The 72,089-nt window shown below is 39.1% G+C and overlaps 3 protein-coding genes across 3 annotated transcripts in view; all 3 read left to right on the top strand.

Moving 5' to 3' along the window:
- The window catches only part of grm5b (glutamate receptor, metabotropic 5b), a gene marked incomplete at both ends in the record, with an annotated part of 96,144 nt that extends 85,436 nt beyond the window's left edge, over window positions 1-10,708 (top strand). Inside the window, 5 exons of the mRNA XM_079823360.1 lie at window positions 407-653; window positions 872-1,040; window positions 3,129-3,255; window positions 6,103-7,042; window positions 9,769-10,708. Coding sequence (XP_079679486.1) covers window positions 407-653; window positions 872-1,040; window positions 3,129-3,255; window positions 6,103-7,042; window positions 9,769-10,708 — 2,423 coding nt within the window. The remainder of the gene's footprint in view (window positions 1-406; window positions 654-871; window positions 1,041-3,128; window positions 3,256-6,102; window positions 7,043-9,768) is intronic.
- A 29,827-nt stretch (window positions 10,709-40,535) lies between these two features.
- On the top strand, window positions 40,536-52,547 carry ctsc (cathepsin C). The gene is made up of 7 exons (XM_079822684.1): window positions 40,536-40,887; window positions 41,796-41,941; window positions 45,288-45,451; window positions 45,593-45,748; window positions 46,162-46,277; window positions 48,376-48,507; window positions 50,779-52,547. The coding sequence occupies exons 1-7, from the start codon at window positions 40,734-40,736 to the stop codon at window positions 51,276-51,278; spliced, it is 1,368 nt and encodes a 455-aa protein (XP_079678810.1). The 5' UTR covers window positions 40,536-40,733; the 3' UTR covers window positions 51,279-52,547.
- Window positions 52,548-55,183: 2,636 nt separating this feature from the next.
- On the top strand, window positions 55,184-62,749 carry rab38a (RAB38a, member RAS oncogene family). Its single transcript, XM_079822685.1, has 3 exons — window positions 55,184-55,440; window positions 57,399-57,679; window positions 61,718-62,749. Exons 1-3 carry the CDS (start codon window positions 55,239-55,241, stop codon window positions 61,868-61,870), a joined length of 636 nt encoding a protein of 211 aa, XP_079678811.1. The 5' UTR covers window positions 55,184-55,238; the 3' UTR covers window positions 61,871-62,749.
- The last annotated feature ends 9,340 nt before the right edge of the window (window positions 62,750-72,089 follow it).

The raw sequence follows: 72,089 nt of genomic DNA, 5'->3' as shown, positions 1-72,089 counted from the left end.
TGGCAACGGCCAGCTCGACCCTACTTTACGCTTTACGAATCCTATGGGTGACGTCACGGACACTACGTCCATATTTTTTTTACAGTCTATGGTACGAATACGTGTACCGTTACACCCCTAGTATAATCTTTGCTTTGTTTATTTTTGTAATATAAATTTTCTTTTCCAGTTTCCAATTTTTTTGTGTTGAGGAGACGCTGCCTCCTTTGCCTCTGAGTAGCTTAAGACCCCCGTATGAGCCAATTAAAGACACCCTCTGAGATGGAAATACGGGTCTCTCCGCTGCACGAAATCAGTTTCACACAACATAAGCAAATTAGCACAGTTCATCATTTGACCGGCCTACAGGGCACGAGCAGGAAAAGACGAGTTATCTGTCATTAACCCCGATCTCTTCCCCTCTCAGAGCGCGATTCTCTGCGGCAGCAGTACGCTCAGGACACCAAGATGGGCTTCGTGATAAACGCCATCTACAGCATGGCCCACGGCCTCCATAACATGCAGAAAGCTCTGTGTCCTGGCATGGTGGGACTGTGCGATGCCATGAGGCCCATCGACGGCGCCAAGCTCCTGGAGTTCCTCATGAAGACCAACTTCACCGGCGTGACCGGGGAAAACATCTACTTCGACGAGAATGGAGATTCGCCAGGGAGGTAGGAGCATCCGCTCATTCAGCCACGACCAAACCAATCAGCCAATCCACCCATTAGTCAAGCAATAAATAAGATAATCAATCTGTCAAACAGACAGTTAGTCAATGAATGGATCAATTCATCCGTCATTTTGATGAATTCACCCTTCATCTTCATTCCAGTGCACTTAATCAATAGTACTTGATCTGACTGGAGTCTGTGTGTTTGACGGCTCATAGTTACGTGATCATGAACTTCAAGAAGATGGGGAAGGATTATTACGACTACACCAACGTGGGCAGCTGGGACATCAGCGGCCTGCAGATCAATGACGACGAGATCTGGCCCAACAAGGAGGACATCATCAAATCGGTGTGCAGTGAACCCTGCGACAAAGGTCAAATCAAGGTCAGGAAACTGTGTTTCATACTCGATAATCCTGTGTTGCATTATGCATGTGTGGATGAATGTATTGGAGACGTCACAACCAAAAACCAGCTGTGACCAAAATAAAATGTAAAAGATAGAGCAGTTAATATTACACTTAACTGGACAGGCTTTGATAATTTGAGTGATTTATAAATGAATTTTGATGCTTTCTGTATCCGATAATTCACATCAAGGCTCAAACCACATTTATAGTTGCATTTGAACCTGTATTTAATGTCTGGATATGGTATATTTGATTTACCGTGTGAAGTTTTACTCATAGTTTTAAGAATTAGAGCCTTTCGCTCAACCGTCAGTGTTGACATCTGTGTAATTTTGGTGAGGCCAAAATGTCAACATTAATGTAATCTTAATAATGATATAAAATGACTTTTGGTTTACTTATTGCAACAACTTTTTACAATAAACAATTTTGGTTTTGTATTGTCACCACCTGATGCCTAGAGAGTAAAATTAGTGTCCTGAAGTAAAAAAAAAACAGCTGAGAATGACTTTTGTTGTTTTCTGATGTAAATAAAAAGACGTTAAAACACTATAAAACATGCTATAAAAATACATGTAATATTTACATTTACTATATAAATATTAATTATAAAAATTTTTTTTTTCAAATGTTAAATGTTTTAAATTAATATGAATTAAAATAATGAATAAATTAATTAACATTAATTTAATCTTTGAATTAATAGTATACAATATATTTCAAATATATGCAAATATTTAGTAGTAAATAAACATACTATAATAGTAAATATACTATTTACATTTACTACATAAATATTTAATTTTCTAAAATAGTATTAGTATAATATTATAAATTATGTATTTAATATATTAATTAAAATATGCATATTTAATATATGTTATTATATTATATATATATATATATATATATATATATATATATATATATATATATATATATATATATATATATATATATATATATATATATATATATATATATATATATATATATATATATATAATTTTCAAATTAATATTAACTAAAACAATGAATGAATATTAATTTAATATTTTAATTAATATTATCCAATACACTTAAAATGTATAGATATTTTTTAGTAGATAAACTATATACATATAATATTTATAAATATATAACTATACAAATATACATTCTGTATTCAATAAATTAATTAAAATATGTATATTTAATATATGTAATAGTAATAAAATGTTTTAATATTAATAAAACGTTTGAAACTAATATTAATTAAAATAATGAATGAATAAATATTTAATATTATACGATACATTTTCAAAATATGTAAATATTTTAGAAAAAAATATTTACATACTATAAAAGTCAATATGATATTTATATTTACTATGTAAATATTTAATGGTCTTAAATATTATCAGTATAATATTATAAATTCTGTTTGTCATATATTAATTAAAATATGTATATTTAATATATGTTTATTAATGAAATATATATATATATATATATATACATATTTATTTTTTATTATATATAAAACATTTAAAACACAATTTATATTTAATGTATATTTATTTAATGTTTATTAATAAAATATATATATATATATAATTTTTTAATTATATATAAAAGATTTATACACAATTTATATTTATTTAATATATGTTTATTAATAAAATATTATATATACATATTTATTTTTTATTATTATATATAAAACATTTTAAACACAATTTATATTTATTTATTTAATATATGTTTATTAATTAAAACAAATATTTATCATTATTATTATATATAAAACATTTTATACACAATTTATTTATTTTTCATGGCCTGAAATATCCCAACTGAAAGCATAAAACGACACTATTATCATCTGGTGGATCATAAAATGTCAAAACTTAAAAGTTGATTTGTTTTGCTATCCTAAATGTTACTGTGTGCATTTAGCACAGTTAGCTTTCTTCTGGACCGGGTCCTCTCAGGGTCACGACCCGCCGGCCGAGAAGCGCTGCTTTACAACCCTGATGAGATTATGATGTCAAGTCACATGTGATTTTCTGTCTCATCTGCAGGTGATCCGTAAAGGAGAGGTCAGCTGCTGTTGGACATGCACTCCCTGTAAAGATAACGAGTTTGTTTTTGACGAGTATACATGTCGTGCGTGTGAGCTGGGATCTTGGCCCACCAATGACCTCACCGGTGAGTCGACCAACACACAAAGCCACCGATCAAAGCGCTCTGCGTCTGTAAAGATCAGATTGATGACACAGATCCGCCTGACCCCGATTCTCATGAACTCACTGCTCGTGCCTGTGTGTGTGTGTTGAGGGTTCAGTAACACGTTTTATCCGCCTCGATTCAGTTTACTAAATCTAATTCTGTAAAGTGCTCAGCAAATCTAACATTTCACGGAGTGACGTTTGGGATCCCAAATCACGACCAAACCGAGTTATTCGCCAAATGCGTGTTTGCGTCTCTCTTACATCGCCCATAATAGAAAGAGAAACGTTTGTGCCGTAGAAAGCAAATGCATTTCAATAAATCATTTCAGGAGAAAACGAATACACACAGTCATTGAGCTAAAAGGTTAACAGCCTCAAAACCGTCTGAGTTGAACTTATCAAATCCGTCTCTCTGTGTTCAGCCCACACACTTTATGACCACCTATTTATACCATCAGACACAACGAGATGAATCATACAGCAAATAGAACCACGTACTGTACATTTTTACATTTTTTTAATGAATGTGTGCCAGTGCAACACCTTCCTCCATGATATCAGGGCATTGTGGGTAAGGGGGGTTATGAGTGGTTTCAGCGCATTGCTATGTATAGTAGTTTTGGCATGTTATTATTATCCACCAGATGATTATAGTAAATCAATATTTACTATACAGTTGTGATTTCCCGCAAATGGAAAAGTGCAATTCTTAAAAGGTATAAAATATTTATATAACAAATCTTAAAAAAATATTTGCTTATAATATTTAATGTAATATAATGTATTATATTATACTTAATATATAATATTTTATTTGTATTGTAAATGTTTATATCAATATTTAGTATGCTTACCTACTAAAAACAGGTTTTTAAATTTGTTTTAAAAATGCTAATTTTAAGTGCACTCTCTATAAAATAGGTCACCTTTATTTCTAAAGCGCTTTTCACAACACAGAGCAGCTTTACAGTGATGATGATAGGAAATTAATTTTGTTCTAGATGAAAAGCTAAAGTAAGTTTTTGATTGATTAATTTCTGTTGTAAAAACTGATTTCAAAATGTAAAAACGCATGTAAAAAAAAAATATATTACACAAAATGAAAACAATAATGTAAATATTATTATTATTATAAGTGTGAATCAAAAAATTTAAAGCGCATTAAAAAAAATTACAAGCACGATTAAAACTCTTAAATGTCTTGGTGTGTGTTTTGGTCATAATTTAGACTTTTAAAAAAAAGTTAATTTCAGCTTTTTATCTCATAATTAGGACTTTTAATCATAATTTAGATTTTTTTAAGTCATAATTTTGACTTTAAATCCAAGATTTTTAATTTTTAACATCCTAATTTCAACTGTTCATCTCACAATGACTTAGCATGTCATATTTTTGACTTTTATCTAATAATGAGGACTTTTAAAATCATGTTTTCAACATTTTATTTTACAATTATGACTTAGCATGTCATATATATATATATATATATGTTATTGCATGATTCAATTTATAGTGTTTATTATTATTATCAAGGGACAGTTAACCCAAAAAGTTTTCCAAATGCTCATGATTATTGGATAAGTATTTTTTTTTAAATCATCATATAGAAATTGGACTTAAAGGTGCTGTGTGTAATATTTATGAGGATCTACTGACAGAAATGAAATATAATACACATAACTACAGTATGTTTTCAGTGGTGTATAAAGACCTTACATAATGAACCGTTATGTTTTTATTACCTTAGAATGAGCCATTTCTATCTACATACACCGCGGGTCTCCTTACAGTGAACTCGCCATTTTGCGGCGCCATAGCTAGCTACTCTCTGCAGTCTCAGACGGCGACATCTTTGTCCTGTGTAGGCCACCGTAGCTTCTCTATATGCTTCGAAAGGGAGGGGTGAGCAGTGGGTGGTTGCATTTCGCAAACTCACCGCTAGATGGCGCTAAAATGTACACACTGCATCTTTAAAGGGATAGTTCTGTCATCCTTTACTCACCCTCAAGTTGTTTCAAACCTGTATGAAGGTCTTTCTTCTGCTGAACACAAAGTAAGATAGTTTGAAGATTTGGGAAACCTGTTGCTGAACCCCGTTGACTTCCAAAGTATGGAAAAATCATCAACTGTTTGGTTACCCATTTCTTCAAGAAACATGTTTGGAACAACTTTAGGGTGCGTAAATGACAGAATTTTCATTTTTAGGTGAACTATCAATTTAAAGAGTTAGTTCACCCAAAAAAAAAAATTCTGTCATTAATTACTTACCCTCATGTCGTTCGACACCCGTCAGACCTCCGTTCATCTTCGGAACAGAAATGAAGATATTTTAGTTGAAATCTGATGGCTCTGAAAGGCCTCCATTGGCACAATGGCACTTTACACTCTCAAGACCCTTAAAAGGTACTAAAGACGTCGTTACAAAGTCCATCTCACTACAGTGGTTCTACAATAACTTTATGGAGTGACGAGAATAGTTTTTGTGCGCAAAAAACCCCTAAATAACGACTTATATAGTGATGACGATTTCAAAACACGGCATCATGAAGCTTCGAAGCGTTATGAATCAGTGAGTCTAATTATGATTCGGATCGCGTGTCAAACCGCCAAACTGCTGAAATTTGGCGATCCAAACTGCTGATTAGGTCTGACGGGTGTCGAACGACATGAGGGTAAGTAATTAATGACAGAATTTTCATTTTTGGGTGAACTAACCCTTTAAGTGCAACTTCTATAGAATGATGTTTAAAAAAATTCTCCAATAATCACAAGCATTTGGAAAAAAAATCTTACAAGCGCCACTAATACTCTTGCTTTGTTTTAGGATGCGACCCCATCCCAGTGGAGTTTTTGAGGTGGGGCGACCCCGAGCCCATCGCAGCGGTGGTCTTCTCCTGCTTGGGCCTGATGGCCACGTTCTTCGTCACCTCCATCTTCATCATCTATCGCGACACTCCCGTGGTGAAGTCGTCCAGTCGTGAGCTGTGTTACATCATTCTGGCGGGGATCTGTCTGGGGTACCTCTGCACCTTCTGTCTGATCGCCAAACCTCACGTGATCTACTGCTACCTGCAGAGGCTGGGCATCGGCCTATCGCCCGCCATGAGCTACTCGGCCCTCGTCACCAAGACCAATCGCATCGCTCGGATTCTGGCCGGCAGCAAAAAGAAAATCTGCACCAAGAAACCTCGTTTCATGAGCGCCTGCGCCCAGCTGGTGATCGCCTTCCTTCTTATCCTCCTGCAGTTGGGCATCATCGTGGCACTCTTCGTGATGGAGCCTCCCGACGTCGTCCACGCCTACCCGTCCATCCGCGAGGTCAACCTCATCTGCAACACCACCAACTTGGGCGTGGTGGCGCCGCTGGGCTACAACGGCCTCCTCATCATGAGCTGCACCTTCTACGCCTTCAAGACGCGCAACGTCCCGGCCAATTTTAACGAGGCCAAGTACATCGCCTTTACCATGTACACCACCTGCATCATCTGGCTGGCCTTCGTGCCCATTTACTTCGGCTCGAACTACAAGACCATCACCATGTGCTTCTCCGTCAGTCTGAGCGCCACCGTGGCTCTGTGTTGCATGTTTGTGCCGAAGGTTTACATTATCCTCGCCAAACCGGAGAGGAACGTCCGCAGCGCGTTCACTACGTCGACGGTGGTGCGCATGCACGTGGGAGACGGAAAATCCTCATCCGCCGCCAGCCGTTCGAGCAGCCTGGTCAACCTATGGAAGAGACGAGGCTCATCAGGGGAGACGCTCAGGTGTGTGTTTACTAGATTTGCATTTATGTTCATAGCAAGAAAAGAATAATGTCTTAACATTTGAGGTTTTATGTTTCTGTGAAAATGAAACGAGTTGCCCTGCTGTTGTAACGACACTCGTTTGTGTGGTAATGATGGCGCTGTTAAGTTATTGACATCCATAAAAGAGAGTGTTTTCCTTAGACGACCTGTGATTATAGAAATGAATGTATTAAAGGTGCAGTAAGCGATTTCTGGTAAATGCTGTTGGTATTTGAAATCACCTAAACAAACACGCCCCTACCCAAAAGGATCACACCCCTATCTTGATGCCTCCACCTACATGCTTCCAATACTATTTTTCCTCAGAATAGACACACAAAACCAGCTGTGCTTTCTCTCTCTCCCATCTTTCCGACAGTGAGTGACACAATCCCGCCTCCCCTCACTCCAGTGTTTCCCCTAATATGTATTCACAGAGGCGCCGCTGCAAAATCTTCACATGATCAGTAATATCACAACATTCACTTACACACTGTAAAAGCACAACAACCTACGTCAATTTGAAATTGTTTTCTGAAAGTCTTGACTAAGTGCATGAAATCCTCCCTTAGCCTCTCATTATTCAGGACATGTAGGCTATAACGTTAGGCTAAGTTTCAGGAGAGAGAGAGAGAGAGAGAGAGAGAGAGAGAGAGAGAGAGAGACAATGGCCAGAGAACTAAACAAAAATGTAGTCTGCTTATACTTTAGGGCGTGATATTCATCTTATTTTATATTTTCATTTTCCCCAAGGATTATAAAAAGAAGATATGAGGTAAAACTATTATAAACTATACCCGCGTTCCGTCTAGCGCAACTTATCCCCTTCACAGCGCGCTGTCATTTCTCCCCAAACATGCATTTAACGTCAGATTCAGCACAATCTGTGATTGTTGTTAAATGCACTCTCCATTTTGGCTAAATTGCAGGACGTGTTTGATAAAATTAAAAGCACAATAATCCGCTCAATAGACGCTGTTTCCAAGTTCAGGGCCGGTGTGTGTGCCTTATAGCCTTCTTGAGCACCATTTCGTTATTTTGGCTCAGAATTTTGTTTGTTGGAAACATTAACTTAATTTAGAAATGCTTTTGAAATTAAAAACTTTGCATTTAATAAGCAAAATACATTTTTGAAATGGGGAGGCAGCCGCAGCGAGCGCAGACACAGAGCGGCCAGAGAAACGGAGGAGGCGCTTGTGTAAAACTGCGTGGTGACAGTGGTCGTTTGAAGTGAAGTGGTCGTTTGAAGTGAACACAGAATCGATTCTGAATTTTTGAGAATCGATTCTGAATCGTTGGATAACGAATCACGATGCATTGACCTTTTCTCCCACCCCTACTGTTCGTCCACACGCAAACGCAGTATCCGGTTACTAAAACCGGACTTTTTTGAAAACTCTGGCCAGGGTGAAGATTTTTAGAAACTCCGGTTACAGTGTTGTTGTGTGGACGGTGAAACCGGCTTGTTAAGTCGAAGTGTGCAACGTTCTCTCCTTTGTTTGACGTCAGATTGTGCGCCATTATCGCTTTTGTTTACATGAGTGGAGTCTATGCAATGGCGGACGTAGCTTTTAATAACTCTGCAAACAGCGCTTATTACATATATACAGATACATGCGGAGTTATCTCATTGTATTGCAGAACAGAGGCACCAGAATGCAATAATACAACATAGTAAGGCAAGTGTGTGAAGCTATTACATGGTATCGATGTAAAAATTGCGGCCTAGTGGCTAGTCATTTTGGAAAACCACTAGCCACAGTGACTGATGAGAAAAACAGTTCATGTCAAGCCCTGCGTACACGCCATGCAACACAGGCGGAATCTTTTTTTTTTACTATGATAATTCAGGTTAATTTTTATTTAATTGTTAATTGTCATTTAGCTCCTCTACTCCTTCCAAGGCAAATCATCCCGTCCATCCCAAAAAAACAAACACTGTTTTCATGAACAGCTCGCTACACAGCACAATAGTCCAAGTAACTAATATATTATGAATGTGACAAGATTAAATGGTTATAGTGATCATTAAAAGGGGAACCAAAGGAAAAAAAACGTATGTCACTTTTCGGACATACTTTGGGAGCGGATGCTTGAAACGGGCGGTGGAGGAGATTTAGAAGTTCCAGGCTTATAATAATAGTAATGCAAATGAACAAACAAGTGACGATGACGCACGAGTATATTCAGGCAAAATACAGCATATCTTAGTTCTGTGAAAAACAGTAAAATTAACAGTACTCTCATTACCAGAAGAAATAAAGCAACCGCCGCATCCGTTTTCAGGCCATCCCGCTCCTTAAGTTCTCTCCAGCGCTGGACAGCTTCTCTGATATATTAACGCGGGTTCAGCCTCTTGCCCGAGTTACTGATTCCCCAGGCCTTTCCCGCTTTTGTATTTTCTCTGCTATCTCTCTCTTTCTATAGTCGTTCTGCTAATGTCTGTCTTGTGCACTGAGCTCTCTCTCCTCCCCCATCATGAGTGGACACGCCCCTTACTGCTGATTGGCTACAAGTGTGTTTTGGTATCCACTTTTCAACACTGTTTTTAAAAAATTCTTACTGCACCTTTAAGTGTGTCTGATTACACTGCCTGACTGTTTACCACATAATCTCTGTGTTCAGATCATACTACATAGTTTGTATAGATAGATAGTTTTTGCAACCATTTTTAACTGTAAATATTATTTGAATTGCCGTTTCAGCTCTAATGGGAAGTCGGTGACTTGGGCCCAGAATGAGTGCAGTTCCAAAGGCAGCCACCTGTGGCAGCGTCTCTCCTTCCACATCAAGAAGCGCGAAAGCAATCAGACGGCCGTGATCAAACCTTTCTCCAAAACGTCTGAGGGACGCTACTGCGGAGGCAGCGACATCAACACCGACAACAGTAACAACAAGATGCTCTACGAGGTCACCGAAGCGGAGGAGCGCTACCCCATCACCTACCGGCCCCAAACACCCTCGCCAATCAGCACTGTGACCCAAAGAGCGAGTATTTCTTTAGCGCAAAGCAATGACTCCCAGGTCATGAGCGTCTCCACGTACATGTGTCAGCCTCCGCATCGCGGTAACACGTCGTGCGGCGGGAGCGCGTCGCAGGGCTCTCTGATGGAGCAGATTAGCTGCGTGGTGAACCGCTTCACCGCCAACATCAGCGAGCTCAACAGCATGATGCTCACCAACTCTCCTCCAGGAAGTTCTGTGGGTTTGTCCACCAGCGCTTCTGCTCACGCACAGGAACCCTGCTGCCCTCCGCCCTACCGCCTGTCCCGAGAGATCTCCATGCCGACCACCATGACGACCTACGCAGAGATCCAGCCCCTCCCACCGGTGGAGCCTAACGTGGGTCGACCCGCCCCGACCTGCCACCTTCCCGGATCATCGCGGCTCAAAACGTCTCCCACGACCAGTGGGAAGGAGCTAAAGGTGGCCGTGTCCTCGGCTCTGGAGTCGCCGTCCAATCAGCCGGAGCTCGAGGAACTGCTAGCGCTGACTCCGCCCTCCCCCTTCAGGGACTCCGTCGGGTCGGGTAGCGCCTCGCCAAGTTCTCCCGCTTCGGATACCGAGACGTCCGCACTTCCGCCCGTCCCAAAATACGAGTGCCTGGTGCTCCGACACTACAGCCAGAGTTCGTCTTCGTTATGAGGACCAGCACGGCGGACAACACAATTGAAGAATGGAGTGCCGAACGGCGTAAATAATGCTGGCGGTGACGGACACGGCTTGAGTGTGTGTGTTTACATGTTCTCACCTTCGGACCAATGCAAAACAGGGCTCTGCCGCCCCTGCAGAGAAATATCTCCAACATCAGACCTGCAGTAGTATCTCAATCGTTCGTCTAGTTTGGCGTTCCGTTGGTCTATTTTGGTAGTGGCCTTAAACAAACATGGCTTTCATCTAATTAGTGCTGTTTCTATGACTACAATATGTTGGTGTGCCCCCGAAAGGATGGGGGTGGACGGACGAACACACAGGGAGATCCACCCGCGTCACAGGGATGTTCCCATACACGGACATTACAAGCCTTTTTTGCTACTTTCATCATCAAACAATGAGATTATTAAGGGCTGGAAAAAGACACGGCAGCAAAGGGAAAAGCCTGTATAATTACATGTTGCATAATCGTTGACTCGCACACGACTGCTGGTACACTGTAATAATTAAAGAGTCCGAGGTGACGTCCCCGATGCTTTCCGAGATTCAAACGCAATCTTTGAACTAAGTGCTTCGTTTGATGTACCACAGGACGGTGTGAGAGAGCAAACAGACCCATATTCAGACACATCAGTCATTGTCCATGATCTTCTCCTTCTTCTCTCCCGTTTCTCTCAATTCTTCCAGTTTTTCTTTCCTATCTTTCTACCTGCCTTTTTCAGGAACACAACATACATGGGTGAATCTCATGAAACCTGTCAAGATTATATATCACCCCAAAATTATGTTCATAGAAAATGAAACCTATTTTAGGATCATAGGAGGTCATTATTTGAAATGCAATGATTTTAGGCGTAATGATTAATAGTGTCAAATGTACACTAAGGCTGTGTGTCCAATAAAGCGTTTTTTCACGCGGCTGGCAGGCGTATCCAATTGTTTTCAATGGGAGAGGCGCTTTTTTAGAACGCCATGAGCGCATTACTGGTCGCCGAGAGTTGAAGAATGTTCAACTTTGACTAAAACGCAGCGCTCATCACTGCCACTTTTCACCCAGCCGTCCAATCACAGTGGGGGAGACAAATACAACACCGAACAACCGCCACATTCTGCTTGTCGTCAACGTCAACAGATTAAAAAAAGCTGTATAATAACAGAACAAAATTTTAAACAAATACTTTACATTATCGCATTTTTATATACAATCAATACAGAAAAGAAAAACTATATGTGAAAACAGATACTAATAACACTTCCGCGGATACTCCGTATCATAACAAGCAAAGAGTCTCAACTGAAAAAACGCTATCAAGCGCTCAAAGCTGGCTAAAAACACTTTGGTGGACACACAACCTAAGTGCAAAAAGCCTGCCTTGTTGGCAGATGCTATTTACACTAACTCCGCCCACTGACAGCTGGTTGGGCCATAGAAAATTATGGAAGACATTGTAGGGTTAACAGTAGCCATAGTAGCCCGAGTTTAATCCGCCTTTTGCCAAACTCGCTCTACTCCCTTCTCCCATCACATATTAGATTGGAAAGTTATTTATTTTCAATAAAAATGAAGAAAATCTTAGTTGTGTATGTTTCAGTGCTCAGACTCAACAAGTGTTATTATACCACAGCAAAAACATCGTCAACATCGTCCTGTGACGTCAAAAACCTTGAAATAGAGACATTCTCTTATCTCTTAAGGTCCTTTCACACTGGAAGCAATTTTGAAGCACGAATAATGGTTTGATTTTTTGATCAGCTGTTTGTGTAATGAGTGTTTCCACACCGAACACGAATGTGCTGCGGCGAAAAAACGATGTTTATTTTTTCCGCTTCAATGACGCTTTTTTTTTTTAACTCTCGCAGCGACAGAAAAGGCTTAAACCAATCACATACAAGGTGATGAAATGTCCAGTATATGTCATTAGCTATATCCAATCAACATTAACCTTTGCCAGGTATCGCATTTCTCACAAAATTACAGCTCCTGTGGAGTACATGCAAATCATTTCAGGCTGCAGACAATGATAACATCTCCTTTTGAGTTAAAACTTGTTGATTTTTTTCTAAACCTAATTGTGTCCGCTACTATAGAAAGTGAATGTGTTTCCGTCAGTACGACTGTGGCACTTAAAAGTTTACATTTTGACTCAACTGGAAACACAGCAGCTCCGGACCGATTGGTTCCTGAATAGTCCCACGGACATTCGTAAGTAAGTGCGGAACCGGCCATGATAAGGTTTTAGCTCCTGTACAAGATTAGCTCACTCCCCTTCAGACTCTCTGTTCTTTAAAAACCTTTTAAATAAAATGAAAAGCTCGTCTTCACTGGATGATAAAGTGTCCATGTTTTCTCAGCTGTCGCTGCGAATGTTTTGAAATGTTGGCGTTCTAAAACGTCGCAAACTCACGGCGCAAACTATTCGTACAAAATATTTGCACACGAAATATTCGCTTTTCCGTTACGCGTCCGGTGTGAAAGGGCCTTTACACATCCCTTGATAACACACAATCATAAGATTACACAACAATAGCAAGCATCACAAGAGCATGGAAATAAGTATATCAAAATATAAAATTATATTAATAATAATAAATGATGAATCAATATATAAACAAAAATTATATAAATCGAATAATAATATTATGAAGTAATTAATAAGTGCTTAAATGATAAATCAAATTATAACTACATAAATGACTAATGATTATAAAATTAAACCTTAAAAAACAAAGAAAATAAAACAACACAGATGTATGTTTGCTCTCTTAAAGTAACACACATCTTTCATTATTTATTTATATTAAATAAATAAAGATTTATTTATTCAATGCATTTATAACAATGCATTAATTCATTTATTCAGTCAATCAGATCTATTTATTTATTTAATTTAATTTTGGGGTGAACTGTGACCTGGGCATGTTTTCATAACATTTACCTGCAGATTATTTTTTGTAGATTTAATTGTGGGACCAAACTCTGGGGCCAGATCCTGTAACACACCTTACCAAAACATCGTGGTACCGTGTTAGAGTGATGGTAATACCATGGTACTTTTTTCACATGAACTACACACACAAATTCATCTTTGTAACATGGTAGTGGGTGAAGTCACATGACATCAGCCCTAACAAGCGAGTTCACTGTGGTTCATCATTGAGCTGAAGCAAATCAGATCACTGCGTCAACAACATTTGGGTCCAGTCGAAGTCAACATGGAACGAAAATGCACCCTGTTTACTTTCTTAAAACATGTTCCTGGTGTCATTTTGAACAAATGTATCTGTGCACGTCAGTCCAAAGAAAAATAACTTGCTCTGCCTCTGAACAATGTACAAATTGTCACATTACAGAAGTAGGACTATAATGGGCTGCAATGCCATTTCATGTTGACTTTAAAGCACACTTTTCTCTAGCAGAAGGGCTTTTTATGCTATCTATCTATCTATCTATCTATCTATCTATCTATCTATCTATCTATCTATCTATCTATCTATCTATCATTAGGTTTTGAATCATAAATAATATGAGTTATGTTTTCACCATGAAGCCATTCTAATCATTTTGATTGATCATTCCTATTGATTGTGTAAATATCAAGGGCATGCGGACAGCAACAAGTCTAGTAAAGTTTTAACAGTGGCTCATTGTTAAATCTGAACAATAGCAGTCATTTTACACCGATTACACGAGGATGAAATAACAGAAGATTTTACGAGTCTAAAGATGTCTTTTCTTACCATTCCCTTGTGTACAGAACGTGCTTAGATGAATGTGAGGCTACTCAAGTGTCTAGCAATTATATGAAAAACAAAAAGAGAAATTTACAAGTAATATTTATCTTAATAGAGCTTTTAGTGCCAAAGGGGGGAGGGGAGGGAGAAGGTGTGCTGAAATGTGTTTTTCGTAACAATGACATGAATCGTTTTTATGGTGATGAGTATTCTTTTTATATATTATAAATATATATTATAAATATACCAGACTTTGGGACTCAAAGCAATACAAACCATACGCATATACAAAGCACATCGGCTTTAGACAATATTTGTGCTACATGAGGTTTTCTAATCATTTGTTTCTGTACATGAGAAATCTTCCTTTGTCTCTGACGTCATATTTCGGGGATTCAGGCCACGTCTACAGACCGGACACAGTCGCACCGCTTCAAAACTAGATCATCACTCGCATTCAAATCAATGCTTCAGTCCACACTAAAAACCACAGAAGCTTGTTTCCGCCACGGAATAAAAAAACAAAAAAGGTAATTGCGACTTTTTATCTCACAACTCAATTGCGAGGTATTAACGCAAAATTGTGAAAAATTCAATCTTTTTTAAAGGTTTGAACACAGTGTGTGTAAACAACAAGCCTATGATGGTAAAAATCCCCTCACTCCTTTTTTATAATCCCCATAAATCATAAATTCTCTTATTAAGAATAAGCCCCGCCCACGACTGGTGATGATCCCGCCCTGAGTGAGCCACAGTCCACCATTTCTGTTTCCTCGCAGTAGCAGCTGGAGATATACAATCTCTGCATCACATTTTGGATGTACCAATGAACATAATGAGTTACAAAAACTGAGTTTTTTCCATAGACTCCCAGCATCCGAGCCACTGAGGACACTGTGGTTGAATTTCATTTATGAAGGAAATGTGGCAAAGAAAGTCGTTAAAGTGTTATATATTTGTGCAAATCATTTTATGCCAGACTGCTTCAGTTCGCAAAGTGCACACATTTTTTTAGATTAACATGCTAGTCAACTTAACTCCACAACAACTACATAAATGTATCAACTAACCGTTCAGAAATGTCCAGTTGCAGTAAAGTTATAACGTCTCCATCAGTGTCCGACTCCGGTTCAAACATGTAATGCTGAACGCGCTACTGACACTTTCTGACATTTTGGCTGCGTGACATTCTCCAGTTTTGTTGTTGCTGGAGTATCTGAAGCATAAGTAAAGGCTCCGCCCTCTTCTGGACAGGGGGCGGGGAGCAGCAGCTCATTTGCATTTAAAGGGACACACACAAAAACTGAGTTTTCAGAAAAACTGAAATTATAATAAATGATCTGTGGGGTATTTTGAGCTAAAACTTCACATACACACTCTGGAGACACCAGAGACTTATATTACATCTTGTGAAAAGGGGCATGATAGGTCCTCTGTAAGACTTTCTTTCTCTTGTTATTGCGAGTTTACATCTCGCAATTCTGACGGTATTTCTTTCTTGCAATTATTCGCAAAAAAACGTGCAATTCTGAGAAAAAAGGTCAGAAGATTGTGACTGTGAGATATAAACTTGCAATTGCGAGAAAGGAAATTGAGATAAGTCGCAATTATCTTTTTTTCTTTTTATATTCCGTGGAAGAAACAAGCGTCCATAATCTGCATATCTAGCCCTACGTCAGCCACTTTATTATTTTATTTTATTTGAAACTATCATGCATTTGAATTATTTGCTGTTTTATGAATTTATTTTTGTTATATATTTAATTAAGTACTGACCAGCTAACTATATGTTGTAGCAATACTTAACATTATAATAATGAGTATATGATGATAAATCCATGACCGTCACTTCCAGTGTAAACAGTCTCCTAACCAGGCGCGACACGATAAAGCCATCACTTCCGGTAAGTCTATTTCTGCAGTGTTGCGACATCTCTTTGGTCCAAATATGCTACTACGTATAACTGCATATTCGGTACCAAATGTCCTTATCAGGTCAGTGTGAGCAGACAAATTGTTTGTCGTTTGAAACATGTCACATCGTGCCTGATTAGGATAGTGTGTGTTAGATGAACGGACTGCTGACGCAACAACAGAGAACGTGCGATTGTGTTTTATATGTAACGATCGACAGAATAAGGTTTTAAAATCTTGGGTAACACACTATTTTACAGTGTCCTTGTTACATTATTTTACATGTACTTACCATATGTAACAGAGGCCAGCTAGTAGTCGCTGTGTGAGTAAACCGCACTCCTCTGATCTCAAGAGACATGACTGACACTGGAGGTTGCAGCCTTTAGCCTCCTTGTTAGAGCGTCCGACTCTTATGCCGGCGGACCCGGGTTCGAGTCCCGCCTGGAGCGGATGGTTTGAACAGGAGGGGTTACATTGGTGCCGTGACCCGTATGGGAGTGAGGTTTAGGGGGTGAGTGTAACGGAGGCCAGCTAGTAGTCGCTGTGTGAGTAAACCTCACTCCTCTGACCTCAAGAGACGCTCTAGCGACTGACGCTAGAGGTTGCAGCCTTTAGCCTCCTTGTTAGAGCGTCTAACTCTCATGCCGACGGACCCGGGTTCGAGTCCCGCTTAGAGCGGGCGGTTTGAACAGGAGGGGTTACACATAGTAATAACAGTAAATTATGCATAATTACATGCAACTAACCCTAATCCTACCCTAACCCTATAGTAAGTACATGTAATTACGAAATATTACTTAGTACTTAAATATATGATTACACTGTAACAATGACACCTTCAAATAAAGTCTAACCTAATCTTGTAAGGTTTTAAAACATCGTCATCTCGCTAAAAGGCTCAGAGAAAATACTGTGGTCAGCATAATTCATCCTTTCCCTTTGTTTACTGCTATAACATAAATCAGGGGTCGTATATTAAATCATAAATCTGTGTAATATTCCAGATGATATATAACATGCGTGTTATTTTGGTAATAGGCTTTGGTGTTTTCGCTACAGGTACACAGGCGGAGAGATTATTCAGATTTATTGCGGTACATTAGGAAGCAGCTGCGGTTTGTCAGGAAAGGCTTAGATTTCATTCGTTGAGATCAAAAACATGATGCTTGAAAGACCCTGTGAAATATTAATAAATCTAGCCCTGGAAGGTGATTTCTCCTTTTTTCCCGGTTTCTCTTCATTAAGTGGGTTTATGAACATGACAGCTACATTTGTAGGAGCTCTGGGTTGAATGTCAATGTTGCTGCCTATCGTAGACTCACATTGATGTTTACATTTTGCTACTTCGTGATGCTTGCTGGAGTACATGAGATCTTTTATTAGTGGTACTGTGTGAAACACAATCGTTCAGCGTTCGCACAGGTTCATGACTGAAGGGCGAAACCAACTCTGTGACTCCATCTCAAGTGCTGACATCTTTTTGTGTATAATTCTTTCCTCTCAAGTGAGTGGTTATATTTTTCTTATATCTATATCTATATATTGGGACTTGTGTTTGCTGATTCTCTGATGTGGAGATTCTGTAGAATGTTGATCATCATTGACGTGGTACTGCAGATGACTTTTGTTGACATTTGTTGATATTCTTGCAGTTTTGTGGGGAAAATAAAAAATGTGAGAAAATGCTTACAGTTGTACAAAAACCTTTTTTCCCCCTTTTTCTTGACATGGAAACCGTTGTGGTGTGGTATGAAATCTTTCCAAGCCTTATTAAAAACGTGGAATAAATATCTCTGAGAATGAATGACTCTGCTGCGTCAACTTTTCCTACTTGGAAAAGCGGAACTTATACACTCTAAAAAAAGTTGGGTTGAAAATGGACTAACCCAGCAATTGGGTTGTTTTATGCAAACATTTAACCCAAAAGCTGGGTTAAAACAACCCATTTACTGGGTTTGTCCATTTTCAACCCAACATTTTTTAAAGTGTAGGTCACAAACTTCCAACTTGGAAATCCACAACTGTGATTGGAGGCAGTGTTATTTTAGTATCACTGATATGTTATTATAGTTTGTATTTTTGTCATGTTTAGTATTTTTATCCGCGGTTGAACAATCCTTAATTATTCAATTAAATAACATAAGGATTACTCAGTTCTATTTGATGGAATTTTACTTTTATTTAAATGGCATAAATCTTAAAAAAAGGGCTTAATAAAAGGTTTATAAAAGCTACTTAAATGGAACTAAGGCCTAATCCTGGACTAATCTAAGCCCTGTGTCTGAAAAACCGGACGTACGCTAATAGTTTTTATTGTAGTTATTTTTTATGGAAGCTTCTTTCCAACATGGAATAAAACAATTTAAATGATAATTGCGACCTTTTATCTTGCATTTCTGACTTTTTTTCCTCACAATTGCGAGTTAATATATCTCACAATTGTTACTATAACTCACAACTGCGACTATATCACGCAATTCTGAAAATAAAAATTATTAAGAAGAAGAATTGTTAGATAAAAGTTAAACTAAACAAAAATGTTTAGCAACAAGCCCAAATAAAATAAGTTTAAGTTTTCTATATTTTATTTTATTTACTTAAAAGGAACACGCCACTATTTTTGAAAATAGGCTCATATTCCAGCTCACCTAGAGTTGAACAGTTGAGTTTTACCGTTTTCGAATCCATTTAGCCGATCTCCGTTTCTGGCGGTAGCACTTTTAGCATAGCTTAGCATACATCATTGAATCTGATTAGACCATTAGCATCTCGCTCAAAAATGACCAAAGACTTTCGATATTTTTCCTCTTTAAAACTTGACTCTTCTGTAGCTACATCGTATACTAAGACTGACGGAAAATATAGGCCGATATGGCAGGAACTATACTCTCATTCCTGTGTAATAATCAAGGAGCTTTGCTGCCGCCCCATGAGTGCAGTGGCGCAATGATGCAGCGGCTGAAAATAGGCCGTCAACATAAGCAACGTGACAACCTAATCTTCAGTGTATTCCGGTTCAAATAGATACGGTTCAGGATCTGCACCAAAGTAAATATCTTCTGAATCGTCTCCCACAAATGTCTCCATGGTTAAAAGGCACGCTCCCTGTGCAAGCAGGAAGTCACGTTATGAAACCAGAGATGTTTCTGTCCTTCCATTTAAAGTCCATTCCTCTCAAACTTAAAAGATCCCAAAAATGTCATAAATCGAGGGGTGGAGTGGTTTAATCCAAATCCAAGTCTTCTGAAAAGACATGATGGCTTTATATGTTTGACAGATTCACAAAGACGCGCATACTGTAGTCAACACAGATGTTCAAATGATCGAGCAAAAACAACATGAGAATTTACATGTTTGGATGAGCTAAACATCCCCAGTTTGGGAATGGTCATTTTGACGCGGCTTTCTTGCGATTAGAACCGTGATTGATTGCATCGATCATCTGAAGCGCACGCGCTGCCAGAACACCACTCCTTAAAGTGAAAGCGCAAACATCATTTAAATCCCCAGATCACATTTAGTTCTAGTAGTATGATTATTCAAAGCATTTTAGATGGTGTATTCTCCCTGCGAGCACCGGGAGAGTCTGTGCGCGTGCGGCTTAAAGATGCCTGTATTGAGAGCGCGAGTAATGCGTGAGGAAAAAATAACGTTTACAGAGTTTTAGTGACATTACTACATTAAACGACTATATATAATGTTGAATATAATGTTTAATAATGCATTGGGGGAATATTTGTGGGTCCTGATAATAATATAATAATAATATTATTATTTTAATAATTAAAAGTAAAACTCTTTAAAAATTCTTTATTTTGGCTTAAAATATTGCGATACATATCGTATTATGAGTTTAGTGACATTACTACATTAAATGACTATATATAATGTTGAATATAATGTTTAATAATGCATTGGGGGAATATTTGTGGGTCCTGATAATAATATAATAATAATATTATTATTTTAATAATTAAAAGTAAAACTCTTTAAAAATTCTTTATTTTGGCTTAAAATATTGCGATACATATCGTATCATGAGTTTAGTGACATTACTACATTAAATGACTATATATAATGTTGAATATAATGTTTAATAATGCATTGGGGGAATATTTGTGGGTCCTGATAATAATAATATTATTATTTAAATAATAAAAAAGTAAAACTCTTTAAAAACTCTATTTTGGCTTAAAATATTGCGATACATATCGTATCGTGAGTTTAGTGACATTACTACATTAAATTACTATATATAATGTTGAATAATGCAATGGGGGAATATTTGTGGGTCCTGATAATAATACAATAATAATAATAATATTTTAATAATAAAAAAGTAAAACTCTTTAAAAACTCTTTATTTTGGCTTAAAGTATCGCGATACATATCGTATCATGAGTTTAGTGAAATTACTACATTAAACGACTATATATAATGTTGAATATAATGTTTAATAATGCAATGGGGGAATATTTGTGGGTCCTGATAATAATAATAATAATATTATTTTAATAACAAAAAAGTAAAAGTCTTTAAAAACTCTTTATTTTGGCTTAAAATATTGCGATACATATCGTATCGTGAGTTTAGTGACATTTCTACATTAAATGACTATATATAATGTTGAATATAATGTTTAATAATGCAATGGGGGAATATTTGTGGGTCCTGATAATAATATTATTATTATTGTAATGATAAAAAGTAAAACTCTTTAAAAACTCTTTATTTTGGCTTAAAATATCACGTTACATATCGTATCGTGAGTTTAGTGACATTACTACATTAAACGACTATAATGTTCAATATAATGTTTAATAATGCAATGGGGGAATATTTGTGGGTCCTGATAATAATAATAATATTTTAATAACAAAAAAGTAAAAGTCTTTAAAAACTCTTTATTTTGGCTTAAAATATTGCGATACATATCGTATCGTGAGTTTAGTGACATTACTACATTAAATGACTATATATAATGTTGAATATAATGTTTAATAATGCAATGGGGGAATATTTGTGGGTCCTGATAATAATAATAATATTATTTTAATAATAAAAAAGTAAAACTCTTTAAAAACTCTTTATTTTGGCTTAAAATATCACAATACATATCGTATCGTGAGTTTAGTGACATTACTACATTAAATGACTATATATAATGTTGAATATAATGTTTAATAATGCAATGGGGGAATATTTGTGGGTCCTGATAATAATACAATAATAATAATATTATCATTTGAATAATAAAAAAGTAAAACTCTTTATTTTGGCTTAAAATATCGCGATACATATCGTATCGTGAGCTCAGTATCGCAATTTGTATCGAAACGTGACATGAGTGTATCGTTACACCCCTATTATTAACATTTATAGCCAAAATGTACAGCTTTAACAATGATAACTGCATTGCTCTTTACTAGCGTCCGCTACACTCACCCTCCCAAACAGTGGCGTAGTGCAAATCCAATGCAAGTCTGTGGAATTTGCATCCCGGGGTGGGGGTTCCCCTTCAGTAGAAATCGTGTTCTCCCTCTGTAGAGTTCGGTTCCCTGCCCTCAACATGCACGGCCCCCATTCACTGCGTGCCCGGCCGATATGCCACCTGCCCTTAAACCTCACTCTCATCCGGGTCACGGCACCAATTTTAAGTATTACTCGAACACGCTCCGGATAACAAAGATGCTAAAAACCTCAGCCTCTACCGTCATTCACTAATGTGCGGGGAGTGAGGTTTACCCGCACAACTCTTTACGAGCTGGCCTGCGTTACACACAGGGCGAGTTATTTATGCATTTGGTAGCCGCTTTTATCCAATTGCCACAGCGCATTCAAAGCATACATATTATCATGCATTCGAAATCTAACCCATGACCCTGACATTGCATGCTCTACTGTTTGAGCTACAGGAAAGCTGGTCACTTTTAAACAAATAAAAACATCAAGAAGTCAAAGTTCCTGTCTTGTATAATAATCAAACCCGTTTAACAATCATCTGAAGATAACTAATCTAATCGCGGACCGTTTGATTTCTTAACACACGCACGTCTGAGATATTGCACTTATATGAATCAGCATAAGTTGGCTGTAATCCGTTATTACTGGTTGACTGGTTAAATACGCCGCTATTGAATAAAGACTGTTATTGTATTTCCCCGTATCAGAGCTCATAATAGCCACCAGACTCCACAATGAGCCTCAATCATCACACTGGAGCAGAATGAGTTTGTGTGCGAACCGTTCAAGCAACCATTCTTACGTAAATTGTCGCATTGAACTGAATTTGACAGTTTACGTAAGAATAGTTTCAGTTTGGTAGAAAAATACTCAAACTCTGAAGCAGAGACAGACTGATAAACATATGAATGAAAGTGCGTCAGTATAATTTTCCATCACTCAAACAAATGTCTTGCTCTCACCCCCACACATGCACATGTCGTGGCTCGAAGTGGGCGGTAGTTTCCATTATCCAGTTTTCATTCTCTTTTAAACACACGCTTGGCATCTTAAAAACCCCTGGCTCCTCTCCTCTCATGTGCAACACCATTAAGGTTTTTTCCCCACTCTGTGCCCTTGTGACAAATCTGAAGCATTCATGAAATATATAAATAAAGCAACATGCAGAGAGAAAGCAAGCGGGGGACAATATTTTCAAAAATCTCATTCTGTGGAGGATTGAAAGAGTATTGACGTGAAGGACGTCGCCTGCAGCCGTTCGAAAAGATTCAACACGGTCAATGGATTTGAGCTTTATAAACACAGATATTATTCACATGTGTTATTGCCCAGACCTTTTAGATAGAAGAGTCTGGCCTTGTGGCCGATAAAATGTATTGAAAATATAAATGGAAACCAAGCTGTAATTTCTGTTCCACTATGAATGCAATTGCAAAAATAATTGTTTTTATAACAGATCTAGATCAACTGAAGAACAGGAGATATATTAGCATATAAGCTACTAATTTATTTGTTATTTTGAGGATTTGTCATGTATTCGAGGCCTTTTGCTCAAAAGCGCTGTGCTGCAAAAACAGCTTCCCTGGAGCTTTTGTTTCTCTCTCACAGATACGATGGGGGTCGTATCTCAGCAACTCTAGCCCTGCATGAGACCTTTATTTTACCAGCCCAGATCATTAACCGACAGACCAGCAGTGCACTCCATCATTTCAGCTGTGTGTTTCACTTCCAAGCTCATTTATCAGCACCACACACACACACACACATTTATGGCAAACTCATGTCATGTGAATGAGCATGTGACTTAACATGCAAAGCATGTAGTACTAGCATATAATACTAGCATCCGGCTTACTGCATGGTATATACTATACACCGATCATGCATAACATTAAGACCACTGACAGCTGAAGTGAATAACACTGATTATCTCTTCATCACGGGCACTTGTTAGTGTGTGGGATATATTAGGCAGCAAGTGAACATTTTGTCCTCAAAGTTGATGTGTTAGAAGCAGGAAAAATGGGCAAGCGTAAGGATTTGAGCGAGTTTGACAAGGTGGTTTCTGCAGTGGTCAGTCTCTATCAAAAGTGCTCCAAGGAAGGAACAGTGGAGAACCGGCCACAGGGTCATGGGCGGCCAAGGCTCATTGATGCACGAGGAGAGCGAAGGCTGGCCCGTGTGGTCCGATCAAACAGACGAGCTGCTGTAGCTCAAACTGCTCAAGAAGTTAATGCTGGTTCTGATAGAAAGGTGTCAGAATACACAGTTTGTTGCCTATGGGGCGGCACAGCCGCAGACCAGTCAGGGTGCCCATGCTGACCCCTGACCCCACCGAAAGCACCAACAGTGGCACGTGAGGATCAGAACTGGACCACGGAGCAATGGAAGGAGGAGGCCTGGTCTGATGAACCACGTTTTCTTTTACATCACGTGGATGGCCGGGTGTGTGTGTGTCGCTTACCTGGGGAACACATGGCACAGGTGCACTATGGGAAGAAGACAAGCCGGCGGAGGCAGTGATGCTTTGGGCAATGTTCTGCTGGGAAACCTTGTGGATGTTACTTTGACACGTCCCACCAACCTAAGCAGTGCTGCAGATCATGTACAGCCTTTCATGGAAACGGTATTCCTGGTGGCTGTGGCTCTCTCAGTAGATAATGCGCCGCCACAAAGAAAAAATGGTTCAGGAATGGTTTGAGGAGCACAACAATGAGTTTGAGGTGTTGACTTGGCCTCCAAATTCCCCAGATCTCAATCCAATCGAGCATCTGTGGGATGTGCTGAACAAACAAGTCCGATCCATGAACTTACAGGACTTAAAGGATCTGCTGCTAACCTCGTGCCAGATACCACAGCTCACCTTCAGGGGTTTAGTGGAGTCCATGCCTCGACGGGTCAGGGCTGTTTTGGCAGCAAAAGGGGGACCAACACAGTATTAGGATGCTGTCGTAATGTTATGGCTGATCGGTGTATATGCAGTTTGTAGTGTTGAGGTCACATGACCTCACTGAGCAAGCATTTTTAATTGCATTTAGTGTTAAAATATATTTACATTTGGCTGTCTGATCAAACAATCTAGACAGAGATGCTAATATTACTTTCTGGTTCAAGTACCACACCAGAAATGCATTGCATTGTGGGATACAGTCTCTGGTTGTTCGGTGCACATTTTGACAGATGCACCTTCTCTATGCATACAGAAAAATTACATATTAATGCATACTGCATAGAAATAGTAAGTGTTGGGGTGAGATGCATCTGTGTGTTTTAACACTGTACTGGAGTGACAGCAGATGGCAAGCTTATGTAATTACGTGTGGGCGAGAGCAACGAACAGCAACACGTTTGAGACCCCGAGATCACGTCATTCAAACAAACACACACACAATGAAATGTGTGGTGATCACACTAATCACATATAAGACCACTCCAGAAGCACACACACACACACAGCTGTTAATTTGAAGTGCCCCCTCACTTGAAGCTCTTCCACACCACTGTGTAATTCTGCTGCATTTGTCTTAAAGCCTGCACGCTTCCTGTTTCTTCTGTGTCATTTTACTTGTACTGTATGTGCTCATCTGTAAACAGCAGAACATTAGTGAAGAATACTCCGCTTTAGGGAAAGTTACTTTGAAAAGTAATGCATTACAATATTGTGTTACTCCCTTAAATTGTGTTAGAAAAGTAATGCGTTACGTTACTTTGCATTACTTTTTTTCACCTGGGATGGGCTTGATTGGTTGTTTGTTTTTATATAACAAAAAAGTTCTATTTTTGGACAAATGTGAAGACCCATTCACACCAAAAACGAAATAATAAACCTTTCAGTTGTGCTGCAGTTCTGGATTACAGGAGAATAGGATGCAGGGCCCTCATTTATCAACACTGCGTAGAAGAGCTTCTATATTTTGTCCTATGAATGAAATGTATTATGTGCCTAAGTACAATAAAATCTGTATTTATCAAACGTGCGCACACAGTTCTTACACAAATGAGTAAGCAATAATTGTTGATAAATCCCGCATGTGTGTAAGTGCCATGCTCGTTCAAAGTTAGCATTCGGAAACGCCTCCAATGAACCATATATGGTGACAACACTTCCCTTTAAAAATCACGTGATTGTGTTTTTTCCTCACAGCAATAATGGCAAAGAAGAGGAACTTCACAAACACAGAATGAGTTGTGCAACGACGTTTAACAACAACACATTTGCATCCCAAATGATTTGCATGTTAACAGAATGAAACCCTTTTCTATTTACATCATTGAATTTGTTGGTTGATGGTGCTTTTCTGGTGATGTGGGGGCAGTTTATTGCTCCAATTATGTTTGGGAATCTGGCGAAAGCTTGAAAGACACATTTTATTTTGGCTAGGGCTGGGCGATATGGCTGAAAACTGTATGACGATATAAGTGTTTCATATCAGTTGATATCGATAATTATTTATATTTTTATGACCTATTTAAAATAACGACCAGGAGAAAATTAGTTTACATTTAAACATTTTTATTTTAAACGTAACCTTCCTCTGATTATAATCCCCTTATAAAGGCAGAAATGGCAACACAACCATGGAAAACACTCAAATAATGAAAATATTAACACAAGTATAAAATGTATCTCTTAACATTAAGGTGCAGTGCCTCCGTTATTTCTTTGTAACGGTTACCGTTTAGATGCTTCGTCATAAGGCACTGATGCAGAGTAACATTACCTCTCCATGTAGTTTCAAAGGCTGAATCCGAAATCGTCCCCTCTACCCTTAAATAGGGCGCTATTTGAGGGGACAACCATTTGTAGTGGTGTCCAAGATTATAGTAGACGTTATTGAGTGCACTCATTCTATTCCACTTTGCACCGCAATAACGAGTGTACAGCCGATGTACACACAGCGCTCACTTGTTTTCATTCACTCCTTCAAGTGAACTGTATTAGTGGATTCAAGTAGGGAACAGTGATTGAGGGTTTAGGGGGCGATTCGGATTCAGCTAAAGTCAAGAATAGCACAACGGCGAGCGCGTCGAGTATAAACACGTCCCCAAACGAACGAGGCACGCAAAATACGAAAGTACTGTATAAACAAGGCGGGTAAAACAAGTTTGTGGAGTTATCCTGTTCCTCCCTACGTTGCTTGGTTACCAGAGAGCGAGTGCCTTTGTTCATGCAACCAAACTTGCTTCGCAACCTCGGGTTTCTTCCGACGAAGAAAAAAAAACGGTTTATCGAATGCATTTTTTTATTGATATCGATGACGTGTCTAAAATGAGTATTGTCAGCTTTACTTAATAAGTGCTTGTTCGTTCAACTTAACATTGCTGAGTGAAACGAACAAACTGGGCAATGGATCTGTAGTTCCCAGCATGCTTTGCAAGGGACTGCATTAGGAACGTGGCATCACGATTGGAACACTTCTCCCATTACGTTTTTTTTTTTTTCTTGCACTAATTTTCCCTGTTTCGTAAATCTGGCCCATAGTCATGAAAGACCTTAAATTCATTGAAAGTCTTTGGGATGTGCTGGAGTAGAGTGCCCGATGATACAAGATCTCGACCAAAAATGTATCCACCTCATAGAAATAACATCACAGCATTTATTTCCATCAAGAGGTGCATTGTTCAAGATCTTGTATTGTCAATGCAAGAGTCCAGCACTCTGTAAAGTCTCCTCCAGCACATCCCAAAGACTTTCAGTGAGTTTAAGGTCTGGCCTCAGAGGTGAAAATGGTTCTTCATGCTCCCTCACAACCATTCTTTCACAGTCTGAGCTAGGGTTGTGCCGATGGATGATATCGCCGATATCACGATGGAGCGCCACCATCGGGATGCCACGCCCCGTTGCTAGTCTGTTGTGAGTGCGACACACACTAATCCTCTTCTATAGTATTAGTTAAACTAAAAACTTAGCAGGGATTGCTCTGTAAATTATATTGAGAATATAACTAATGCATATATGCTATTTTAAATACGTGTTTATTTTAGCACTTCCGTCAGTGAAACAACACACTACAGCCTATAAAACATCTAAACTATTTTCAGTAAATAATGGTAACCTAAAGAATATAAGAAAATTAAATATCAGTTAGAAAAATATTTGATTCATACTATTTCCCCGCAAAGATGCGTCATATACTGCTCTGCGCTTTGAGAGGAATGTGGGACACGAGCTGGATAGACACCTTCTCGAATATCTTCGTCTTCATGTTTTCTCCTGATGTTGCGAAGCAACACTTGTAAAAGGTCTGAAGAGCGGATTTTATCTTCCACAGGGTCAAGACATTTAGGTAATGTTTGATTATTCACTGCCAGAAAAACGAAACTAAAATCACCGGTGTGTGTGTGTGAAATGCGCTATTCAAATAAACTTGACGCGCCTTACCAAGTTTAATAACAAGAACAAACTGTGTTAAATAAAATTTGAAGTAAAAAGGTATTCGTCCCACAGTGTTTTTTATACTTTACCACAGTAAAGGATGTGAATAGTTATAATAGACTTAATTATAAGCAAACGAAAGGAAGAAACGTTTATAATCCCCTGCGAGCATGGGTGCGACGTGAGTGAAGATTTGGGAAAAGTCCATTGGGATAAAATGGACTAGTGTTAAAATTCACGGAAAATCGAGTGACCAGATCGCAAAACAGAATAAAAAAAAAAGTGCTATCTGACCCCTTTCTAGGCTAAACAAAGCTCTGTACTTCACTGGTAATATTCACGTTGAACAGCATTCACATACAAAACACTTGGTTAGTAAAATAACGGAAAAAAAAATTTAAAGTAGAAAATAGTATTTATGTAAAGAGATATATTAAAATAAAAAGAGCTCAACTCTTAAGTGGAAGGAAGATATTTTTCCCCTCACATGCAGCCTAGCGGACGAGTCATTATTTGGGTTAGTAAAAATAACGAAATGATAGTTTTAAGTAGAAAATAGTATTTATTTAAAGAGATATAATAAAAGCGATATAGTGAAAGCCCAAACGACGTTATCGTCGACCATCACAATGTTTTACTGTAAACATCGTCAACTGCCAATTTAGGAGACATCGCCCAACCCTAGTCTGATGAATCTTGACATTGTCGTGCTGGAATATGGCCATGATGTGTCTTCCTACATGATTGTTTAAGAAATGAAAAGCTACACACTCCATCAATTAGAGTTAGAAGAACTGTTGCCAAACATAGAACATACTTTTATGATACAATAATAATAGATCATGATGCAATCCCACCCCAATGCATCCCACAATGCAATCATCATGTCCAGAGTGACGATTGAACCAAAGGTGACGTCTCTTTCACCTCATTATTTGATCCGACCGCCAAAAGTTAAAGGGGTGGTTGCATGCGATTTCACTTTTTTTACTTTATTTAGTGTGTAATATTGCTGCTTGAGCATAAACAGTATCTGCAAAGTTACAGCGCTGAAAGTTCAATGCAAACGGAGATATTGTCTTTTAAAGTTATGGCAGTTTATTGCCTACAAAAACGTCTGGTTTGGACTACAACAAGCTTCTTCCCGGGTTGGTGACATCATAAACCCTTGCTATTAACATAAACACTGCCCCCGCGAACACGCAACAAAGTAGCAGTCATTACGAAAGAGAGAGAGCTGTTGCAGAATTACAAACTACATTTGGCCATCTAACCAATCTAAGACCATTGCGTTTTTTCGGAGGGATGGGCTTCACAGAAGCAGGAAGCAAACGAGCTGTTCAAAGGACAGTGGAGACAGCGATGTGGAATAAAGGTCAAATATAAGAAAAATACAGTGTTTTTTTCTAAAAAAAAAAAAGAAGTATTAAGTAGGGATGTGCAACAGTGGTCGAGTAATCGAGTACTCGAACATGACAGCGATCATCGATCATGAGAACGATGATCGCCCTGAAAAAAATATATTTGTCTCTTTTTTTATTGGTTATTGCTTCGTTTTGCGCGGTAGCTGAGGTCTGATTGGTTAGCGTATACAGCACATCTCCTGACCGCGGCGAAATAAAGTGAAACTGAGGCGTGCACTGCAGTGATGTCTGGAATCACTGTGATCATTGAATGGTTAGTGCAAGATGTGCAGCGCCAATCTGTCATAGCCTATAGCATTATAATGAGAACACAATGGAAATAGAATGCTGTAAATGATCTGTGCTTAGTTCCCCGTGTATCAGCTGATCCACAGAGAAACTAGCGAGAACACTCAGACTAGCGCGTGAAGTTCATGTGCGCATTCGCGTCCTTTTCTGCAGATGCACGTTGTAAGATTACTTTTATGTTGTCTATATCTGATTAATCTAATATAAGAAGCGTTTGGTTGAGCTTAATAAGCTAGAAAAGCGCTGCCGTTATAGCGGCTGTTCATTCTCTTCAGTTTCAGCTCAAACGCATTAATGCTCGACATGATGGTTTAGAGTCATATTCTTTTTAGATAGGCTATTTCTTTCTCAGAATCATTGATATTAGTAATGCAGCACTGCTATACTGTTCTCGTATTTTTTAACAGTAGGCTAGACCTAGTTTATTTAAAGTTGTTTTTCGTTATGAGTTTCAAAACGCGCAGTGATGTCTGTAAACGCTTCGATCATGAATAATACAATGAAGTGCATGATGTGCAGAGTCAATCTGTCATAGCATTATAATGAGAACAACATTTTAATAAAATGTTGTTTCTGTGTGCTTTCGTTGTCCGTGTATCAGCGTTGTTAAAGGAAGAGCGCATTCAAAATGTTCCATTTCAAACCCTTCGCCTGTAAAATCTAGCACGCTGAAGTTCACGTGCGCATTCACGTCCTTTTGTGTTGATTTATGTCGTAATAGGTTCATAATAATCTTCATATTAATATTGATATATGGTTTGGTTGAGTTTATTAACCAGCTAGCAAGCTCTGCAGGGTGGTGTTATTTCACAGTTTCAGCTCAAAGGCAATGCTCGATATTACTGACTTGGTTATTTGAGACAGTCATTTTATAAAGATGTTTTTTTTTCAAAGACATTTATGCATCATAATCTAGCAGTTATTTTTTGTTTTATATGTTAATGTTTTCATATACTTGTTTTCATGTCACGTTTGTATTTGTCCACAACCATTTTCATAACAGTTTTCATTATCTCAATGACGGACATGCCCCGCCCCCTGCACATGCCCCGCCCCCGAGTACTCGAGTACTCGTTTTTGAGACCTATCGATGATCGAAATGAGAAATTGACAAAAATGCCCATCCCTAGTATTAAGACATGTTATACTGCGCCCCATAAACACAACCAAGCCTAGAAAAAAACCACGGAACCACCCCTTTAAGATCCTTAAAAATGCTAAATAACAAAAATGTTGCATACTACTGCCTGCCTTCTGTTTGATGCTCATTTAATAAATAGTAAGTATGCAGTGCATTACGCTAGTACTGTGATCTCTGCTATTCATTTCCCAAGCGCAACAGCAGCAGGAAACCGCTCTGAAATCAGCATCTCATTAGTGTCAGCGATACGGCAACCATTGAAAACAATCCTGGCAGACGAAACCCTAGTGCCGCACCAGGACTCCAAATAAAGCGGCTGTTTTAAAGTGGACACACTGGAACTCTCACTTCCTTCTGGTTCTCACTGTCTCCCCAACACACACACACACACACACACACACACACTGGCCGTGCTGTACATCTAAATAGCCCGAGTGACTAATTCCTGTGCATTTGAGCATTCTGCGCTGTCTATTCTGGGCTGTTAGGATGGAGTGTGTGAATCATAGTCGTTGTGGTAATTGCTCCTCTTTGTCTTCCCCCCACCCCGCTCCGCTCTGATTGGTTAATGAGGCTCGTTAAATGCACCAGCTTGTTCATTCAGTAGAAGAGACAGCTGAGCTCAGAGGGGGACGTCAGATGGCCTTTTCTGTCTTAAACAGCTCTAAATTTAATCAGCCAATAGCATTTAGGAAAAAAATCACGCTTCATACATTTACTTTGCTTACTGCATCATTACGTGTTTAAACCACTAATGGGCCGAGGAAGTTCTCGTTCATACAGCAGCGGGGCACATTATTGTTCCCAAAGGTCAAAATGTGAGATGTGCTGCTAAAAATCTTAATCAATTGGTGTGTGTGTGTGTGTGTGTGTGCATTCTGCACCCGACGGAAGGAGCCTGGCAATTATATCTGGGTTTTTTTTCCCCATCCCACTGAAATTCTGGATGTTTTTCAACCCTCAGGTGCTGAAACTTGCATCTGAATATTCTTGCAACTGTTCAAAGCATATGAATATTTAATGAGGCAAGCGCTGACAAGTTTATGTTTGGCTGTCACTGTCTTCAGAAGTGCCTGCAACATTACTTATTTTAAATCGAATTGAGAAAATGAGAGTCTGAAGTGATTTGCGCTATAGTGATTATGGCTCTGTTGGAGTCATACCCTGTGTGGGCAAGTGCTCCGACGTATGAGTTGTGCTTCCTTTCCCAGTCTAATTCCCCCTCTCTCCTCTCCGGTGATTTCCTGTCTGTCCTCCTCCTATCTAAATAAAGGCCAAAAAAAAAAAACGATTTAAAAAAATCAAACCATCAACTGAAGAAAAGCTGTTGCAACTCACACAATGTCTAACAACTGTTCTCAATCCCAATTCAAAATGTACCATCAGAAGCAGAGGTCGAGTTAGACTTCCGCATTGTCCACAGGGTCGTAAAAAGTCCGTCATAATCTATTATTAGGGGAGAATGGGGTAAGATGAGCCAGTGGGTAAGTTGACCCACCCCCTTTATCTTGGCAACTGTACACTTTTTTAGTCTTGTGACCATATATTTAGGAGACACCCATCATTTCTGCCAGACTTTGAAAATGAGAAACACATGGGAGGAGTGGAAGTTTTAACATTTACTTTAAAAAACATTTAAAATTTTAACAGATGTAATGGCTGTCTAAAATATTTATGATCTATATTGGTGATTTAGCAATGTATGCAGATCCTTTAGTTAAATATTAGCCTGAATCGGTGAGCAAGCTAATTTTGTCCAAAAGTGATGTGGCAAAGTGAGCCAAATGTTGTGGGGTAAATTAAGCCACCATTTAACTTACCCCACCATAAGCCACTAGTTAAGTTAAATCTCTGAAGTATAAACTGGTATAATTTCAATGTAATGTTACACAACTGGTTTAGTTGATCATTTTCTTAAAAACAAATTTATTTGATAGGAACAATGTACATAACAACGAACTTCGTTGTACATTTTTATTTTATTTTAACAAATTCTGTTTAGTCTGTTTTTGGCAAGGTTACAACTTTGGTGTTCAACATATTGTTTCAGAAATGCAAACACTTAAAGATAGTGAAATGTCAACTTTTGGTTGTTTTTATGTTGTTTGTTAGCTTCAAGTAAATAAATATGAGCATTTGTAAAAGGAAATGTGATTATTGAAGGTGTTTTTAAAAGAGGTAAATTATCTTTACAATCTCACCAAGATGGTGCAACTTCCCTACTGACTCGAATCAACTTACCCCTAACTTTACCCTAAGGGTAAATTGAGCCACAGGAACACTTTTTTTGTAAGAAGCCATATTTTTAGAACCCTTTGTCATTCTGATCATGTATAATGATACGAAACATCCTGAAATTACTTTAGATACTTTCATTGTTCTTAATTTTCATATTTTAATGATAATTAGCCATTTAATAGACTTGTTTACATTCTCATTTTTATTCACAAACTTACATGACCATAGACTATTTATTTATGACGAGTAAGTTGAACAGGGACCGTGGGTCACTTTTCAGGCTTCATCGTGAATGTTTGTCCAATAAATCGCAATAAGCTTTGTGCTTTGTTACATTTGATATGAAACAAAGTCTCAGCTTTCAAATTCTGTCCATTGTATCACAAAATTCAAACAAATGTTGTCGTTTTGGCACGAGAGATGACTGTAGCGCCTCAATTCAAGCAAAGCGAGGAACACGATCTTTACTACAGAACAAAACATGAATGAACATCAGAAAATATGTTGAAAGATACACTCCAACTTACCGAAATCCGTAAAATGTCTCTCAACCACAGAAAATCTGCTTTTCTACCGCAAAAAGACGTATATAAAACAGCTTGTAAACAATGTCCCTCAGAAAGGCCATTCGTTGACCATTAACTTGATAGTCAGCAAGAGCGCACTCGCCACCAAGTGGACGGGGTGAGAATTACAGTTACAAGGTACATTCCCTCAGTGTAATCTGTCAAAATGACGGACAATTTTCAGATTTCCCGTAACTGCTAAAATAAATGACGGTTAACGCGACCTCTGATCAGAAGTTTATGCTGCTGATGGTGCTAAAGTGTTTGTTTTTAGAGGACTACATGGTTTAAAACTGACCTTAAAGGCACAAATAAAATTGAAATATCCAAATTATAAATATATTTATCCCAAATGTTTCCAAGAATGAATAAAGAAATTAGCTATTTTAACCAGGGCTGAATCCAAAATCGCCCCCTATACCCTCAAAAAAGGGCATTATTTTAGGGGACAGCCATTAGTGGTGTCCGAAACCATAGAGGAAGTTGTTGAGTGCACTCATTCAATCCCACAATGCACCGCGATAGCGAGTGTACAGCCGATGTACAAACAATGGTTGTCCGACTTCACACACTCGTTTCATTCACTCCTTCAAGTGAACTGTATTAGTGGACTAACGTAGGGAATAGTGAATGAGTGTTTAGGGGGCGATTTCGGATTCAGCCCAGGACACAGACTGTGTCCGTGCATCGCCTGTCAATGACATCATACCAGCGTTAACCTCGGTTTTATTTTGTAGAAACCATGGAAACACCAAAGACACTTTAATATATGACGTGTTTTATTAGACAGGTGAGCAACTGTTCGGATGCATTCATAAACAGAAAACTAATCATTGTTCTACAGCTCAACACAGTTAGGCTGTGTTCGAAATCGCCCCCTATACCCTCATTCACTATTCCCTACATTAGTCCACTGATATAGTCCACTTCGAAAACGAGTGAGTGATGTCGGACACTAAAGGCCTATACACACCGGGACGAATATCGCACGCGCTTATCGCCAGCGTTTTTCGTGACGTTTTTCGGCGCGTCTTGAGTGTTCACACCCAAGCGATTTCCACTGGCGATGCGCCGAGTGAACGTGCACATTCAGTAGATGCGCTCCCGGTACACAAGATGGTGCTGCGGCACTTTAAGCCTCTGACACTCGCTTGTCACACAGAAGAAGAGGAGAGACAGTATTTACGTGCTTGCCAAAACCACAGATATATTATGACTATGGCAAAAGCATTCACACACTTTTTGCTAACTGGCAAGCAGCATTAGCAGCCCATCTTCTTCTTTGTCTACTTACTACTTCTTCGTCGTATCAATGTGTGCTCGGCAAGACCGTTTTGTGCTTGAGCGCCACCAAGTCGTGTTTTACTGTCACTTCAGCAGCTCCAGGCACGTGAACAAAAGCGCTGATCTCATTGGTCGGCCAGTTTTTAACGCGCCGCGTCAAAATAAAAAAACGAACCCGAGGCGTTTTTTTTTAAATGCCGCTTTTACGCCTGCCGTTTTACGCGTCGGTGTGAACACTCACATTGGCGCCCATTGTTTAGTCCCGAGGCGTTAAACGTCGGCGATAAATGCGCGCGAAAATCGTCCCGGTGTGAACAGGCCTTAAGTGCGCCGGAAAGGCTGCCGTTCTTGCAGTTTGTGCTTGCTGTTTGGCAGCTCCAGTAATAATGAAAATATTTATCCTGAACTCTGCTACGGAAACTAGCATGTGACCTTAATCAAACAATATAATAATCATCTTAAAAATGATCATTTATACCTGTGTGCATGATATTGGGCTGGACCAGTGTGGTGCGGAAGATGGGTGGATGATTGATTCAGCTGTGGGCACTATTTGAGGGAACAGCCATTTAGTGGTGTCCGAAACCATAGTGGACGTTATTAAGTGCACTCATTCAATCCCACAATGCACCACAATAACGAGTTTGCAACCGATGTATGCTCGACGGCTAGAGAATACCCATAATGCACTGTGAGCGTCGTGCCGTGCATTGAATGAATTCCCGCGTTTCGCCAGGAGATGACATCGACTCACACACTTTTTAAGACCAATGATATTGGACCCACTCACTTATATCGTCTCTAATTGAGCACGTCTGTTTACATACCCTGATAAACACTGATTAAACGCGTTAGTAGCTTTATTTTCACTTTTCTAATATTTTCTTCATATTCATTGAAATTAAATGCCTTTCCGATCTGATATGTGATGGAAAAAAGGATCAGTGCGAGTTTGGCAAAAGGCGGATTCGAACCTCTGATAAATTTACGTCAAATCTTAATGCCATGCGTCTTACCCCTACACTATTACTGCTGATGAAAATTTTGTATTCCGTAGGTGTCTCTTCCTCAACCAGACGTTTAAACAAGCCGATATATTTAAAGGGGCTATATGCGTTTTTCTGAAATTTAAACTCGCGACTGACACCTGTGGCCAAAAAACAGAACTGCTCTCATTTTCTGCTCGCTCTCGCAGCGGTGGTGACGTCACATCCGCAGACAGCGCGGGAAAAACCGACCCGCCAGAAAATAGGAAAAATAGGATACAGAATTATAGGTGCACCCACTGTGAGCGGACAAGGTGTCAGTATGCTCATCAGGAGATGTTTGAGTCATAAATGGTCAAATAAAAAGGCTATTGTTACGTTTATTTTGGGGAAAAAGTTGCATATAGCCCCTTTAAATATATTTTTTGTAAATTGCATCTACTCCAGTAAAATGTTTCTGTTAAAGGACCCACCGACATTTTTTTGCTTCTGACGCCCATAATATAAATAGTAGCCTACTATAAAGTATGAAATATATAGGCCTACTACGGTATATACAAATATTATTGTTATTTTTTTAATTAAATGCTTATTAGTTACTTTATTATTCCCCTTTCCAAGTAAGTTCAGTGCCACACAAGTAAAGAGTTATAGGGTTAATTTGAAGCTTGTTGGCTGGTTTTTGGAGTAGTGGAGTAATGGAGAATGAGGGTACATAGGGCGAATCGGACGGCGGTAAGTTCATTCATTCAGGGCGCGGCTCTCACAGTGCGTTGAGAATACACCGTCTGGTTGAGTGAGAGAACGTTTCAAAAGCATAAGGAGTTGTTTCTCGTTTGCTCTCGAAATGCTCTCGCGGGACTTTGCTGTCATAGGCCGATCGGGCATCGAACAAGCATATTCTCCAGCGCGTACATCTAATGTACACTCGTTATTGCGGTGCATTGTGGGATTGAATGAGTGCACTCAAAAACGTCCACTATTGTTTCGGACACCACTACAAATGGATGTTCACTCAAATAGTGCCCTATTTAAGGGTATAGGGGGCGATTTCGAACACAGCCTTAGTCTTATTGATCAAATCTGGTTTTCATGTTTTTCCGTGTCTAATATTGATCTAGCTTACAGTGTGAACAAGTGTCGCATAGCAGCCGCCGAGTGAACGCACAGAGTTAACATTATAACATAACTCTCAACACACTCAAATAATGTGTCTAATATGATAAACAGTGCTGCATTACCCCACATGAGCGGAAGAAGCGGAAGCAGCGACTGTGGCAGAATAAAAGCCCCACGAAATAAAGGCGTCATCAAGCTACGCTTTTGTCTTGAATAAGCAACCTCTAGCGGCGAAACATTACATATTGTGGCTGTACATGAGATAATGGAGAGCATGGATTTAAAGGTCCCATGGCGTGGATTTTTTAAAATTATTTTATCACGTTTCCTGAGGTGTACTTATATTGTTAGTATGATTTTTACATCACAAAATGTCATAATTTAGAAATAAAAGGCATTTTTTCTATCCTGATATTTGCCCTCTGGCTTGAATGCTCTGTTTGAAGGGGCGTGTCTGATTCAAGATTCAAGATTCAAGATTCAAGATTCAAGAGTTTTATTTGTCACATACACAGTTATATACACAATATACAACTGGCAGTGAAATGTAAACAGGTCCGCTCCATGGACAGTGCAAATAACAGTTACAAGAAATTAAAATAGATATATAAAATATAAAACTGTATATAATAACTGCTATATAAAACTGCTGTGAGACTGCAGTGAAAACGCCCACTGCTGTGATTGGCTGACATCTTTGCATTTGAAATGAGTATTAGAGTATTATTATAAATATATAGGGGATAGGGAATGATTCAGACAGTGCACTATAAAGGGGATAGGGAACGATTCAGACAGTGCACTATAAAGGGGATAGGGAACGATTAAGACAGTGAACTATATAGGGGACAGGGAACGATTCAGACAGTGCACTATATAGGGGACAGGGAACGATTCAGACAGTGCACTATATAGGGGACAGGGTAGGGGACAGGGAACGATTCAGACAGTGCACTATATAGGGGACAGGGAACGATTCAGACAGTGCACTATATAGGGGATAGGGAATGATTCAGACAGTGAACTATATAGGGGACAGGGAACAATTCAGACAGTGCACTATATAGGGGACAGGGAACGATTCAGACAGTGCACTATATAGGGGATAGGGAACGATTCAGACTGTGCACTATATAGGGGATAGGGAACGATTCAGACAGTGCACTATATAGGGGATAGGGAACGATTCAGACAGTGAACTATATAGGGGACAGGGAACAATTCAGACAGTGCACTATATAGGGGACAGGGAACGATTCAGACAGTGCACTATATAGGGGATAGGGAACGATTCAGACAGTGAACTATATAGGGGACAGGGAACAATTCAGACAGTGCACTATATAGGGGACAGGGAACGATTCAGACAGTGCACTATATAGAGGACAGGGAACGATTCAGACAGTGCACTATATAGGGGATAGGGAACGATTCAGACTGTGCACTATATAGGGGATAGGGAACGATTCAGACAGTGCACTATATAGAGGACAGGGAACGATTCAGACAGTGCACTATATAGGGGACAGGGAACGATTCAGACAGTGCACTATATAGGGGATAGGGAACGATTCAGACTGTGCACTATATAGGGGATAGGGAACGATTCAGACAGTGCACTATATAGGGGATAGGGAACGATTCAGACAGTGAACTATATAGGGGACAGGGAACAATTCAGACAGTGCACTATATAGGGGACAGGGAACGATTCAGACAGTGCACTATATAGGGGATAGGGAACGATTCAGACAGTGAACTATATAGGGGACAGGGAACAATTCAGACAGTGCACTATATAGGGGACAGGGAACGATTCAGACAGTGCACTATATAGAGGACAGGGAACGATTCAGACAGTGCACTATATAGGAGATATGGATCGATTCAGACAGTGCACTATATAGGGGAAAGGGAATGATTCAGACAGTGAACTATATAGGGGACAGGGAACGATTCAGACAGTGCACTATATAGGGGACAGGGAACGATTCAGACAGTGCACTATATAGGGGACAGGGAACGATTCAGACAGTGCACTATATAGGGGACAGGGAACGATTCAGACAGTGCACTATATAGGGGATAGGGAACGATTCAGACAGTGCACTATATAGGGGATAGGGAACGATTCAGACAGTGCACTATATAGGGGATAGGGAACGATTCAGACTGTGCACTATATAGGGGATAGGGAACGATTCAGACTGTGCACTATATAGGGGACAGGGAACGATTCAGACAGTGCACTATATAGAGGACAGGGAACGATTCAGACAGTGCACTATATAGGAGATATGGATCGATTCAGACAGTGCACTATATAGGGGATAGGGAATGATTCAGACAGTGAACTATATAGGGGACAGGGAACGATTCAGACAGTGCACTATATAGGGGACAGGGAACGATTCAGACAGTGCACTATATAGGGGACAGGGAACGATTCAGACAGTGCACTATATAGGGGACAGGGAACGATTCAGACAGTGCACTATATAGGGGATAGGGAACGATTCAGACAGTGCACTATATAGGGGACAGGGAACAATTCAGACAGTGCACTATATAGGGGACAGGGAACGATTCAGACAGTGCACTATATAGGGGATAGGGAACGATTCAGACAGTGAACTATATAGGGGACAGGGAACGATTCAGACAGTGCACTATATAGGGGACAGGGAACGATTCAGACAGTGCACTATATAGGAGATATGGATCGATTCAGACAGTTTAAATATGCTTTCTATTGGGGCAAGTGAAGTCTGGTTTCACGTTGGTGTCAGTGAATGTTTGAAATGTCCCGCCCTGTCTTCCTCACTGGTTGTTCTGTGGATAAATCAGTTATAAAATGGGACCCGGGTTCCAAAGGTCATGAATTTTCTCTTCACTAAAGATCTGTAGATACTTTGGAGATCTTTGTTGAAAACATTTAAATTCGGCATGAAACACCATTTGCAATAAACGTTACTTCTCTAGTGAGATTATTCAGGACAGGACTGAAATGATTGTTGTTTTTGTGCGTAAATTGTTGTGATTGAGTAAGTCAGTGTATGTAAATGTGCATGACCAAATAGGCTAAATGTGTCTCTCTGTTCATGTGATGAATGGGTTTACATTTGTTTGTGTGTTGTGAGTGTATGTGATTGAGTTAATGTGTGTTTGTCATGAGAGTTAATTATTGTGTGTGTGATATAATCAAATGCGTCTATTTGTGTGATGATGAATGTGTTTTCGTGGAAGTGATACTTGAGCGTGTGTGCGCGCGCTCGCTATCGTGTCACATGACTGGTGTCATATGACCAGTGCTGTATAAGTTCAATAGCACGCGGCTGGTCAACAGAGTTTCAGTCCTGCAGAAGCGCGGAAGGACGAGAAGGACACGCGCCTGTTTCCTTGCGTCCGGTCACCATTAACCCCCCCGCGCTGTCCCGTTGTATCACTTATACCGTTATATCTGCTTTCGGACCGTCATAAGGATGCGCGCGCTCTCCGTCATTGTTTTGTTTGCGTTTATCGGCGGGTCTGCGGCCGATACTCCGGCCAACTGCACCTATGAGGACCTGCTGGGCACCTGGATCTTCAGCGTGTCTGATGTGGGGCAAGATCGGACCATCGACTGCTCCAGCACAGGTCAGATCATGCAACCATCAGGTCGCTTTTGTCTTCAACAAGGAAGTTCAATTTTACTTTCGTTTTCATGTAGAGGGTTCCCCCTCAAGATCTTTTCATATAATTGACCTATTGTTTTGCATACACTACACAACAACACAACTACTGTTTTGATACCATGGTAGAGTTTTTGTATCCGATTGTAATAACATTATGCCTACAATTTGATATGCACTGTGAACGATTACCATGTTCACATTCCCATGCTATTTACTTTAATTCTTAGAATATGTCAAAAAAGCATAGTATAGCCATTAAAAGTAGTAGTAGTATCAGTTGTTGTAGTAGTATAGTATTATAGAGCACCTAATTGACAATATAATCTTACTAATTTAAAGGGACAGTCCACCCAAAAATGAAAATTCTGTCATTTTTTTTCTTCTGTTGAACACAAAATAATATTTTGAAGGATGTTGGTAACCAGTAAGTTGATGGCACCCATTGACTTCCATAGTAGGAAAAAACTACTATGGAAGTCAATGGGGGCCGTCAACTTTCTGCTTACCAACATTCTTCAAAATATCATCTTTTGTGTTCGACAGAAGAAATAATCTCATACAGGATTGGAACAACTTGGGGGGTGAGTAAATTAGCATTTGAAAAATTTGTTTCCTCCCATCTCATATTTTTTTTTCGATCACCATGTCCCTTTAGGGGCTCTGTAACACCGTGTATGTTTTCTTATTTTGAAAGTTAATCGTGTTTTTTAACTTGGTGAACTGCATCTGTAGACAGTATTTGTGGGACTCTGAACTTTCAATAGGGCACAGAATGCTGTAGGCTATACATAGTGCAAATCAGAACGCTACTTCCTTCATTTTCAAACACAAACTTGGTTGACTTTTTTTTTTTTCTTTTCTTTTAAACAGGGAAGCCGGTGAAAACGGTGACTGTGGACCTGCAGAAGTTGTTTCTAGCTGTGGATGATCTCGGCCACACTGGGTTCTTCACTCTTATCTATAACCAGGGGTTTGAAGTGGTCATCAATGACTACAAATGGTTCGGGTTTTTCAAGGTAAGCATGATGAGACACTTTTAGTCTCAGATGACACCACATGACTGATCAGATGACTGAGGTTTCACAACAGAAGGGAAATTCTGACATCAGCTCTTGTGTGTTTCATTGGTCTGCAATGGTGCGTTTGGCTCATTAAATGTGGAATGATTTTACAAATGCAATCTTAAATCAGTCTTTAATGACTAGTTCCAGTTGTTTTAGTATAATGTTTATAGTTCGTATTATAGTATTTGGGAATATTTTGGCTTTTATTTTTATATTTTCAGTTTAGTCATTTTATGTCCGTTTTTAAAATCTTTATAGCTTTTATTTCTTTCATTTTTCGTACTTCATCATCTTATTTCAGTTAACTAAGTTGTACTGTATCTTTCAAACATACTTTTAGATGTTCATTCTGTAACTCGCCGTTTGAACTGAGACTCTTATACAGCGATCTGTCACGCCACAAAGTGTGCCAAAATGGCATTTATTTGAATTGTATGATAAAATGGGCAGAATTTGAAAGATGAGACATCTTTATCGAAAGTAACAACATGGAGCTTATTGCAAATTATTTTTTTTTGTCGGTTTATAGTTGTGTACTGAACTGAACGGCACATAAAGAAAATTCACGGTGCAAATGCGTATATCGTTACACTTTAGTGGCCACGAATTAAAAATTCATTCACTCGTTTTACTTAAACTAATTATTACAACGTGGCCACAACTTAGTAAATCAAGGGAACGAATGATTATAGTGTGCATTATTTACTTAAGATGTGGACAAAATGGTAAAAAGTCTTGGGAACATAATATTGTTAATTTGTGGCCACTATATCATTTTTTTTTCTAATCGTCATATGCAGTGTTGCCACAGTTGCTTTGAAAAAGTAATCTGATTAGATTACTGATTATTCCTTTAAAAAGTAACTTAGTTACTTTACAGATTACTTGATTTTAAGGGGATAAATTAGATTACAAGTTACTTTATTAGTTACATTCAACAGCTGCCAATAAAACCCCTGCCAACATAAAAATGACAACCGTTTTTGTCAACACTCACTTTATTGGAAGTGCATTTTTAACAGTAACGTCAACAATGTATCTCCTGACAAAAATATATATAAAAAAATATTTCCTGAAAAAAAGAAAAAAAAAAGTTTTAATAAAACTTTCGTGACTTCACTTAACATAAATACTCTCCCAGAGACGCAAGAAGAAAGCAAAAATATATTTTTGCTAAGGAAAATTATAAAAATAGTAACGCACAGTGACTTAGATAAATTACTTTAATCTGATTACTGGTTTGGAAATGGTAACGCATTAGATTACTCGTTACTGGAAAAAGTAGTCAGACTTGAGTAACGCGTTACTAAGCATCACTGGTTGTATGTCATGTGCGGGGCTCTGTACAGGGAGTGCAGAATTATTAGGCACGTTGATTTTCTGATCATATTTTTTTTCCAGGAACATTTGACCAATTCCAAACCACAGTAATCCTAATAACTACTATTGATTTAGTATTTAATAATGTATAAGTGATATATAATTGTTCATGAAGGCTGAAAATGAAAATCACCTTATATTCAGGTGTGCAGAATTATTAGGCATGTTTTCTTTTACAGATAAATTGAGCCAAAAAAGAGATTTAACTCAGACTGAAAAGTCAAAAAGTATTAAATGCCCATGAGAAGGATGCAATACTAGACATTGCAGTTAAGGCATGACCATTGGACAGTGAAATGCTCGTTGGGTCAGCAGGGTCAGACAAAAACAGGTGGTGAAGAAAAGACACCTGTTAACTGCAAAAGAATTAAGAATTAAGGTGAAGAATTAAGGGTGAAACCATCAGGAACCCTTTAGTCTCCAGCGCCACCATTTTCCAGAGCTGCAACCTACCTGGAGTCTCCAGAAGTGCAAGGTGTCAGGATCTCAGAGACTTCAGTTAGGTAAAGAATCCTAAAAAATGACCCCCACTAGATAAGAATCACAAGCTGAAGTGTTGTAAAATACATGAAGAAGGTTTTTTTATAGGCTTTATGGACAAGTGACTCTTAAAGGACCAGCACCACATCCTCTAGTACCACTGTTTGAAGAATTCATCTTCCAGAATCTGGCAGTACGTTTTATTCAAACCTTGAAGTCCGTTTTGCAGAGATGGACTAAAAATGAACTCCCAAAACGTACTGCCAGATTCTGGAAGATGAATTCTTCAAACAGTGGTACTAGAGGATGTGGTGCTGGTCCTTCACGAGTCACTCTCAACCTATCTGTCCATAAAGCCTATAAAAAAACCTTCTTCATGTATTTTACAACACTTCAGCTTGTGATTCTTATCTAGTGGGGGTCATTTTTTAGGATTCTTTACCTAACTGAAGTCTCTGAGATCCTGACACCTTGCACTTCTGGAGACTCCAGGTAGGTTGCAGCTTTGGAAAATGGTGGCGCTGGAGACTAAAGGGTTCCTGATGGTTTCACCCTTAATTCTTCACCTTAATTCTTTTGCAGTTAACAGGTGTCTTTTCTTCACCACATGTTTTTGTCAGATCCTGCTGACCCAACGAGCATTTCACTGTCCAATGGTCACGCCTTAACTGCAATGTCTAGTATTGCATTAGTATTGCATCCTTCTCATGGGCATTTAATACTTTTTGACTTTTCAGTCTGAGTTAAATCTCTTTTTTGGCTCAATTTATCTGTAAAAGAAAACATGCCTAATAATTGGATAATGAATAAAAATGAACACAACGCATAAACTACTATGGTACTAATGTTAGTGCTCTCTCATCCTCAGTGGCAAACGTACTGCTATTCTCCACTAATGCAGCACCTAGTCAACAAATTAATTATTTTTATAATATGAAAATATGTACTTCTAGTGTATTGTATACATGCCATTTTGTTGTATTTTAAATCCGTGTCTGAAGTGTATCGCTCTGTGCAGCGCGCATTCGCGTGTCAAAACAAACTCCACGAGGTGTCAGGAGTTCTTTAGCCTCTAGAGGCTGCTCTTGTACTGTATAATGACAGAAGCGGACCCTTCTCAGCCGCTCAAGCAAAGGACGCAACTCGGAAAAACTATTAGTATGGTTTTTTATTTAAAACAATTGTTCCAGCAATCGGTTATCATGCCGATTAATGTGCAAATCCGATCAATCGGTCGACCTCTACTTCACACAAATTTATGACTAGACTCGTTTTTTTTTTAAATGTAATTTTGCACATCTCTAGTATCATGATGTTGCTTGGGAATTATGTCAAATGCTTGTCGTTTAAAAACAGTCAAGTCATAATCAATGTCTGGAACTGGATTAAATACTGTGCTTTTTTATTTAGTTTTATTTTTTTCTCTCTCTTTGTCTAGTATTCTCAGCAGGGTTCAGTGGTGACCAGTTACTGCGATCAGACGCTGCCCGGTTGGGTTCATGATGTTTTTGGGAATAACTGGGCCTGTTTCACTGGGAAGAAGGTGCAGCCCGCCCCACACCGAATCGACCACAATCCCATGCTTGGATTCGAACACCAACTGTGAGTGTTTGAGTGTGTCAACAGTGATTTATCTCATCTCGCTGCATGTCTTGATGAGATCTCATGTGATTCCATCTCCCCTGCGCTTCATGAATGAATGATTGATGCTTATTGGTAACAAACATCTTGTGTGATCTCTAGGCTCATGAAGCTGCCATACACCAACAACATGGAGTTTGTGGATCGGATAAACTCCGTTCAGAAGTCCTGGAAAGCGACATCGTACAGTCTCCATGAGACCCTCACCATAAAGGAGATGCTGAGAAGATCAGGAGGACATGCCTCCAGGATCCCACGGTACACACACTTTAATCGGCGCAGTCAGGCTTTTGGGTCAAAATGAATAACGGAGGCCTTTAAAGCTGATTTCAAGATCAAAATATCTGGTGCAACTTATTTAGAATTAGGGCTGGGGTAAAAAAAAAAAAGTGATTTCTTGATTTAATCGAATCTGTCGTTTCTTGAATCCCAGGAAGTAGTCTCTTAGTCTATGCTGTTTTCAGTTAATCCGTCAACAGAACTTTTCCTAATTTGACTGACTGTAACCAGATATACCAAAACAGAATTGAACGCAATTGAATTTGTCAGTGCCCAGCTCTAATTAGAAGCATCTCGTGCTAAAGCTAATATTGGTTGCAGAATGATAAGAGCAGAAATGTTTTATGTTGAAGATAAATGGTCCATTTATGATTTCTCTCTCTTTTTCTCAGACGTGTCAGGCCTGTGACCGTTGCTGCAGACAGTAAGATGGCAGCCGGTCTTCCAGAACACTGGGACTGGAGAAACGTGAATGGACTCAGTTATGTCAGCCCTGTCCGCAACCAAGGTGAGTGTGTGAGGGAGAGAGAGAGAGGAAATACTGCAACCAAAACCGTTGCTTCAGTCAGTGTTGCTTCGAGCTCCGTCATTTATATCAAACGTCTTCAATGCAGTCTTTTACCACCAACAGTTGAGTTCAATCCTGGGATAAACATCAATGTGCTACTATTGATCGTGTTCAATCTCAAATCCTGGAAGTGTGTGTTATTGTCAGTGACGTAGCTGGTCTCACTGGAACAGCCTGACGAATGATGGCTGAAACACTACCAGGACATTACAAGCTCTTTCTCTAGTCTGCGTTTGGCTGTTTCTCACGCATTTCCCCAAATGCAATATTTATTTATAACATTTAATATTTTTAAAATGGAAGTGTATAAAATAATTGAATTTAAAGATTCTGGAGGAGACACCATTTCTTTTTGCCCTCATAAAAACAGCAGCATTTTTCAAATGTTTTTATTTTTTATAAATGACTGATCTGAGTTACTTCAGTATTATTACTATTATAATATCTATTATAGTATGTAATACTTTGAATTGGCTTGCATTTTTAAATTTTAATTGTTTTTTATTTTATTCAAGTCGGTCATTTGTAGAGCCCTACCGATATTGGGGAGTGTAAAAATTCTGATACCGATATATCGGCCGATATTCTTTGTGTATATTATGGTACAGTACCAGCCAAAAGTTTGGACACTTTCCCATTGGTGTCCAAACTTTTGACTGGTACTGTGTATATATATATTCCACTATGTACATAATATACATACATTGGGCCTCATTCATGTAACGTTCGTAAATATGAGCAAATTCTGAGTAATTTGCGCGCAAAATGGACCTTTAAGAAAACTCTCCTCCAGATTCACAAACGCTTCGTATACCACGGATTCGGTAGTTAAACGTGTGTATATTAAAGGACAACTGCGGTGAAAAATGAACCTAGGGGTAATTAACACATTGTTACCGAGTAGATCGTTTTCTGGGATGCGTTTTCATGAAAATCGAATGTAAAGAGTTTTATCTCTAAAAACAGATTCGCTTATAACGCTAGTATATGGGGCATAGAATAAGTCAAATTAAATCGATAGTTAATACCGTCGATAGTTAATACCACTAACAAGGCTCAAAATAGCCTCACACTAACACTGTTTTCCAAGATGGCTCCTGTCTGTATACGCGTAATGTTCTGTCTTTATAAAGTATCTTCTTATTAAACTGTTTGAACACTTCCAAAGTTCTCAATGCTTCAGTTTGCATGTAGGGACCCTCATTATGCTACCGTGTTAGTTCACAGTGCATTAACTAATGTTAACAAGATTTTAATAACGCATTAGTAAATGTTGAAATTAACAAAGATAAATAAATGCTTTATAAGTGCAGTTCATGTTAACTAATGATCCTTATTGTAAAGTGTTACCAAAACCACTTATCCCATTTTCTTAGCATGGCCCAGTTAACCTCTTCTGGTACATGCGGTTATATTACACTGTCCGTTTTATTTTTTAAACGCATCTCCATTGCCAGCTATTGAGACTTAGCCATGCATTCTAAGAAGGAAGCATTTTTTGCAAGAAACGTCTTGCTACTTTTATTTTAGTATAGGCTAGTAGATGATTTACCAGCTCTTAAATGTGAAATTGATATTTTGGACTGAAGTTCTGTGGTCCTTTGAGCAAGTTGATTGGGTCTGGTCACTAGTTTGTGTATTTAAAGCCCTCATATTTGTCTTAAGATATCTGACCGTCTCAACACTGTAAAGGTTCTCACCACAATATATGAGTTTTGGATTCTTTTCTTTCCACTTGCTCTTTGGTTTTATCTTCCCTAGTCAGTCTTTTACAGTCGAAGAGAAACACAGATGCACATCATCTTCTCTCTGAAATAAGTGTGAGTGGATGATAGGCTGTTCAGGCGATGGTTGCTGTGTCTGGAGTGGCTCTTTCCTTTTAGAGTCTGGTGTCTGCCTTTTTGTTACGAGCTCCTTCAGATGCTCGGGATACATTAGAGAGGGAAGGAGAGGGGATTAAAGGATGTTTCTCTAGGATGCGGTTGTGAATTGTCCTTTTTCATCTGTAAATGATTTATTCGCTTCTTTCTTTCTCAAGCTCAATGCGGCAGCTGTTACTCTTTTGCCACTATGGGAATGCTTGAAGCACGGGTCCGAATCCAGACGAACAACACCCAGCAGCCGGTGTTCAGTCCACAGCAAGTGGTGTCCTGCTCCCAGTATTCTCAAGGTAAAAGCATGTGTTGAGGCACCGAGGCAAATGTTTAATATGACCCGTATCTGTGATGAACTTCAGAGCGTCCGTCTGCGTATTTGCAGTTATAAAACTGTGACCGTTTGCTTTTCCAGGACCCTCAGGATTATGGTTACACAATCCGATTGAGATCAGAATGGATTCATTGCGTAAATGTTTGACTTGGTGTTCCCCCTTTCCCCTCCTCCTCCTGTAGGTTTTGTAAGAGGAAAAAAAAATTAAAATAACAGTAACTCTTTATTTTACAGTGCCTTTGTTGCACATTATATGTACTTGCTATAGTAATAATAACAGAAAATTATGCATAACACTAACTAATATATTGTTCATCAAAGTGGTCCAAGACCTTAGGACTTGTCGCACTTAAAGTCCTCGATTCCAGTCTTTTTTTTGTGTGCGTGTATTATATTCTTGGTTCATGTGGTTAGGGGGAAAGTAACAAATCCTTACCTTGTGGGTCAATTTGACCCCTTTAGGAATGTATGGAACTTGAGGAATGCTTCAGTATACATGGGAAACTTAAATGCTCAATTAACTAAACATTACCAAAAAATGATTATGTCTACATGTGTATCTGATTGCATACTGAAGAGAAATGCCTTTAGGACCCAGTGGAACGGCTCATTTGCTCCAGATAGAGTTATAAGGCATCAAGAGGAAAGAGTCATGAAACATCATATTTTATATATAATTTTTTTCCGCCCACAAGCGTTTGGCAAAGACGCCCAATGTGAGAGATTCTGAGCTGAATTCACAGGGTTATGCATGAAATGTTGAGTTATTTTGAATTTTAAAGGGATAGTTCACCCAAAAATGAAAATTATCCCATGATTTACTCACCCTCAAGTCATCCTAGGTGTATATTCTTCTTTCAGATGAACACAATCAGAGTTATATTAAAAAAGTCCTGTCTCTTCCAAGCTTTATATTGGCAGTGAACGGCTGTTTCTGTTTTGAAGTCCATAAAAGTGCATCCATCCATCATATAACTGCTCCACACGGCTCCGGGGGGTTAATAAAGGCCTTTTGAAGCGAAGTGATGGATTTCTGTAAGACAAATATCCATATTTAAAACTTTACAAACTGTAATCCATGACCTGTCATACGCGCGTTCACTGGCGTTCCAGTGTATGATATAGGACACAGAAGCATAGCGGAAGTTCCGGTGACGAACGCGGAAGTGCAGAGGATTGAGCGAAACACAACTTGGTTCTCAAGAGAACAAGCATACACCGTAGCGTCATACACTGGAACGCCAGTCTCTCGTGAACACGCGTACGACAGTCAGCGGAAGTTACACTCTTTAAAAAAAAATTGAGCACTGAGGTGCTATATAGCACCGCTACCATATACAGAACATGTTACGATATGGTGCTATTTGGCACTAAAAGTGGTTCTTGGTTGTAATCATGGGGGAACCACTTTTGGTGCTATATAGCACCATATCTTAACATGTTCTGTATATGGTAGCGGTGCTATATAGCATCTCAGTCATCCCAAAGAACCAGTGAAGAACCGCTGAAGCACCAAGATTGGTGCTTTTAGTGCTCTATAGCACTTTTTTTTTGAGTGTAGAGATTAGTTTAATTTATTTTTTTTAGATTTTCAATATAACTCTGATTGTATTTGTCTGAACAAGAAAGTCATATACACCTAGGATGACTTGAGGGTGAGTAAATTTTGGGTGAACTATCCCTTCAAGTTGAAAGATCGTGAAGATTATCAACAAATATAATGTAAGCACAATCTAGTAATTTTTAAGGTAAAATTAATAAAAAAATCTCCAAATAAATTGCATTTAAAATAGAAAATATATTATAAAAGTGAAATGATATAAGATTTACAGCTTTGGGTCATTTTGACCCGCGAGGGACAGATTTGTTACAGAGTGCGAGGGACGGATGATGGTTAAGTGTGTAAAGTTTCCGGATAAAAACAAACTATGCTTGAAGGGATGTTAAAATGTAAAATTTAAAAAAAAAATTATACCGTCTGTTGTTTTTAATAATATAATGGATATTAGCAATAATTTTGTGACACTACCACAAATAAATTTTACTGTATACTTTGTTGCAATTGTCATAATCAAATTATCACTACAAATATATAACATTATATGAATGTCAATTTAACTATAATATGTTTGCTTGCTTTTCCCCACAAATGTGCAATTAAATGGATGTTCTGCCGTACATGTTTTGGATTTCAGAGTCTGTATTTCTAAGGGTTTTGTTGTCTTCTGTCCAGGTTGTGATGGAGGTTTTCCATACCTGATTGGTAAATACATCCAGGACTTCGGCATTGTGGAGGAGAACTGTTTCCCGTACACCGGGGATGATTCTCCCTGCAAAGTACCGGAGAAATGCACAAGGTACTATGCCTCCGATTATCACTACGTGGGCGGGTTTTACGGCGGCTGCAGCGAGGCGGCCATGATTCTGGAGCTGGTCAAGTACGGCCCCATGGGTGTGGCTCTGGAGGTGTACCCAGATTTCATGAACTACAAAGAGGGCATCTATCATCACACCGGCCTCCGCGACTCCAACAATCCGTTTGAGCTGACCAATCATGCGGTGTTGTTGGTGGGGTATGGGCAGTGCCATAAGACCGGGGAGAAATACTGGATCGTGAAGAACAGCTGGGGAGCCAACTGGGGCGAGAATGGGTTTTTCCGAATCCGTCGTGGAACGGATGAGTGTGCCATTGAGAGCATTGCTGTAGCAGCTACACCAATCGTCAAGCTTTAAAGAGCGTGTAGACGAATCGGTCCGTTGAAACGAGCACAGTCAAAGTATTTTATTGTAGCAATTCTGCAACCTAAAAAAGGGAAACATTGCTGTTTTTATTTTAACTTTATTGCCATTTTATTGCTTTGTCTTAAACCTTTTTTTCTCTCTCTCCATGAAGACCGGTTAGGTGATGAAAGAAGCCATGTAGACTAGTAACTCTTTAAGGTTCCTTTTCATAGCAAATGGTGTGACCATTGTGACATTTACAAGACCCGATTAGATAGATTCTGTCTCGCTTCCCCATTTCTCAAACGCTATGAAGCTTTAAACCAACCTCAGCTTCAAAGCGTTTCACTTTGGCTTAAAGGTTCTTCTCTTTGGTCTGGCTCCATGTGACATTTGACATCAGCTCTGTCTCCAGTTGCTGGAATTTCTTCATCGTCTGTGCCTTTTACAGTCCTTTCTGTTGTCTGCAGCCCTTTTTAAAGAACAATAGTGGATCCTTCAACTCCAAGCATCCAGTCAGTATGTTCTTTTTGCTCCGATCCACCGGAGAATGAATCTTAAGACCCCCCCCCCCCCCCCAGATGGCATCTTCCTCCTTTTTTATTCCTGTATAGCTGGAAAAACTCGCTCTGATTCAGCCTGTCATGTTTTTGTCTTGGGTCACCTGCTCTTCCAATTGTTGCTGTCAGCCAAAAACAACCCTGTCTAGTTATGTCTTTTAAATTGAAGTAGCCATCTTAATCTAGGGGCAAGACCTACATAAATTGTGCTGTTTTGTTGCATCTGTCTTGCTCGAACACCTTGTCCTTTTTGTTTTTGTTCTGTCAGTGTGTTCCAGTAGGACCGTGTGAATGACAGCCAGAAATTGGCAATTTAATTTTCTCTCGCTGGATCTGCGCTAATGAAAGTTGGGTGCCTTCAGGTGCCGTGACAAGCCTCGACTGCTTAAAGTGTTTTTAGAAAAAAAGGGATTTTTAGATTTATTGATCCATGGGAACTGTCGCATTTGCACTCTGCTGCATACTTTTTTGCACCACTGTTTTAATTGGACATCAAGTCATTTTGTATTCAGAGAATTCAATTGTTCTCAGGAAAATCTGTGCTTGTGGTTTAATGAACAATCACTTTATCAATAGCAATAGACTAAAGGGATGTGCAAGTTTTGAGTCCTGTCAGGCGATTTGCCAAAAGACAAGCTGCTCGTATATCATTTTAATATTTTACCTTTGTATCTGTGCATCTGATTCATGACCTTCAATAAAGTTTTTAAGATACTTTTGACTTCAGGTGTATTTGACTTTGTGTTTCTTAAATACTTGATACATAAAATCAGACTATCAATTACAATCATATTATATGAAATCCAATTCAAATCGACTGGGTTTTGGTAATTTGGGATGTAACACAACAATCTGCTTGTTAAAGGGATAGTTCACCCAAAAACGAAAATTTGATGTTTTTCTGCTTACCCCTAAGGCATCCAAGATGTAGGTGTCTTTGTTTCTTCAGTAGAACACAAATGAAGATTTTTAACTCCAACCGTTGCTGTGTGTTACTCATATAATGCTTGTCGATGGGGTCGAATTCTATTAGAGTAAAAAAAACATGGACAGACAACTTCAAATGAAACCCTGCGGCTCGTGACGGCACATTGATGTCTTAAGACACGAAACGATCGGTTTCTGAGAGAAACCCAACGGTTTTTATGCAAATATATCACCTCATATCAGACGAACGCTTTAGCTCTCCAGACTGCCATCACTTCCTGTAGGTGAGGTCACAATTCTGGCCGGGTCATAGATATATATACATAGATACCTCATTAGTGCCTGCGTGGATCATGGCGTGGATCGCTCGAATGAGGAATCTACGTATACATATCTATGACCCGGCCGCTATAACGAGTACAAACAAACACTTCTTTGGTGACATTGTTGATTTCGTGAAGTCCTGTGACCTGTGCAGCGCAGCCGACGACTTCCCTAAAGCCGAGCAAAGCACATTGATGGGCGTGCTTTTGCTCTCTCGCTCTGGTCAACGTCTGCGCGTGCGCCCTTCCAGGAGAAGTGCCCGTATAAGGAAATGCCGCCCTTGTTGACATCACATAGGCCCATACTTAAAAAAACAACAACTTTCGGCCGGAAGGAGTATTTTTCTCACAGAAATACTCCAGCAAACATCCAACTTATAGCCCGTTTCCACTGAAATTACCCGGAAAAATTTGTCCCAGGAACTCTTTCCCCCCCAGACCTGTTGCTGTCTGCGTTTCCATCGCGGTCTAAAGTACCGTAAAGATTAGTCCGGTGACGTAGGACTGCACGCGTCGACTTTACAGTTCCCACTGGATTTCGTCCGAGCCTGAACCTCGTCGTCGGCCCATCGGTCGTAACTCCATTGTTGATTCGAATATCAATCAACTCTTACTGCACGCACCGCAACTTTTACAAATAGTGGTAAAATGCTGCATCGAGTCGACCAATCAAAATGCTGCGTGAGCTCAACCAATCACCATGTTCAGCACCCAAGTCCCACCCGGGAAAGTTCCTGAACTTTGAAAAAGTACTACCTCGCGAGCAGGGACTTTTTGAGAGGGAAATCTTTATCCGGAACTTCATTTAGACCCTGGTTCCTGTGGTCGAAACACACGGGTACCACCCCAAAGTCCCTAGTTCCTGGGGAAAGTTCCTGCGGTGGAATCGGCTTTGATCTGAGGGGTGCATGTTTGAAGACATTCTTTCTTATTTATTTTCTTAAAGTTGGCTAAATTTCTGACAATTTCATGTGTCGCACTTTATTAGTGTCTGTGGTGTCTTGTTGATAACTTGCAGATTTTACATATTTTAATAAAAAAAAATTGAAATACATACTTATATTAATATTTCCAAAATGTCCCGACCTTGAAATCATCATGATGGCAGCCTCCATTTTAGAAAAGTCTGGATTTATGCTAATTTGTCTGTGGTGTTGCTGTCTTTCCTGCTAACACCACAGACTCTATAGTAACTCCACAAGCCTTTTATGCAATATTACGTCTGTGGTGTTACTTCAAAATGTAGGCCTAGCTGAAATTTCTTTCCTTCAGAGTTATTTAATCTTATAATTTTATGTGTTTAGACTGTAAAGTGGATTTAATCTTTTAGAATAAAGACTATAAAGGTAGCACAGACCATTTTTCTAATGTATATCCAATAATAATAAAAAAGAAACAATTCTTCTTTGGCAAAAATAGGGGCCAAGATGAACAATTAAACATTACTTTAAGGACTTAGGTTTCATTGATCATTTAAATTTCTTTTTTTTTTTTAAAGTAATTTATGTATTTATTATTTATTACCTAGTTGCATATCCCTGCTCATTTTAGAACAAACCAGAATTTAACTTCAAATATTGGTAACACCATAGACGCAAGTCGTTGTTTCACCTGTTTGATTAATAATAATAATTTAAATTATTTAAAAATCTAAATGTTAAGCTTCAATTTTAATGGATATAGCATATTAAACTATTTTAAATGCATAGCAATACATATGAAAAGAAAACAAACAATTTCTGCCTCTCATTTGCCACCCCAATTGAAGAATGACCCACTTATGAAACGTTGTGCAGTAAAAAAAATATGACATTATGCTTTGTAATGTAGTGAAGTAAAAGTTTTCAGAAGAAAAACACTGATACAGTAGTAGCCTTGAACAATGCTACTCGAGTAGAAAGTATAAATACTTAACTACTGTCCACCCCTGGTAGTAACTGTTATCCTTTTTTCTACAACTGTAGGCCTACTTACCCTTCTGACTTTCTAATGAAGTTTCAGCAGCAGGCCCTGGTCGACCCCTCCATCTCCTCACGGCTCTGGTCTCATGCTCGAGTCGAGTCACAAGTTGAGTTTTCCTCTCCGCGGGGCGTTTCTGTTTCTTCCCTCAGAGTCTCACTGCGGATCACACGCGTCCATGTTCGGCTCCATCTCACACAGCCATGCAGAACCATCACCTGAAGGAACACCTGTTTAAAATCCTGGTGATCGGGGATCTGGGTGTGGGGAAAACCAGCATCATCAAGCGCTACGTGCACCAGAACTTCTCCCCGAACTACCGCGCGACGATCGGCGTGGACTTCGCGCTCAAAGTGCTGAACCTCGACCAGGAAACCGTCCGACTGCAGCTCTGGGACATCGCCGGTAATTTTTTTCATTGAATCAGAAATATTTACTCTTTTCTTGTGGGCCCAATGTTTGTTTAGAACGAATTTAAATATCACAACATATCCTCCTGGGACCCACGAACAGACTTTTGTCCACTGTAGTGGACATTATATTTGAGTGAATTCCTCTGACATGTCACAGTTTTAAGTCTGGATGTCCTGTAAAGAGCACATTCTGGGCTTTGCAGAGATACCAAATGTTTGGAGGTTTCACCAGGACATCAACTGCTTCTTGGTCTTTAAAAACAGCTGACATTAGCACTCTTATGGAAATATGATAATATTTTGTAAATCGAACTAATTTTCAAATTGCTTGATATAAATCAACATCTCAGGAAAATGTTACGGGGTTTCTAATCAAAATACAACTTTCCGTTACAAAACAGGGCATGAAGGGCATAAATCATGTTTATCAGGCATTTTGCAGACACAACAAGTGAATAGGAAAAGAAATTACATATCAATATTCCTATGAAATATTAGATAAAAATGATGCCAATTATTCCTCCCATTATTACACTTATATTTTCATTACATGTTGAACCAAGAACACATTAATATGCAAATTAGATGCAGTGTATTGAATGGGAAAATCCAAGAATGGCCATTTTACGCACATATTGCATAAAGTAAAATGGTATATCAATGCATTTCGTTATATCATTCATAACATAGTTCAGAATCATCTTCAAACAAAGTTTGTTTAAAAAAAAGTCCTCAAACCTAAAAATGGATTGGTGAATGAAAAATAAATTCCATAGTTTTTGCCTATAGATGCAATTTCATGTCATTTTTATGTTTTAAACAACTGAGTCCTGGTGTCAACTACAGAGGACATATCATAACATATGAATAAAATATAATTTTGTTTCAAAATGCTCTTAACAATGTAATGACATGAAAAAAATACTAAATAAAAAAAAAAAAAAATTCTGGGTCCCAGGAGGATATTTTATAAATGGTATATTGTAATATGTACAGCCTTATTTATTATGTGAGTGATTTATAAGTTTTTTTTATTTTATTAGTTTTTAGTTTTATTCTTGACTTGTCACAGAAAGTTGTGAAAAACTTCTAGACAGATAAATAGTTCTGCACATAAAGGCCTCATATAACGTTATACTACTTTGGTCTAATATTAATATGTGGGTCAAGCGTATTCAAATATGTCCTAATCTAATTACGATGCCGCATTGTTTTATTCAAGTCTGTCTTGAATAACGTTCCTCGCGCGCTCTGCGCGGTCATGTGTCCGCCGCTCATGTGAGGGAGATTTCCAAAAGAAGGACAACAGGAACGTCATTGTAAATAGGAGATGAAATGCACAGCACAGGGACATGATTTGTCACCGTGTAATCGTTCTCAAGAGAAAATAATGTCAGTCTAGTGTATTTGTACAGTGCTTTTCACATTGACTTAAAGCAGCTTTACAGGAAACCGTGATGTTGTTTTTTTAAGTCATAAATTTAATTGGGCAATTAAATATCATTGTATTTATTATATCAAGTTCCATTTATTGTAAGGAAATTTGTGTTTAGTTGTAAATGGCAACTATTTATTTCTCATAGTACATTTCCATTTTAAGACTCTGCTTTCTCAGACTTCACTCCAGTAACTTCTGACACTAATCCCAGATCAGAGCTTTAAGTTCAACGGCGTGAGGCTGGAGCTCAGTGGAGTTGATCAATATGAGCTGCTGGAATGTGCTTTTCCTCATTAATGATATCCAGGCTTTAGCTCGGACCCTTGGGAATGTGTAGAAGAACCCCAAAGTACGATCACGTGGATCAGGGAGAAGAAAAGTAGAGAGACTGAAATTCTCTCACAATCACCCAAGGCTTCGACAATAAACATCTCATTGTCGTCTTTGTAGTCATATAATGTGTGTGTGTTCCCTTCATAGTGTCTCTCATGTGGGTTTTTTCGCTTCCACAGGCCAGGAGCGTTTCGGGAACATGACGCGGGTGTATTATCGAGAGGCCATGGGAGCCTTCATCGTTTTTGACGTCACACGGCCGTCCACGTTCGAGGCGGTGACGAAATGGAAGGAGGATCTTGACGCCAAGTTGAGTTTATCTAACGGCAAACACGTGGCGGCCGTGTTGCTCGCCAACAAGTGTGACCAGGGCAGAGACGTCCTCACCAACAATGGCATCAAGATGGAGCAGTTCTGCCAGGAGAACGGCTTCGTGGGATGGTTTGAAACTTCAGCCAAGGTGTGTAATGAACATGATGATATGAACACTGATTAGAGGGGATTCAAGATCAATGTGCACAGAGGTTAAAAGGTCAAAATTAGGATACTAGAATAAATATATAGTGGGTCAAGGATCTCAGACATCGTTTATTCACCAAAACATGCAATTCTGTCATCATTTACTCACCCTCATATCATTTCAAACCTGAATGACACATGGAGGAGCTTATGAATGTGCAACCCTAACTTCTTAAATGACAAGACAGGTTTAAAGGGTAACTAAACCCTAAACCAACTTTTTTTAGTTAATGATCTGTAATACTGGGGCTTTATTAATGCTGTTCATTGATTCAAGTAAATGTTTTGACATTGGAGTATAAAGTGTTTTAATTCTATAAAATAAGGTGTAAAACTGCCAAAGTGCTGCCCTCTTAAGGTTCGGCTGCAGCTTTACTTTATAAAGCTTTAAATATGGATATTTTTCTTACACATGCATCGATTAGCTTCAGAAGGCCTTTATTAACACCCTGGAGCCGTGTGGAGCAGTTATTTGATGGACAGATGCACTTTTTATGGACTTCAAAAACAGAACAACTATTACTGCCATTCTAACGCTCCTAGTGAACAGCAAACAAGCTAAACAAAACCCAGAACCAAAAACCCAGAAGTTTTTATAAGCTGTTGACCCAAAAAAACAGCTTTTAAGGACATAAAAGTTGATGCAGGCAATTGAAACAGAGCGAGACATGTTATATTACACCGAGAACTACACCCACTAGAGTTGAACGTAATCAGAGACCGGAAATATAATATATAAAACTGACATTTGGATATTTGACTTAACAGTGACAAAATGTTTACTGCACACGTAGGCATACTTTTTCGTATCCACTTTTGTCTCCTTAAATGCTCTTTTTTTTGGGGGGTCGACAGCTTATAAAAACTGTTTTTTAACTTGTTTGCTGTACACCCTGTCACATCCACTCAGCCAATGGATTGGTTTGACGCAGAAGTATAAGGCCCAATCCCAGTTCTATTTTATATTCCTTCTCCTTCCCCTACCCCTACACCTACCCGTTCCCCATGAAACCGAGTGGCAAGGCGTAGGGGTGAAAATATTCCCCTAAGAAATGGGACACCACTACTATACCATTATATGTCATCACACCCGTCTCTTTTATTAGTGTCCTGTAACATTTAACCAGCATGAACAGCAATGAAGTGCGTTGGCAATATCTAACAGAAATCAGGCGCGAGCATGTTTAACAAATTACCGTACTCACTCCCAACATTGTTTTGCGCTGTATTTGGACTTAATAAAACTTGTTTTCAGTTTAAAACATATGAGCCTTCCTAAGATGATTTATTATACAGAACATACAAGACTGGTGAAGCCGCTTTTCCATCGGCCAAACTGTTCTCTTTATTTGTTAACCATTCCATTCCGTGCCGATCCAGACGGTACGGATATGGTTTTGTTTTCTACTGTGCTGCGATAACGCACATGGGTTATACGTCATGTCAGTCATTATGAAGGATGACCAGATATATTTTAAACTATTATTAATTTGTGTTCACATCACTCAAATTGTGCGTTTAGCTAGCTACGGAGAAACTGGCAGCCAGGCGACACACAAATGATCGATCCCGAGTGGCAACAACAAAATTACACGCATTCTAGCAGCACGGTAGTTGGTGTATGGAGGGAAACTCCTCATACCCCTTCGTTCGAAATGTGGTCCAGGAACATCTTTGTTTGAGGGGCTATCTAGCCCTTCTCCTTACCCCTACCACTCCAGCCAAAAGAGAATCGAGACACCCCTATCCCTTCACGTGAACACACAAAATGAAGGGGTAGGGGAAAGGGAAGGGCTAAGGGGTAGAAATGGGATTGATCCAAAATCAACCTTGAGGAGGAGGGGGCGGAAAACAACTTTTTTGACTACAGTACCCATTTCAACCACTAGCTGTCAATATTACATACTGCACCTTTAAAGGGATAGTTCACTCAAAAATGAATATCTTTGTCCTTAATTCCTCACCCTCATGTCATTCCAATCCCGTAAGACCTTCGTTCATCTTCGGAACACAAATGAAGATATTTTTGATGAAGCTCTCAGGCCCTAGCCTGACAAGCCAGACCCACAAGAAGATGTTGGGTCTGGGAACACACCATTGGCAGGGCTCAATCCGAGGGGCGGGATAAACGGTTGTCTTTCAAATTCCCTTTACACGCAATAGGATAACGCTACAACCAACCAGAGCAAAGAAAGTGAAGCGGAGCGAGATGATAGATTAAACTTTTACCGTATTTGGTCGGCAAAACTCCGAACACATCTTCCTTTCTTACGAATGACTTCAGTGCCGTTCTTTGTTCTTTTCTCAAAGAAAAGCCAAGTCTTCCAGAGTCGCAGCCAAATCCGATTCGAAAAACCGATGCTCGCCAGCTTCTTTGTTTACGAGTAGCACGCAGAACTGGCGCAACTCTGCCATCATTATGTTGAACTCACCCACCGACTCTATACACAATGTGATTGGCCTGACCAGAGTTTGGTTTTTCCAGCTCGCAAGCCAACGGAGAGTTGCTAGACTACCCTGACTGCAAATTACATTTGCTGCTGCTACGCGTCTAGATTTCTAGGCTACTCAGGCCCCTCAATAGACAATAGCAATTTAATAAACACTTTCAAGGTCCAGAAATGCACTAAAGACATCGTTAAAATAGTCATGGGACTCAAGTTATTCAACTTTAATTTTATGAAGCGACGAGAATACTTTTTGTGTGCGAAAACAAACAAAAATAACGACTTTATTCAACAATTTCATTCTGGCCTGTGCAAGTCAGGGGTCTCCAAACTCGGTCCTGGAGGACCGCTGTCCTGCAGAGTTTAGTTCCAGCCCCAAATAAACACACCTGAATCTGAACTTGGGCCTAGTAAGACTCTGATTAGCTGGTTCAGGTGTGTTTATTTGGGGCTGGAACTGAGTTTGGAAACCCCTGACTTGCACAGGCCAAAATGAAATTGTTGAATAAAGTCGTTATTTTTGTTTGTTTTCGCACACAAAAAGTATTCTCGTCGCTTCATAAAATTAAAGTTGAATCACTGAATTTTAATCAACTTTAAAATTAAAGTTGAATAGCTCAATCACTTGAGCTAAACTCTGCAGGACAGTTTGGAGACCCCTGACTTAAGTGATCAACTCATTTACATAACTTACAAACTTGCATCATATCTAAATATACTGTACACACGACCATTCAAATGTTTGGGATTGGTATGATTTCTTATGTGTTTGAAAGAAGTCTCTTCTGCTATTTGAATATATTGAAAAATTTAATTTATTCCTGTGATCAAAGCTGAATTTTCAGCATCATTACTCCAGTCTTCAGTGTCACATGACCCTTCAGAAATCATTCTAATGTGATGATTTGCTGCTCAAGAAACATGTATGATTATTATCAATGTTGAAAACAGTTGTGCTGCTTCATATTTGTGTGGAAACTTTGATGCATTTTATTTTTCAGGATTCTTTGCTGAACACAACGTTCAAAAGAACTACTTTAGTAGAAATGTTAAATGTCTTTCCGGTCACTTTTGATCAACTGAATGTGTCCTAGCTCAATAAAAGTATTTTTAAAGTCCTTTGACCGGCTGAGTGAGTGAGTGAGCCGAAACGCCGTTAAATTTCTCCTTTTGTGCTCCGCGGATGAAAAGAAGTCTTTGGAAAGGCTCCTGGAATGACACAAGGTTGAGTAAATGATGACAGAACTTGAAGTATTTTTTTTGCCGTCTGACCTTCTAGGCTGTTTTACAGATGATTATTTGTGGCGAATCGGCTGTGTTTGTGTGCAAAGAAGTGTGATGTCTCATTAGAGCTGACAAAATCACTCAAACGCTGACTCTGCTGACTCACAGTCCTTCTGCTACAGTGTGTCATGACTCATGAATATTCACGAGCTAATTAATGCAGTCACAGCCAGAGACAAGGTGTGTGTGAAGACTGACAGGAAAGGTACTATCACTCTCTCTCTCTCTCTGTGTCTCTCTCTCTCTAGGAGAATATTAATATAGATGAGGCAGCGCACTGTCTGGTGAAGCACATTATAGCTAATGAGAATGATCTGCTGCAGTCAGAAGTTGCAGAAACCATCTCGCCGCAGCAGGAGTCCAGTCACGGAGGAACCTGCTCAGCGTGTTTCAGGTCCTGAAGTCGCTCCGCTTCATCCCACACAGATCTGCAGCCAGATCCCAAAGGAACGCTTCTCCATTCGACCTCATTCGCATCGTGTTTGCTTCATGTCTTTTCCCATTCTCACCTCATATCGCTCTTATCATCTCATCCACGTCTCCTCTCGTTTATTTGTGTCAGCACCGGAGAGGCGACCCTGCCACCATGTCTCGGTTTCCATGGTAACAGACTTATCGAACACTCTGCAGAGCAGAAAATGTTTTGAGAGAAAGAGACAGCGGTGATAATTCGTCCGCGGGACTTCACGAGAAGTTCCTGCTGAATCATCAGGATGCGAAACCCCAAAGACCAGTTCTGCATTCGAGGTTCCCTGATTTTATTAACATTTTACTGCTAATTCATATTTTTATTGTCCAACAGAAATCGTCTGAATAAGCAAAAGCATAATAAGCATTTTTTTTGCCCACTGAGCAGAGTGAGATATATTTTCAATATATATATTTTTTCAAGTCAGCCCGAAGTCATGCTACTAATGAATTATGAATGCTGGCCTTAAAAATATTCATGAGTTGAAATATTTCGGGTGTTTTTAAAATGTTCCAATTTCGAATGTTTGTCTTTTGTTTTAAACACTACAGTGCCATCACCCGGCAACATTTGTTCTTTTTATTTATCGTGTCAAATATACATATATTTTAATAGAGAATATGAGATATGTCATGTAAATACCCCTGTACTTAACCAGTATACAGCAAAACTGCTCAGAGTTAAAGTATTAATAAACATAACCTTTACTTAAGCGTGTACGTGTTCCCTTTGTGCAAGTATTTCTGGGATTTGAATGTGTTCATGTTCAATGAAATGTTGGGCCCTATTAAATCCATTTTATTTTTTTCCCAAAGTATTTTTTTCCCATTAATTTTTCTGTATTTTTTTCTTTTTCTTTTCTGGTTTAAAGTCTGCATGAAACGGAATTTGCGATTGAGTTTTCCCCCCCTATTGTGATGTATATACGAGTGAAACGGCTTCTGAAATTAGAAAGAATTTAGGGCAGGGCTTGATTTCATCCTTAGGGAATTGATTGGATCGTTGGCAGTTGGGCGTTGCGAACAAAATGGAGGAAACGAGACAGACCGCGATAGCCCCGCCCTCGCACCATAGCACATGACAGGAAGAGAAGCAAAGTCGTTTCGAGGGGGAGGGAAGGTTGACGTTTTTGATTAAATATTATGAGGACACGTGAATTTAAATAAAAAAATTATGAAGTGCACAGATAAATCATTTATAATAAACATTACAATATTACCTAAAAAATAAGAATGGTACATTTTTGATTTCATGGCGACTTAAATTTTTTGAATGGTTAAATTACATTTTAGGAATCAAAAAGCATGTCTAATGCTGCATTCACACCAAACGCATATAGAGCGTCTGACGCGAATGATTTCAATGTTAAGTCAATGGGAAGGCGTGTTGATGCGCGTCTGGAGGTCCCGCGGCACGGAAGCCGTGTTTCGCGCGAATGATGCGAGTTGAGCGTCTTGCTCTATACGCGTGTTACACACGAATGGTGCTTTTGTGCATTCACGCGTTTGAAGCGAATTCGCGTCTGACGCCCGAGTTGAAAAATTTTAACTTTGGCGTCAATTCGCACCGCGTTAACCAATCAGGAGCCTGCTTGCTGCTGTCACGTGGTAAAGTGACGTGATGAGAAACCCTGCATAATTAAAAAATTCTACTATTGTGTCACAAAATGTCGTTTTAGGACTTTTTCAGTTGAGAATTTTAGTTGTTTAAAGCTCAAATCTGTGGTTTATTTGTAAAGAGAGCGTCTATTTAAAAAAAAATAATCTTGTGTTTTTGGAGTTGTGAGATCCAGGCGATCAGCGGGTGCTCAGCACTCATTAACCCCAGCGAGAGCAGCCTTTCCTCGGCCAGTCCTTCTGGCGTCTGCCGCTGGCTCTGATGTCCTGTAGTGGTTTGTCTTATGTAGATCTAACGGCCGATCTTTGCTCTCATGAATCTATAATTTGTTGTCTGCCAAATCGTTTTGACTGAGGGCAAAGAGAAGTTTCATAACTTTATATTTTAAGGATATTTAAATATACATGCAGTGAAGATAATGTAGGAGTTGCCTGGACCACATTTGTGAGGCTATTAATGCTTAATATATATTTTTAATGAAAAGAGGCAGAGTGGTGTTTTATGACATATTTCTCCTGGAGTGCCTTGAACGCGCGTCCATTTCGCTTCCAGCGCTCGATTTCTACGCGGGTCCAATTCGCCGCAGACGCGAATAGAGCGTCAAAATCGCGTCTAGTTTCACGCGCGAACATTTTGAATGCATTCGCGCGTGAAACTAGACGCGATAGACGCGATTTTGACGCTCTATTCGCGTTAGGTGTGAACGCAGCATAATGAACTGAAATCATGAAACTAACAACAATTTATTAAGTTTAAGGAAAAGTACATGTTTGGGGCCCTATGAAATGTGTTTTTTTCCACTCAAATTTAGTTTTCTGTTTTAAGTTCAATTTTAATGGTTTAATTAAATTGTAATAATCAAAAAGCATGTCAAATTAATTGAATTCATTACAGTTCAAGCATTCATGTCCTCACAGTGATGCGGCAGAGGCTGAAAACACTGCAAGCGTCACGCGCACTTCTGTGTGTGTGTGTGTGTGTGTGTGTGTGTGTGTGTGTGTGGGAAATCAAACCATTGAGACACGCAGCACATGCAGGATTCATATTTAAATATTCTCAGACATTAATCTGTGATTGGGGTTTTCAAACTTTATGATGCCAAGGACCCCCAAATATGATGAACCTTTATGAGGGACCCCCTTCCTAAAATCCATCTATTTTTATGAAAGAAAAAGAAAAGTAAGGAGAGAAACTTTTAGAAATTAAACAGTTAGAGTAGACTTTATCAATTTTTGCTTTGTCTTTTTATTCTCAGAAATTTTCTTGGGACCCCTTAGAACCTTCTGGAGGACCCCGGACCCCAGTTTGAAAACCCCTGATTTAGACTATTGTGATTTGTTTTGAGTGTGCTGACCTGCTTTTTATTTATTCATCAAACATTTGAAAAATTCAGTGAAATTCTACATTATACAGTAAATTCCGTTCTTATGCGCAATTCCGTTCGCCGTTTGCGAATTGAGGCCCAATTTGAGATGTGAGGTTAGTTATTTGGCTTGGTTGTATTGTTTTGGCGTGGATTTTTATTATTATTTTATGTTTCAAACAAATTATTATTGCGTTCAAACAAAAATGACTGAATAGCACACAGCTGAGAGCAAAATCAGCTCACGACAGACACCATCAGTGAACGTAGCAGGTTTTCTTTTCTTTTTTTAAATGTGTATATAGACTATCTGTGCCTGCAGACAATAATTCAGATGTATTACTCAGTTATAAACAGAAGATGCCTTTATAGTAACGACTGCATATAGTGGAATGAGTGAAGGCATGTTAAAGATTAAGTCTTTTTTTTATATTAAAATACTTTCTTATATCCTATTTGAATATGTAGTCACCTCTCAAAAAATATTTAGGCCTAAATTTAAGATTTATATATTTAAATTGCATATAATATTTGCATCTATTTGGATTACACATTTTTAACATGAACTAATAAACTTGTGATGCATATTTGTTGGTTATAAATTAAGCAGGTAGGAAACGGGTAAGTTTTCTCACAATGAAAAGATTTATGCTGGTTATAAGCAATTTTAATAATGCATTTTGAAAAATATGATTATTTAATTCGAATCAAATAGTTAATAATTAACTCTTACCTGTTTCATTTATGTGTGACTGACAAATATGCATCACATTACGTTTATTAGTTTGTGTCTAAACTGTGTAATCCATATGGGTGGACATTTTATATGCAATTAAAATACAAAAATAATCTTAAATTTAGGTTTATATATAGATTTTGTTTTGTTTTGTTTTTTCCAGAAAAGTATTGTCACGACCAAACGTATGTGTTGTGTTTGAGGCAGGATGTTAGCAGACAGTAATAATAGAATTTTATTTGTTTTTTTTTTGTATGTTGAGAGTGAAACACTGTTACTTGATTTCCGTGGCATAATTTGCCATTGAATTGTACTGCATCCACTGACTTACAGAAAATATCAGTGTGTGTGTTCACTCAGGCCGTGTGATCCCGGTCTCGTGGCTCCTAATGAAATAAATTGGTTCCGAGATATTCCAGGCCAATTTAGCTCTGACCTGACACACACAGGGAGGAGAATTCATTAGATATGCAAACTAGAGCATGACCAATAGGTCAACGGGTAATTTACTTTCTCTCTCTGGTGTGGTGGCTTGATATGATACACATGCTGTACTTCTGGAGCTTGTGAGGGTTTTATTGCGTTTAATTAATGATTATGGTTTCGGATGATCTATTTTATTTATTTTCTTCTCTCCATCCTTCTCTGAAAACTTTACATGCACTAAACAAAATTATAAACGCAACACTGTATCTTTCAGCTGAACTCAAAGAACTAAGACTTTTTCTATGTACACAAAAGGCCTATTTCTCTCAAATATTGTTCACAAATCTGTGTTAGTGAGCACTTCTCCTATAATCCAATCACCTCACAGGTGTGGCATATCAAGATGCTGATTAGACGGCATGATTATTGCACAGGTGTGCCTTAGGCTGGCCACAATAAAAGGCCACTCGAAAATGTGCAGTTCTACTGTATTGGGGGACGGGGGTTAGGGGTCTGGTGTGACCACCATTTGCCTCTCGCAGTGCAACACATCTCCTTCGCATAGGGTTGATCAGGTTGTTGATTGTAGCCTGAGAAATGTTGGAACATTTACTTTTTTAAGTTGGAAAAAAAAAATACACAATTTATTTTGATACCTCAGACCACTTCACATACTGTTTACAGGGCTCGACATTAACGCTAAGTGGATTTTTTGAAGGTGCAAGTGAAAGATAATTTTACTTCCCCGACCGGACAAGTATCCTGATAAAACGTCATTAACAAAAAACAACTAGGGAATCACCAAAATGCAAGAGTGATTCTGCATTCATTAGTGTAAGTGACGATCCATAGTGGATAATTTTTAATGTGTAATGAACTGACGGTAACTATAACGTTGCGCTGTTGACGCTCGCACCGCCTCTCGAGGAGAAATCGAGAATGTGCACCGCTCACACAGAGAAACTCAGTTAACACACTGCCGTAAAAATTTAGACATGTGGAGTTTATTTATATTTATAACATATGATACAGTTGTAACATCACATGAGCAAGAGTGCTGTTTTCCTGAATACCATCACTACTGAAAATGACACTGATTTCATATGACAGTTCCATAAACAATTATTAACATTACGTCACTTTAGATGCAATATTGACTGTTTTTGTTCTATTTCAGCAGCAAAAATAGTTCCAAACAAATATCACAGCAGAACCATAAGGCGTCTCACAGCAACAGCGTGTTAGTGAATGAATCAGCGTTTGAATGAATCGGTTGAATCAAAGATTCAATGACCTGTTCGTAAACGACTGCCTCATTCTTGAATGAATCATCCGTTTGAACGAACCGACTCAATGTCTCACTCATTAAGAGGGTCATCTGCTGCCACCTACTGGCGTTTTAGTTTCATGTTTAAAGGTCCCATGGCATGAAATTTTCATTTTATGAGGTTTTTCAACCCCTAGCCTGAATATTGTCCCCAAGTGGCTAGAAATTTTGATCGGTGTAAACCCGAGTTCTGGCTGTCTTTCTCTGCCTTTGAGAAAATGACAGGCCAGACGAGCTGATCCTGAAGTCTCCTGGTATGAAGTCATAACAGGAACGGTTTCCTCCCTTTCCTCCGCCCAGAGAATCTGGCACGCCCATGCAAACGCTCGCGAGATCATGGCTTGTGAACGAGTGAATGCTGGCAGTTTCTCAGTGTTTGGATGTACAAATGAAAACAGAAGTCTTTTTTCAGTTCCTTCTGATCTGTGATCAGTGATTTCTGATGTGTAGCTAATTATTTATTATTCGTGCACACACTGCGGCTTTTCTCTCTCCCGACAGAACGGTGTTTTCTATCTTGTGAGTCAGTGTTTTTGTACGTCCTCGTCGTGTCTATCTGTTTCTACAATGTGCATACAGTCATGAGTTTCTGCTCAACATCAGCAGAGTAACATCTTTTTAGAGATAAACCTCACTCACGCCGAAGCTCGGGCTGCACTGGCCGGACGGCCTTCAACATCCCCGACCCCCAGTACTGCATCTGGCCCACAGCGGAGGCGCCAAATGCGGCGTGAGATTAAGCAGAAGAGGGGTAAGCGTGAGGGTATCAGGGCTAGCCAGCTATCCCCACAATAAACTGGATTACATTCGATTACTGCTGTTGTGTCTTTGTTTGCGCTGTGTACTCAATGCGCGTCACTGACGGTTTTCATATGATAGGAAAATATCTAAAAATAATGCTATAATCAACACTTACTCGTAACTTGTTCATATCGACAGCTGTAATGGTACATTGCATGTGTTACAAAGTTGGTAATAATGATGAAGACGGACTCTGTGTGACTGGGACTTATTCAGAACTCTCAGATACAAACACAATAAAACTTGCGCTGACTGACAGCGCTCTCATAACTCAGTAGTTACTATAAATAACTTTGTTAGCAATTGCTCCGTCTCCGTGATGTCAGGTTCGCGAAACGAATCATTCTTTTGAACTGGTTCTTTTTAGTGAACCGAATCAGTTCACCAAATCGGACTGAATCGTTCTAAACGGTTTGCGTCTCGAGTCAGCGCTGATCCATAATTTACTAAAGTTACTAACTTTCTGACATGAGTGACAGCCCCTCCGACTAGAAATAAACTAATAACCTGAAGTATATGCTCAACAGTTCACTGAACTGAGACTGACAGAACTGATGAGAAGTGAACTCAGGTCCATCCGTCTCTCTGGCAGCAGCTCGTGCCTGGTAGACCTTGTTAAACCACGCCCCCTTCTGCTACAAGATCTGATACTCATTTAAAATGCAAAGATGTCAGCCAATCACAACAGTGGGCGTTTTTACTGAAGTCTCACAGCAGACACGCCTCTTGAAACAGGGCATTCAGCCACAGGGCAAACATCAGTATAGATTTATACGGTTTTATTGCGTTTAATTAATGATTATGGTTTCGGATGATCTATTTTATTTATTTTCTTCTCTCCATCCTTCTCTGAAAACTTTACATGCACTAAACAAAATTATAAACGCAACACTGTATCTTTCAGCTGAACTCAAAGAACTAAGACTTTTTCTATGTACACAAAAGGCCTATTTCTCTCAAATATTGTTCACAAATCTGTGTTAGTGAGCACTTCTCCTATAATCCAATCACCTCACAGGTGTGGCATATCAAGATGCTGATTAGACGGCATGATTATTGCACAGGTGTGCCTTAGGCTGGCCACAATAAAAGGCCACTCGAAAATGTGCAGTTCTACTGTATTGGGGGACGGGGGTTAGGGGTCTGGTGTGACCACCATTTGCCTCTCGCAGTGCAACAATCTCCTTCGCATAGGGTTGATCAGGTTGTTGATTGTAGCCTGAGAAATGTTGGAACATTTACTTTTTTAAGTTGGAAAAAAAAAATACACAATTTATTTTGATACCTCAGACCACTTCACATACTGTTTACAGGGCTCGACATTAACGCTAAGTGGATTTATATAGAAAAAATGCCTTTTATTTCTAAATTATGACATTTTATGATGTAAAAATCATACTAACAATATAAGTACACCTCAGGAAACATTATTAAATAATAGAAAAATGCCATGCCATGGGACCTTTTAACATTCTTTCCAACTTTTCTTATTTGTATATTCAAAAAATATTTAAAACAATCTCATAACATTATTTAATGAAGTTGTAATTTTTCAGTGTGAATTATTTAATTTGATTGGTAACAGTCTGTCTTCTTCTAATTTTATTTATTGATCAAATTCAAGAATATAAAAGGAAAGCTGAAGCAAGGCCTATATTTAATAAGATTAGGGTAAAAATGCCCTTTATAAAAGGTAAAAATATCACAAATATGCAATTTAAATATCTCAAAGCTGATTGAACACTGGTGAGAATATTGCTTCAGAATAAATTTTATTTACAACACAAAAAAAATAAAAAAATGTCAGGACAAGCTCATTTTGTACTCGGACAAGTGAATGACAGATTTAAGCACGTGAACAAGCTTAATGTCGAGCCCTACTTTCGCACTAGGGTCTAGCTATATTTATTACCGCAAAATTCATTCAGCTTTTTGCATATTTTCAGCACAATATAGTTTGGGATGCATAAATCCTAATCTTGCTTACGAGAGTGTAGTAGCCTATATGAATTGGCATTCAGCTCAGGTCTCCGTGTTTGCCTCATTTTCCATTTCTCAGCTTGTATCTTGTGCGATACCAGTTTGAATTTTTCCGAATTGAAAAGAGTAGATTCATTTTCGGTCTCAATTACTGTGAGATGTTTTAGTCCATCGCTCATATTACAACCCTTCCCTCATTAACTCGCTCTCTCTCTCTCTCGCTGGGATGTTTTAAATGAGGAGGTGAATTGATTTCTGGGTACGGTTGACATGGTCCCAGACCTGCTCGGCTCTGACAGGCTGTCACAGTCCACAGGAGAATAAGGGCTCCTGTCGCAGAGGTACAGCCTTCTTTCCTCTTCTCCTTTAAAGGTTTTGCCCTTTTTTTATTGGCCATTTTTTCCTTTTCTGTAATTAACTGAAAGTTTTCAGAGGTCAAAAAACTTGAAGCATCTGCAGTGAAATAAGAATATACTGGCTACTTTTTAGGCAATACATGTCTGTGCACACTATAGCCTTCATACGGCAGAATATTACTATTTTTGCAGTGTGTATAATGTGCACAGACTATCCCATTGAGCAAGCAAAATTATACATCTGAGCACACTGTAACAATACTGTATCCCACAATGCAATATGTCCAACACAGCTATACTTAAAGGTCCAGATGTAACAACCCAGTGTTTGGGTAGTTTTTGTGTTACTCAGATCCTGGGTCAGACGTAACAACCCAGTGTTTGGGTAGTTTTTGTGTTACCCAGTTCCTGAGTCAGACGTAACAACCCAGTGTTTGGATAGTTTTTGTGTTACCCAGATCCTGGGTCAGACGTAACAAGCCAGTGTTTGGGTAGTTTTTGTGTTACCCAGTTCCTGAGTCAGACGTAACAACCCAGTGTTTGGGTAGTTTTTGTGTTACTCAGATCCTGGGTCAGACGTATCAACCCAGTGTTTGGGTAGTTTTTGTGTTACTCAGATCCTGGGTCAGACGTAACAACCCAGTGTTTGGGTAGTTTTTGTGTTACTCAGATCCTGAGTCAGACGTAACAAGCCAGTGTTTGGGTAGTTTTTGTGTTACCCAGATCCTGGGTCAGACGTATCAACCCAGTGTTTGGGTAGTTTTTGTGTTACCCAGATCCTGGGTCAGACGTAACAAGCCAGTGTTTGGGTAGTTTTTGTGTTATCCAGATCCTGAGTCAGACGTAACAACCCAGTGTTTGGGTAGTTTTTGTGTTATCCAGATCCTGGGTCAGATGTAACAACCCAGTGTTTGAGTAGTTTTTGTGTTATCCAGATCCTGGGTCAGACGTAACAACCCAGTGTTTGGGTAGTTTTTGTGTTATCCAGATCCTGAGTCAGACGTATCAACCCAGTGTTTGGGTAGTTTTTGTGTTACCCAGTTCCTGAGTCAGACGTAACAACCCAGTGTTTGGGTAGTTTTTGTGTTACTCAGATCCTGAGTCAGACGTAACAAGCCAGTGTTTGGGTAGTTTTTGTGTTACCCAGATCCTGGGTCAGACGTATCAACCCAGTGTTTGGGTAGTTTTTGTGTTACCCAGATCCTGGGTCAGACGTAACAAGCCAGTGTTTGGGTAGTTTTTGTGTTATCCAGATCCTGAGTCAGACGTAACAACCCAGTGTTTGGGTAGTTTTTGTGTTATCCAGATCCTGGGTCAGATGTAACAACCCAGTGTTTGAGTAGTTTTTGTGTTATCCAGATCCTGGGTCAGACGTAACAACCCAGTGTTTGGGTAGTTTTTGTGTTATCCAGATCCTGAGTCAGACGTATCAACCCAGTGTTTGGGTAGTTTTTGTGTTACCCAGTTCCTGAGTCAGACGTAACAACCCAGTGTTTGGGTAGTTTTTGTGTTATCCAGATCCTGGGTCAGACGTAACAACCCAGT

This window comes from Gobio gobio, assembly GCF_949357685.1.
Source record: "Gobio gobio genome assembly, chromosome: 8".
NCBI classification, from domain to species: Eukaryota; Metazoa; Chordata; class Actinopteri; order Cypriniformes; family Gobionidae; genus Gobio; species Gobio gobio.
Note: the sequence above shows the minus strand (reverse complement) of the source record. Positions and strands in the feature narration are given on the sequence as shown.

What these genes read in the sequence shown, in the direction of transcription:
- ctsc (XM_079822684.1), top strand. Translation starts at nt 40,734, where the DNA reads ATGCGCGCGCTCTCCGTCATTGTTTTGTTTGCGTTTATCGGCGGGTCT. An exon ending in AATGGTTCGGGTTTTTCAAG is followed by an intron (nt 41,942 to 45,287) that starts GTAAGCATGATG and finishes CTCTTTGTCTAG; the next exon opens with TATTCTCAGCAGGGTTCAGT. An exon ending in CAGCCCTGTCCGCAACCAAG is followed by an intron (nt 46,278 to 48,375) that starts GTGAGTGTGTGA and finishes TTCTTTCTCAAG; the next exon opens with CTCAATGCGGCAGCTGTTAC.
- rab38a (XM_079822685.1), top strand. Translation starts at nt 55,239, where the DNA reads ATGCAGAACCATCACCTGAAGGAACACCTGTTTAAAATCCTGGTGATC. An exon ending in GCAGCTCTGGGACATCGCCG is followed by an intron (nt 55,441 to 57,398) that starts GTAATTTTTTTC and finishes TCGCTTCCACAG; the next exon opens with GCCAGGAGCGTTTCGGGAAC. An exon ending in GGTTTGAAACTTCAGCCAAG is followed by an intron (nt 57,680 to 61,717) that starts GTGTGTAATGAA and finishes CTCTCTCTCTAG; the next exon opens with GAGAATATTAATATAGATGA.